At 36.8% G+C, this 72,089-nt stretch overlaps 2 protein-coding genes across 11 annotated transcripts; both read left to right on the top strand.

Moving 5' to 3' along the window:
- The first annotated feature begins 17,325 nt into the window (after positions 1-17,325).
- LOC101246648 (probable inositol transporter 2) lies at positions 17,326-36,361 on the top strand. Of its 10 annotated transcripts, XM_026032502.2 has the most exons (8): positions 17,379-17,681; positions 18,178-18,248; positions 22,395-22,730; positions 23,061-23,168; positions 23,318-23,920; positions 29,345-29,395; positions 29,906-30,248; positions 36,105-36,361. In XM_026032502.2, exons 1-7 carry the CDS (start codon positions 17,555-17,557, stop codon positions 30,239-30,241), a joined length of 1,632 nt encoding a protein of 543 aa, XP_025888287.1. In that variant the 5' UTR covers positions 17,379-17,554; the 3' UTR covers positions 30,242-30,248; positions 36,105-36,361. The 10 variants fall into 10 exon arrangements, with proteins under 10 accessions (XP_004245014.1, XP_025888287.1, XP_025888286.1 ...); XM_026032501.2 differs by lacking the exon at positions 36,105-36,361 and having other exon boundaries at positions 29,906-30,368; XM_026032503.2 differs by lacking the exon at positions 36,105-36,361 and having other exon boundaries at positions 17,380-17,681; positions 29,899-30,368.
- Positions 36,103-43,415, top strand: LOC138337630 (uncharacterized). Its single transcript, XM_069287736.1, has 3 exons — positions 36,103-36,169; positions 36,707-38,171; positions 43,162-43,415. Exon 2 carries the CDS (start codon positions 36,707-36,709, stop codon positions 37,628-37,630), a length of 924 nt encoding a protein of 307 aa, XP_069143837.1. The 5' UTR covers positions 36,103-36,169; the 3' UTR covers positions 37,631-38,171; positions 43,162-43,415.
- The last annotated feature ends 28,674 nt before the right edge of the window (positions 43,416-72,089 follow it).

Genomic DNA, 72,089 nt, shown 5'->3' with positions numbered 1-72,089 from the left:
TAGTGTTGACACTTAGCTTTAAATTTTAAAAATAATTATTTGTTAAGCATAAGTACCAACACTAGTTGATCCTATTGATGACAAAATTAATTTTTCTTTTGAAAATCAATTTGTGTCCATCTAGTGTTGACACTTAACTTTAAACTTTAGAAATAATTATTTGTTAAATTTGTGACTATCGTGTTAGTATTAAGGTAAATTAGTTTGTCACGACCCAAAACGAGCCGCGAGTGGCACCCACACTTACCCTCCTATGTGAGCGAACCAACCAATCTAAACCCCAACATTTCAACCATAAGAAACAGAATAAGATGCGGAAGACTTAAAACTCATTAACGAAATCAATTAATAACTTCTAAATTTTATCAATTACTATCCCCAAAATTTGGAAGTCATCACCACAAGAACATTATATCCTCAAATTACTAAGTCTAAGAGTATCTAGGAAGCTAAAATAAGTAAACAAATGGTCCATGTCCGAACTTCAAGGACATCAAGACATGAATGAGAGAGAATCCAGTCCAAGCTTGGAACAATAGCTCACCCTGAAATCTGACGTGATGAAGACTGGCTAGAGTTGAGGACGAGTTGAAGACGATGGCACGTTTGCTGCACTCCACAAATAACAAAGAAGAAAATTACAAGTAGGGGTCAGTACAAGGCACAAGTACTGAGTAGGTATCATCGGCAAACTCAAAATAGAAAGCAACATATATCAGATAATAACATAACATCAACCATAATACTTAACAGGTGACAACAACAAGTACAAGAATCATTGATAATAACGCCAAGTACACCCATGAGGACTCAAGACTCCACACCATACTCATTTGGGAAATAGGTTCTTTGAATTTAATTACATTCACATAATTCCAGATTCAATCCCTTATCATCCTGGTGTCGGAACATGACACTCCGATCCCCTAAAGATTCATTCTCTTTATTATCCTGGTGTCGGAACGTGACACTCCGATCCCCTACTACTACGTGTCGGTTCGTGACACCCGATCCCTTAATACTACGTGTCGGTTCGTGACACCCGATCCCTTAATACTACGTGTCGGTTCGTGACACCCGATCCACTAATTCCTGGTGTCGGTACGTGACACTCCGATCCCCTAATTCTACGTGTCGGTTCATGACACCCGATCCCCTACTCTCATTCTTTTAATTCATCAAGCCTTCTTTTATACAAAGGCATCATCATTAACAAAGAGGATTTAAGGTTAAAGATTCACAGCCTCATCTTTCCAATCCATTACAATTACATAATCGTATCATGCAAGCACACAATTAAGCATATAGAAGACTTTACAATACTACCCAATACATATCATTTGCTATTAAGAGTTTACTATGAAATAGCATAAACCATAACCTACCTCCACCAAAGAATCGTGATCAAGCAATCTACTTCTCCAATGCTTTGCTTTCCTCTTCGTTTCTCCCTCTCTCGTTCGTTCTCCCCTCTTCTCTCTGTTCTTTCTATTTTTCCTTATTCAAAATCTTTTTCTTTTACCCTAATTATCATCTAATTAAGTATCAAAAATGATAAAAGTAACCCACTATTTATTTCAAGGTTATCTCCTTTAACCCCAAAGTAAATAAGTTGTTAAACTTACCCCCTAATTTCATACAGTTTGTCATAAATAGTCCAAAACGCCCCTTAAAAACTTTAGCAGAAATCTAACCCAGGTGGAATTACGCCACTCGTGGCGGCCCGTCGTGCCTGCGTCAATCCGTCCTACAGTGTCGTCACAGAGTTTAGAGACTCAATTTCATTTAAGAGCTTTGTGACGGTCCGTCGTGCCTACGACAGTCCGTGCTGCCATGTCGTCGCGAAGTTCAGAGAGTTGTTTCCCCGTACCCAAATATCAGAGTTTAAGTATTTTGGAACGAGACCCCCTCGACGGTTCGTCGTGTCCATGACAGTTCGTCGTGGGATCCGTTGACCCAGACAGCTATTACTAGAAATAGACTCTACTGCTCAAAACGACTAAACAGGTCGTTACAATAGATACCAATTTACCCATCGTTCGTCCTCGAACGATCACAAGAAGAAAAACAAGAACGAAAAGGAGTACCTTAATCTGTAAACAGGTGTGGGTATCTTTCTTGCATATCGTCCTCCTTCTCCCAAGTGGACTCTTCAACTGGTCGATTCTTCCATTGAACTTTTATAGATGCAATCTCTCTTGACCTCAACCTGCGGACTTCTCTATCTAAAATAGCAACATGCTCCTCCTCATAAGACAAATTCTCATCAAGAAGAACTGAATCCCAATGAATGATGTAGTTTCTATCCCCATGGTATCTTTTCAACATAGACACATGAAATACCGGGTGCACTCCTTACAGTCCTGGGGGCAAGGCTAATTCATAAGCTACCTCCCCCACGCGCTTTAGAACTTCAAATGTACCAATATACCTCGGACTAAGCTTACCTCGCTTACCAAACCGCATCACCCCTTTCATGGGCGAAACCTTCAGCAAGACTTGCTCTCCCTCCATAAACTCTAAGTCTCTAACCTTTCGATCTGCATATTCTTTCTGCCTACTTTGAGCCGCTAGAAGCTTTTCCTGAATGCATTTCACTTTATCTAACGATTCCCTCAGAAGGTTAGTACCCCAAGGTCTAACCTCAAATGCATCAAACCACCCAATGGGAGACCTACATCTTCTCCCATACAGTGCCTCAAATGGGGCCATGTCAATACTTGAGTGATAGATATTGTTGTATGAGAACTCTGCTAAGGGTAAGAAGTTATCCCAATGACTACCAAATTCTATCACACATGTACGAAGCATATCCTCCAAAACCTGAATCGTTCGCTCAGACTGACCATCGGTCTGAGGGTGAAATGCAGTACTAAGATCCAACCTAGTACCTAATTCAGCATGCAATGTTCTCCAAAACTTAGACGTAAACTGCGTACCTCTATCTGATATGATGGAAAGTGGAACTCCATGCAATCGAACAATTTCTGAGATGTAAAGTTTGGCTAACTTCTCTGCATTGTAAGTCACCTTGACCGGAATGAAATGAGCAGACTTAGTTAATCTGTCAACGATTACCCAAATGGAGTCATACTTACCCATTGTCTTTGGAAGACCAACCACGAAGTCCATTGCAATTCTCTCCCACTTCCATTCAGGAATGGGCATTCTCTGAAGGGTCCCTCCAGGCCTCCTGTGTTCATACTTTACCTGCTGACAATTCGGGCATTGAGCAACAAAATCAACAATGTCACGCTTCATCCTACTCTACCAAAAATGTTGCTTTAGGTCACGATACATCTTGGTTGCACCAGGATGTATAGAATACCTTGAACTATGAGCCTCTGTAAGAATAGTGTGAATCAAATCATCGACGCGGGGTACACATACCCTTCCCATAATTCTCAAAACATCTTCCTCATTGATTTTTGCTTCTTTAGCCCCTCCTCGCAACACCTTATCTCGGATCCGGATCACTTTCTCATCTGTAAACTGCTTTCCCTTAATTTTGTCAAGAAAGGAAGATCTTGCCTCCACACAGGCCATAAATCCTCTCTTCTCTAGTACTTCCAGCCTCATAAAGTCATTAGCCAGAGTCTGCACCTCTCTAGCCAATGGGCCTCTTGAAACCTGCATGTGAGCTTGACTTCCCATGCTCCCTGCCTTTCTACTTAAAGCGTCTGCCACAACATTAGCTTTTCCCGGATGATACAAGATAGTGATATCATAGTCCTTCAATAGCTCCATCCACCTCCTCTGTCTTAAATTTAAATCTTTCTGAGTAAAGACATACTGTAAACTACTATGATCCGTATAAACTTCACACTTAACCTCATATAGGTAATGTCTCCATTGCTTTAATGCAAACACTACTGCCGCTAACTCCAAATCATGGGTCAGATAATTAAGTTCGTACACCTTTAATTGCCTCGAAGCATAAGCAATTACATTCTTCTCTTGCATTAGCACTGCACCCAAACCAGAATAAGATGCATCACAATAAACAATGAAATTCCTACTTTCCACTGGCAGGGTAAGAATTGGTGCGGTAGTCAACAAAGTTTTGAGCTTCTGAAAGCTTTCTTCACACTCGTACGACCATACAAATGGAACACTCTGCTTAGTCAAGTTTGTCAATTGGGAAGCAACAGAAGAAAATCCCTTGACAAATCGACGGTAGTAGCTAGCTAAACCAACACAGCTCCTTACCTCTGTAACGTTAGTAGGTCTAACCAGACTCTTCACTGCTTCGATCTTAGAAGGATCCACCATCACTCCATCCTTAGAAACCACATGCCCCAAGAAGGACACTGAATCTAACCAAAACTCACACTTGGAGAATTTGGCATAAAGCTTTTTCTCCCTCAACATTTCCAATACAATTCTCAAGTGATCCTCATGTTCTTTCCTGCTCTTCGAGTATACCAGTATATCATCAATGAATACAATGACAAAGAGATCCAGATAGGGCTTAAAAATTCCGTTCATCAAGCTCATGAAAGCAGCAGGGGCATTCGTAAGCCCAAAAGACATTACTAAGAACTCATAAGGCCCATACCTGGTCCGAAAAGCAGTCTTGGGCACATCCATTGCCCGTATTTTCAATTGATGATAACCAGATCTCAAATCAATTTTTGAGAAGGTACAAGCACCTTGTAACTGATCGAACAAATCATCGATGCGAGGAAGAGGATACTTGTTCTTAACAGTTACTTTATTTAGTTGCCTGTAGTCTATGCACATCCGAAAACTCTCATCCTTCTTCTTTACAAACAAAACAGGAGCACTCCAAGGGGATGCACTTGGTCTAATGAAGCCTTTTCTTAACAACTCTTGAAGTTGGGCCTTTAACTCTCTTAACTCAGCGGGAGCCATTCTATAAGGGGGTATGGAAATGGGGCGAGTACCCGGCTCCAGATTAATACAGAAATCAATATCTCTATCCGGTGGCATACCAGGAAGGTCTGCAGGAAACACATCCAGAAACTCACGGACTATCAAAACAGACTCAATTGAGGGTACTTGGGTAGTATCATCCCTGAGGTGTGTCAAGAAAGCTAAACACCCTTTAATAACCATTCTCTTATCACGAAGAAAGGAGATGATACGAACTGGAGTGGAAGTGTAATCACCCTCCCATACTAACGGATCTGTCCCAGGCTTGGCCAACGTTACAGTTTTAGCATTACAATCTAAGATTGCAAAATTTAGAGAAAGCCAAGTCATACCCAGAATTACATCGAAGTCAACAATTTCTAGGATAACCAAGTCTACATGATTATTGCTCCCCACAAAAGTCACAAGGAAAGACCTATACACCTTTTCGACTATCACAGACTCACCCACCGGAGTAGAAACACGGATAGGCATGTCAAGCAAATCACAATGTAAATTAAGACCAGTAGCAAATGAGGAAGATACATATGAAAATGTGGAGCCCGGATCAAATAATACAGAAGCCATGCAATCACAAACCAAAAGATTACCTGTGATAACAACATCAGATGTCTCTGCTTCAGACCTCCTAGGGAAAGCATAACAATGGCCCTATCACCTGTCTGTCTGTTGCCCCTACCATGTTGCGCTGCAGTAGTTCCAGGTTTCCCGCCACCCCGGTTGATTTGGTGACCACCATTACCTTGGCCACCCCGTCCTCCAGAATAGCGACCTCTTCCATGACCACCTCTACCTCTGACTATTGGGGGTCTGTAACTCTGTTTTGGACAATACCTCCTAATATGTCCACTCTCCCCACATTCATAACACTCTCTGGATTCAAGCATAGGTCTCTGTGAGAATGACGAAGTCTGGGGGTAACCTCCAAACTCAGAGGGATGTTGGTTGGTCTGCGATGGACCCCCAGCTACAGCCTGCAGTGAAAAGACTGGATAGGTCGGGCTGGGTAACCTCCTGAATCCTTCCCTCTGGAGTAAGAACCATTAAACTCACCTCGTTTACGAAACTTCTTAGATGTCGATGCCATGGTGAAGTCGTCTGGCTTCACTCCCTCCACTTCTATCAAAAAATCTACCACCTCCTGAAAGGATTTTGCTGCTGCAGCTACCTATAAGGCTGAAATTCGCAAATCTGACCTTAACCCTTTCACGAAACGGAGAATCCGCTCTTGTGGACTGAAGCAAAGCTGGGTGGCATATCTGGATAGTGCATGAAACTTAGCCTCATAAGAAGTAACCGACATTCTGCCTTGCTCTAGGCTCAGGAACTCATCTCTCCTCCTGTCCCTCAAAGTCCGGGGTATATACTTTTCCATAAACAAGCTAGAGAATGATGCCCAAGTCATAGGTGGTGACTGTGCTGGTTGACACTCAACATACGATCACCACCACATTTTGGCATTTCCCTGAAACTGATAGGTTACAAACTCAACACCGAATCGTTCCACTATGCCCATCTTATGTAGCAGCTCATGACAATCAACCAGAAAATCATAGGCATCCTCAGATTCAGCACCCTTGAAAACTGGAGGTTTCAACTTCAAGAACGTGAAAAGTGCATGTTGATCACTTGTCATTATAGGCCCTGTAGTCAACCGAGGAAACGTGCCTATTTCCAATGAGGCATCCATGCGGTGAGCCACAGCAGCTGCATGTTGTACTCCCGGAACCTGAGGTGCTGGTGCAGAAAACACTGGAGGAGTCTGGCCTTGATCAGATAACCCGCTAAGATAAGCAAGAACCTGATTAATCATCTCTGGGGTAGGTTGGGGTGGTAATTCCTCATTCTGCACTTGTTCATTCTCCCCTTCCTCACCCTCTCTTAATACTTCCTTAGTTGGTGGAGGAGTCACCGCCCAAGTACTAGTTGGGCCGGGTGCTTGTCCTCTTCCTCTAGAGGACGTCCTCCCGCGACCTCTACCACGGCCTCTTGCCACTGCTCCTCTTTGAGCTACAGCCTCAGTGGCTAGTTCAGACGCATCTTGTCTTGCCGGTGTTGGTGTTGGCGCAGTTGTTGCTCTAGGTCTAACCATCTGCGAAATAGAGTGAAGATGGTCAGATACCAATTTGTATCACCTAGATACCAATTGGATCCAAGTAATAGCACGAAAGAAAGAAAGAATGAAATTTTCCTAAAGTCTTATAGCCTCTCAAAGAAAAGTAAAGGCGTCTCCCTACCGTTCCCCAAGACTCTACTAGACTCGTTCTTGTGTGATGAGACCAACGAACCTAATGCTCTGATACCAAGTTTGTCACGACCCAAAACGAGTCGCGAGTGGCACCCACACTTACCCTCCTATGTGAGCGAACCAACCAATCTAAACCCCAACATTTCAACCATAAGAAACAAAATAAGATGCGGAAGACTTAAAACTCATTAACGAAATCAATTAATAACTTCTAAAATTTATCAATTACTATCCCCAAAATCTGGAAGTCATCACCAAAAGAACATTCTATCCTCAAATTACTAAGTCTAAGAGTATGTAGTAAGCTAAAATAAGTAAACAAATGGTTCATGTCCGAACTTCAAGGACATCAAGACATGAATGAGAGAGAATCCAGTCCGAGCATGGAACAATAGCTCACCCTGAAATTTGACGTGATGAAGACTGGCTAGAGTTGAGGACGAGTTGAAGACGGTGGCACGTTTGCTGCACTCCACAAATAACAAAGAAGAAAATTACAAGTAGGGGTCAGTAGAAGGCACAAGTACTGAGTAGGTATCATCGGCCAACTCAAAATAGAAAGCAACATATATCAGATAATAACATAAAATCAACCATAATACTTAACAGGTGACAACAACAAGTACAAGAATCATTGATAATAACGCCAAGTACACCCATGAGGACTCAAGCCTCCACACCATACTCATGTGGGAAATAGGTTCTTTGAATTTAATTACATTCACATAATTCCAGATTCAATCCCTTATCATCCTGGTGTCGGAACGTGACACTCCGATCCCCCAACGATTCATTCTCTTTATTATCCTGGTGTCGCAACGTGACACTCGGATCCCCTACTACTACGTGTCGGTTCGTGACACCCGATCCCTTAATTCTACGTGTCGGTTCGTGCACTCGATCCACTAATTCCTGGTGTCGGTACATGACACTCTGATCCCCTAATTCTACGTGTCGGTTCGTGACACCCGATCCCCTACTCTCATTCTTTTAATTCATCAAGCCTTCTTTTATACCAAGGCATCATCATTAACAAAGGGGAATTAAGGTTAAAGATTCACAGCCTCATCTTTCCAATCCATTACAATTACATAATCACATCATGCAAGCACACAATTAAGCATATAGAAGACTTTATAATACTACCCAATACATATCATTCGCTATTAAGAGTTTACGATGAAATAGCATAAACCATAACCTACCTCCACCGAAGAATCGTGATCAAGCAATCTACTTCTCCAATGCTTTGCTTTCCTCTTCGTTTCTCCCTCTCTCGTTCGTTCTCCCCTCTTCTCTCTGTTCTTTCAATTTTTCCTTATTCAAACTCTTTTTCTTTTACCCTAATTATCATCTAATTAAGTATCAAAGATGATAAAAGTAACCCACTATTTATTTCAAGGTTATCTCCATTAACCCCCAAGTAAATAATTTGTTAAAATTACCCCCTAATTTCATACAGTTTGTCATAAATAGTCCAAAACGCCCCTTAAAAACTTTAGCAGAAATCCGACCCAGGTGGAATTACGCCACTCGTGACGGCTCGTCGTACCTGCGACGGTCTGTCCTGCAGTGTCATCACAGAGTTCAGAGACTCAATTTCATTTAAGAGCTCCGTGATGGTGCGTCGTGCCTACGACGGTCCGTGCTGCCATGTCGTCGTGAAGTTCAGAGAGTTGTTTCCCCGTACCCAAATATCAGAGTTTAAGTATTTTGGAACGAGACCCCCTCGACGGTCCGTCGTGGGATTCGTCGACCCAGACAGCTATTAACAGAAATAGACTCTACTACTCAAAACGACTAAACAGGTCGTTACAATTAAACTAATTAAACTTAGAAATTTGTTAAGTTATTTGGTAAGTTAAACTTGTTACAATAGTATAAGAAATTAAGTTAAAAATAAACTAGTTAGAATTAGAAAGTTGTTAAGTTGGTTAATAAGTTACATTGGTTATTATAGTGTTGGAATCAAGTCAAAACTAAACTAATTAGACTTAAAAATTTGTTAAGTTGGTTAATAAGTTAAAGTTGTGACTGTAGTGTTTGAATTAAGTTAAAACTAAACTAATTAGATTTAGAAATTTGATAAGTTGGTTAATAAGTTAAACTTGTTACTATAGTATTAGAATTCAATTAAAACTAGACTAATTAGACTTAGAAATTTGTTATGTTGGTTAATAAGTTAAATTTGTGACTATCGTGTTAGTATTAAAGTAAAACTAAACTAATTAAACTTAGAAATTTGTTAAGTTGTTTGGTAAGTTAAACTTGTTACTAAAGTATAAGAAATGAAGTTAAAAATAAACTATTTAGACTTAGAAAGTTGTTAAGTTGGTTAATAAGTTACATTGGTTACTATAGTGTTGAAATTAAGTCAAAACTAGACTAATTAGACTTAAAAATTTGTTAAGTTGGTTAATAAGTTAAATTTGTGACTGTAGTGTTTGAATTAAGTTAAAACTAAACTAATTAGATTTAAAAATTTGTTAAGTTGGTTAATAAGTTAAACTTGTTACTATAGTATTAGAATTTAGTTAAAACTAGACTAATTAGACTTAGGAATTTGTTAAGTTGATTAATAAGTTAAATTTGTGACTATCGTGTTAGTATTAAGGTATAATTAAACTAATTAAACATAGAAATTTGTTAAGTTGTTTGGTAAGTTAAACTTGTTACTACAGTATAAGAAATTAAGTTAAAAATAAACTAGTTAGACTTAGAAAGTTTTTAAGTTGGTTAATAAGTTACATTGGTTACTATAGTGTTGGAATTAAGTCATAACTAAACTAATTAGACTTAATTTTTTTTTAAGTTGGTTAATAAGTAAAATTTGTGACTATAGTGTTTTAATTAAGTTAAAACTAAACTAATTAGATTTAGAAATTTGTTAAGTTGGTTAATAAGTTAAACTTGTTACTATAGTATTAGAATTTAGTTAAAACTAGACTAATTAGACTTAGAAATTTGTTAAGTTGGTTAATAAGTTAAATTTGTGACTATCGTGTTAGTATTAAGGTAAAATTAAACTAATTAAACTTAGAAATTTGTTAAGTTGTTTGGTAAATTAAACATGTTACTATAGTATAAGAAATTAAGTTAAAAATAAACTAGTTAGACTTAGAAAGTTGTTAAGTTGGTTAATAAGTTACATTGGTTACTATAGGGATGGAATTAAGTCAAAACTAAACTAATTAGACTTAAAAATTTGTTAAGTTGGTTAGTAAGTTAAATTTGTGACTATAGTGTTAGAATTAAGTTAAAACTAAACTAATTAGATTTAGAAATTTGTTAAGTTGGTAAATAAGTTAAACTTGTTACTATAGTACCTAGAATTAAGTTAAAACTAGACTAATTAGACTTAGAAATTTGTTAAGTTGGCTAATAAGTTAAACTTGTTACTATAGTATATAAAATTAAGTTAAAAATAAACTAGTGAGACTTAGAAAGTTGTTAAGTTGGTTAATAAGTTAATTTGTTACTATATTGTTAGAATTACGTTAAAACTAAACTAATTAGACTTAGAAATTTGTTAAGTTGGTTAATAAGTTAAATTCATTTGCACAAGGCTCGTTAACCAATCCCTTCTAGTATTGTTACAATTTGTTTTTTGTAAATTATTACATAATGTAGTGCTTGACAAATTTATTTTATGATTCTTATGATATGGATCGTTGTTGGATGTATAATATGACTATTTTTGGTCGAATAGAGCTAAGACCTGAATTTGTAGAAGGTGTCACTGGTTTTGTGGAGTTTGCAAAGACATTAGATCCTTTTCAACGTAGTGGTATAATTAAGTGTCCTTGTAATAAATGTCAATGTTTGAATTATGAAAAATCATAGTTTGTTGAGCTTCATATCTATCGAAATGGGTTTAAAAAAGAATACACTGTGTGGACTAGTCATGGAGAAATTGATAATAACTTTGATGTATTTCAACATTATGTTCCTGGTGAAAGTAGTAGCACTGTGAATTCTAATGCACAAAATCATATAATTGATGACATAGTTCAAGATGCTTTTGGTGTGCATTCTGATTTTGATTTTGCTAATCAAGGTGAAGAAGCTCCTAATGCTGAATGTAAAATTTTCTTTGAACAATTCGAAGCTGCTAGTCGGCCTTTAAATGAGGGGAGTCCACACTCACAGTTGTCTATTACGGTTAGATTATTAAGTATCAAATCAGATTGGAATGTTCCTCAAGGGGCAATGGACTCTGTGATTGACCTTATTCATGATTTAGTTGACCCAAATCTAGAGATACCTGATAATTTCTATAAGGCAAAGAGGTTGGTATCAAAGTTAGGAATGTCATCGATGAGAATTCATTGTTGTGAAAATGGTTGCATGTTATACTATAAGGATGATATTGATCTAGAATCGTGTAAGTTTTGTGGAAAATGTTGTTATAAGAAGACAAATAGTGGGAAGAAAGTTCCTATTAAGGCGATGCATTACTTACCTCTTATACCAAGGTTAAAAAGGTTGTATGCGTCTAATAGATCTGCTCGTCATATGAGATGGAACCATGAACATAGAAGACCACCTGGAGTTATGTGTCATCCATCTGATGGAGAGGCTTGGAAGCATTTTGATAGAACATATCCACAATTTGCAGCTGAACCACGTAACATTAGATTCGGTTATGTTCAGATGGATTCACGCCACATTCTATTTCTGCTGCACCATATTCTTGTTGGCCTGTATTTGTAACACCATATAATCTTCCACCTGAGATGTGTATGACCAGTCCATATATATTTCTCAATTGTGTCATTCCTGGCCCACGGAATCCAAAAGTATTGATTAATGTATACTTGCAATTTTTGATTGATGAGTTGTGGGTTCAAGGGGTTGAAACATTTGATGTGTCTCTTAAGCAGAATTTTAATTTGCGGGCTGCCTTAATGTGGACTATTAATGATTTTCCAGCATATGGAATGTTGTCAGGGTGGATGACAGCGGGAAAGTTAGCTTGTCCTTATTGTATGGAAAATACTAAATCATTCACTTTGAAACATGGTCGTAAAAATTCTTGGTTTGACTGTCATCGACAGTTCTTCCCAATGGATCATGAGTTTAGGAGTATGAAAAATGCATTCAGAAAGAATTCTGTTGAACAAGGTTATCCTCCTCCAATCTTAACTGGAGAACAAGTTTGGGAGAGGGTTCAAAGCTTTTCGAAGGTCGCAAAAGAACACCCTACAAATTTGATGGATATGGTGTTGCACATAACTGGACAAAACAAAGCATATTCTGGGAGTTACCGTATTGGAATGGCAATCTTCTTCGACATAATCTTGATGTCATGCATATTGAAAAAAATTACTTTGACAATTTATTTAACACAGTAATGGATGTCACTGGCAAGACAAAAGATAGTGTTAAAGCTAGAATGGACTTACCTGAATATTGCAGGCGAAAAGAGTTATGGTTGCAAGAGAAATAGAACCACAAGTTTTTCAAGCCTAAGGCTAGTTATTCATTTACAAGGAATCAAAAGCGTAAAATTTGTGAATGGGTCGAGCAACTTAAGATGCCTGATGGACATGCTTCAAATTTAGGAAAATGTGTTGATATGGAGCATGGAAAATTACATTGTATGAAAAGTCATGATTGTCATGTACCTTTGATGATGACCACATCAGGGAATGTTACTCCACATGGATATAGTGTTTTGCCTCCAGAGGATAATCGACTAACGTCTAGTGTCTCTCGCACTAATACTCACAACCCTGCAGACTTACAACCATCATCATCATCTGCTTCACAACTTATGATGTCGAGTCTTCGCATTCAAGATAATAGTTCTGAGCCTAACACTCCTACCACAAATCAATCAGATACACCTGGTCATGACAATACACAAGTTGGCATGAGGGACATGCATAATAGACTTGTCGTCGAGCCTGAAGGCTACACGTAAGTTTTTTTTAAAAAAAAATATGGTATGTTTATTATTATATGATTTAATTGTGTTTGTTTTAACTTGTAACTGTTAAAACATTGTATTACAGTTTCAATCCAGATGATGTTGTGGGGACCATTTCTCAGGCAATCAAAGAACTCTATAGAGATGCTTATCCTACATGGGGCAAGTTCCCTAGCAATCTCAAGAGACAAATATTTTTGGAGTTCAGGGTATGTTCAAATTTATTTGTTTAACACTATAAAAATACTTGTCTTCGTTAATACTTATCATATAAAATAATTTATGCTTTAATTGTAGAAAAAATGTGTTTGGCGTCCGGAACATGAGGCCAAAATTTGTGCAAACTTTCACAAGAAAGCTACGCATACTCTTGCTACTTTGTTTAATAAAGCTCGTAGAGATAATAACAAACCTAGTTGGGTTCTACCGGAGGACTGGGCAAAATTACTTGTGCATTGGAAATATGATCCAAGATTTAAGCAGATGAGTGAGATCGGTAAAAGGCAAGATCATCTACTAAGGGTGGTTCTCTACACACAAGTGGGGCTCAAAGTCAAGTAAGTGTGAGGAGGAAATTGGTGTGTATCATTTTTCTTTGTGTTTATATATTTTATGTATTAATATTTAATTACTCTTTATTATAACTTTATTATTTTATGTAGGAAAAGGAACTAGGAAGACAGGTAACTCAAGCTGAGGCATTTAAGGCAACACACATTAGAAAGAAGAAAAATCCTGAAGATCCAGACGCGTGGGTTGAACCGCGAGCTGAAGTGACCTATGTAAGCCTCTAATTTTAAAAAATAATTACTTATTTTCTAAATTGATTTTCTCATATGATAACATTCAAATTAGAATCGATATCTTCAAGCTTTGGAGGATTTACAACAAACTCTGCCGGAAGAAAATCGAGGTATGTCACTTTCTCTAGAACAGGAGGAGAGAGTTTGGTTAGACTTGACTTGTTGACCGAGTAGATATGGGTATGCATATGGAATGCCGCATAAAACCTTTCGTGAATTTTCTTCTGAGTTTGAAGGCCTAAATAGTTCAAATCATGATGAATCGATGAAGAAAAATTTGTGTATGGAGAAAAAGATTGTTGAGCTATCTAGCCAAGCCGAAGAATCACAGGCTAGGGAAAGGCGGTTGGAATTACAGTTTGCGGGTCTTAAGGCTCAATTCGATGCATTACTTGGTTCAGGAGGGATTCCCCCTTGTTCTGGTGATGTCACTTTCCTTCCTCGACCTCCTCAATCTCAACCTACTCAATATCCAATGTATAGTCAATAGAGAAATATGACACATGAGTCTAGTAGTGAATGAAGAAAGTGATGATTATGTGGCAAACACACTACTACATTAGTGAAGTTTAGACTTGTGATAGATAATCTAAGTTAACTTATGGATAATTTTGTTAACTTTATAATTTTGTGATGGAAATTATTTGTTTTGTGAATACATAATAACGTTGCAAAGTATTATATAACTTATGGATATCATGGTTTTTGTTTAATATATTATTATGTTGAAGTGAGTTGCAATTGAGTTGATAAGAGAATATTTAGTAAATGTATTGCTTCAATTGATTTTTGGAAGCTCTTTGAGCTTGATTTGGGTACTGAATTAAAATGGCAGGTGATGAGAAGCCGCAGAAATAATAATTAGCTGCCAGTTTTTTTCCAGAAAAAAGAGACCTCATGAGGTCTCTTTTTTGCATTAATTTTTCCAGATATTTCATTATAGAGACCTCATTAGCTCTCTATTTAACATTTTATATTTTATAAATGCGGAAAAGAGACCTCATGAGGTCTCCTTTTTGCATTAATTTTTCCAGATATTTCATTATCGAAACCTCATAAGGTCTCTATTTAACATTTTATACTTTATAAATGCAGAAAAGAGACCTCATGAGGTCTCTTTTTTGCATTATATTTTCCTTAAATTTCATTATAGAGACCTCACGAGGTCGCTAAAAAATAATGTAGAAAAGACAGCTTATGAGGTCACTCCTTTAAAATAATATAAAATTAAATTAAATAATATCTTAACGACCTAATGAGGTCTCTTTATTAAAATATAAAATTAAATAATATAATAAAATGGTGACCTCATGAGGTCTCTATATAAAACATATAACATTAAATTAAATAATACAATAGTGACATCATGAGGTCTCTTTTTTTAAAAAAATCTGACAATTTATTGGTGACCTTATGAGGTCTCTTTTCTAGGTCTTTTTTTTTTGCCTTTTTTAGTAGTGTTTCCTACGTGACTTTGTCCTTAAATAGACAACAAAACAGTCTGCCTTCTATGAAATTTTCCTTAATTAAATAAGAAAACATTATTGAACGTTAATTTCTTTTTCAACTTGGTTACGAACTCCTTTATAAAAGAAAACTTTCTGTACTGGTTGCTTGTTGAAAAAATAATACTTCCACAAATTTATATCTTCTAATTCACGAGATTGATATTCTCCTTATCCAAGTCAGATTCGATCTGTAAGAAACACGTCGAACAACTTATTTCTTTCATTTGTTCCTATATTTATCAATTATAAATATCTTTCTCATTTTAACAGATTCACTATCATTGAATTTGAGCAAAATTTAGAAAGAATTTTTAGAATTATGATGGGAGTACTAAGAATTGAACAGGCCTTTTTTGGATATTCAATTTTATTTTTGTTTCAGCTTTTGTGTTATATTAATTACATTATCAACAATAGTAGATATAATAGGTTATTGTGTTATATTAATTACATTTTCAACAATAATATAATAGATATAATAGGTCATCAGTGAAGCCGATTTTCAGAGAAGTATAGGACGAAAATTTTGTCTTTTTCCTGAATTTATTTAAATATAAAAAATATTAATTTAGATTACTAGTATTAGAAATATATCTATTTTGTTTTAATTTATTTGGTTTATTTTAATTTGGTCTCAAAAATTTTATAAAGAGATCAAGATTTCAAATATTCCTTACAAGTCATGAAATATTCATATAGAAGTCAAATTTAAATCACCCTACTTCATAAAATACGTCATTAACGCTCTCGAATCATAAATAAAATTTAGAAGAATAGAATCAAGATAGAAAAAAAATTGTATATGCAATCTTAATTAATAAAATTATATATTTTATATTCTTTTTGTAATAATAATTTTTTTTTTAGCCACTTTAAAATTTATCGCAAACAAAATCCTCTTAGTTATGAGCTGTTTAATTTATGCCTTATCTCGTTACTGTGGATCATCCTTACACACCAGAGCATACATTGGTTAAGTGGAGAACAAGTCACTTATCAAAGACGTCTTCTAGATATATAGTGACTTGTCAAAGAGATCAATTTTCCAGCGGAAAATATTTTCCTCTCATTTCTGGAAATTACTTATTTGACAAAAGTTAGATAATTTGTTACTGTTATATTTTGTTGAAAATAACTTGAATTGAATTATTGTAACTTGGAGTAACATTAAAAAACAAACCTAGGAATAAAGTTTAAGATTTTTTTTTTAAATCTTATGACATTAAATTAAAAATGAGTCAAGAATATCAAAATGTAATTTAATGCTTATAGTTTTAAATATATCATAATTTACGTGAAAAGTTGTAATTGAAAAATTGATCAAACAGAATAACATCATTTTTAAAAGGAATAATTACATAATTTTCACCTTTTAATTAACTTATTACAACTATCCCCCTATGAGTTTTCTAAATCTTCAAATTCAAAATTCTTCATTTTTCTCTTAAATCAAAAATATCATTATTTTATCTAATCATTTATTAATGTATCTCACCCATTTTTTAATATATCAGCGCATGTATTTGACCCTCTTTTTAATATATTAGCGTTTTGATCTTTTGCCCTTAATATATTCGGACCTCCATTAATGTATCCGATCCTCTTTTTAATGTATCATCGCTTTGATTTTGACCACTAATATATTTCACGCTCTTTTTAATATATCAGCGCTTATATTATTTTCTTCGTTTGAATTTCTTTTGTAATTATAATCTTTTAAGAAATAAATTATAATTTTACTATACAAGTATGTGATTTTTGTAATTTACTCTTAAAAAACCTAATTATCAAACAAAATGAATCAAATAAATTAAATCGAACATAATTTCAATACTAAAAATTATAGTAAATGAATTAGTAAAATTTAAATATTAAACCTGTCTATTTTAACCCCCACTCCTCTTTTAGCTTTTCTAATGTATGACGTAATTTTGTCTTCCTCTATTTTATGTCGCACGTTTTTCTTTGTCCTCTATAAATCTTTAGAAAATTCTCTAGGTAGGTTATCTCTTACACATAATTATAATATTTCCACTTTCCATGTTGCTAAAAGCCCCTACTTAATTAGCTTTATTATTAATTTATCTTCTTCTACTACTTTCTAGTTTCCTATTTTTTTTCACTTGTTTGTGTTTAATTAAATTGAAATTAAAAAAGCTGAGTGGAGATGGAAGAAGTAGTAGCTGAGGGAACAGCTTTTAAAGAATGTTTAGCTCTTTCATGGAAGAATCCTTATGTTCTTCGTCTTGCTTTTTCTGCTGGAATTGGTGGCCTTCTATTTGGCTATGATACAGGTACCCCACTCTCCTATTTACAAAATTAATTCAGATACTAGATACCGACGAAGTCAAAAATTCTACTACAAAATGCCAACACAAACACTTCTATTCTACAACATTTTAATATATTAAAAATATATTATTTAATCACTTAATATATTATTTTATTTATGTATGATTTAATTTTCAGGCAAAAGTTAACATCATCATAGCTATGCTCCTAGTAAAAGAAATAGAGGCATAGCCACAATTTTAATTAAAATATATCAAAATGTAAAAAAGTAAAATTACATATTAAAAGTTTAATATATATATATACACCCTTTCAAGTCTATCATAACTATGACTAATGCTACTCAAAATAATAAATTAATACTATATCAGAAAGAAGTGTACATAAAATAATTTTGACCAATATTATATAGTTTAATTATTGAATGATGTTGTATAGGAGTGATATCATAATTTTGACCAATATTATATAGTTTAATTATTGAATGATGTTGTATAGGAGTAATATCAGGAGCTCTACTTTACATTAGATATGACTTCAAGGATGTTGATAGAAACACCCTCTTACAGGTTTGTTTGCACATGACAACTATTATCCTTATTTATTTTTAAAATCTTTTATTTAGAAATAATTTAATTTTAAATTTTTATTTATCATTAATAATCACACAAATGTTGATTATACTATTACTTTGTTTTAATTTGTGTGTGTAACTTTTTCTTTTTAGTTAGTTTCAAAAAATTAACATCTTTATCATATGTATTAATAACAATTATCTTCAAACAACCATTTTCACTTTCGATAAAAGATTTGTAGTCACAAAAAAAATTTAATAGCGTATTCTAAATTTCAAGTTTAAATAACATTTTTTGTTTCAAGTTTTGTATCTCCGTTAAATACCTTTGTATAAATTGAAAAAGAGTACAAATTTGTTTTAACATGGTTTTAAAAATAGTTAAACAAAACCACATAAAACTGACTGGAGCTAGGAAGTACCTATTGTTGCTTATTATGAGTAAAATAATTTATTTTTTTTAAGGGAAAAGGATCAAATATGTGCCTAAACTATTTGAAAAGTTTAGATATACCTCTCGTTTAAAATTTGGTTCATTTATATCCTCGCCATCCAACTTTTGGTCAACATATGCCCTTATGGCCGTTAGTTGGCCAACTCGAAATATCCAACTCATTTTACTTTTCCTTGAATGCCAAATGAATTTTTCACGTCATCTTTATGTACTATGACTTGACATTTATATTCAAGGAAGATGGGTCAAATATGCCCCTAAACTATTCGAAGGTCTAGATATACCCTCGTTTAAAGTTTGGTCCATTTATACCCTCGCGTCTAATTTTGATCTACATATGTCCTTGTGGGTATTAGTTGGTCAATTCGAAATATCCAACTCATTTTACTTTTCTTTAAATGCCAAATGAATTTTTCACATCATTTATATATATTATCACTTGACATTTATATTAAAAGAGAAAGGGGTCACTTATGCCCTAACTATCCGACCCAATTTTAAAACACATATACGTCCGTCTTTTAAATGCTTCAATTATGCCCATAATCTAACTCATATATGTGTGAATTATTCTGTTATTTACATCATCATCAACTGCTGCAGCTTGCAGTTGTGTCTGTAACGTAGTTGCGGTGAATTCCTCCACTCTAGCCCTTGCCTGCGAGGTTTGTTCCTCCAGCTCTGCATTGCGCCGAAACGCTTTTCAAATCTCGACTTCCTTTTCCTTCAGTTGTCATGCCATTGATTCCTCGGCGGTTCCAATCAAAGCACGATAGTGTTTGCCTTTTAAATGGTTCAATTATGTCCTAATCCGACCCATATAGGATATTTAAAAAAAGGGGTCGGGTTGTATAGATTATTTAAAAGATGGGTCGTATATGTGTTTTAAAATTAGGTCAGATAGTTAGAGGCATAAAAGACCCCTTTCTCTTTTAATATAAATGTCAAGTGATAATACATAAAAATGATGTGAAAAATTCATTTGGCATTTAAGAAAAAGAAATGAGTTGGATATTTCGAGTTGTCCATCTAACACCCATAAAGGCATATGTAGACCAAAAGTTAAAAGGCGAGGGTATAAATGGACAAAATTTTAAACAGGGGTATATCTAGACCTTTTTGAATAGTTTAGGGGCATATTGACCATTTTCCCTTGAATATAAATGTCAAATGATAATACATAAAATGACGTGGAAAATCCATTTGGCATTTAAATAAAAGTAAAATGAGTTGGATATTTTGAGTTGGCTAACTAACAACCAAAAGGGCATATGTAAACCAAAAATTAAACGGTGAGGATATAAATGGACCAAACTTTAAAAATAAAATATATCTAAATTTTTTTGAATAGTTTAGAGGCATATTTGATATTTTTCCTTTTTTAATTGGTTTTAGATAAGTTTTTGGTTATTTTTGGGACCATTGCCTGAATTAGATTAATTCTATCATTTAAAGCTGTTCGTTTAGGCCCATGCTATGTGTACCATATCCGAAAAGCTGTTTTTGTTTGGCTTTTTCCACTCCGCAAAATAATTTACACATGCCACAAGTCACGTTGTTGGCGGGACCCACTCCTTTGATTTCCACTAGAATTTGATTGGAACAACCTTGAATCATGTAGATTCCTAATTTTATACCTTCACATGTTTTTTTCCTAAAAAAAATAATAATCATTTCATCGAGTATTTAAATTTATGTGATTTTTTCCTAAATTACACCCTCTTTAACTCTCCCCACAAATTTTAGCTTTGGTTCTATTTGTGTTCACATCTACTTCGAGAAAAAACATTGGCATTTTTACATTTTATTATATCCATTCAATAAAAAATTGACAGCATATATATATATATATATGGAGAAAAATATTTATTTTTGTAGCAGTAAATATGTTATAGTGATAGTTGAAAAAAATAGTTTTCCGAATTATTCTATCAATAGCAAGCACACGATACAAATACTTTTTATATCATAATCAGTTTTGTAATGGTTGCACTAGTCTCAATCAGCACATTCAGTGGTGTGACCACAGTCACCCCAGGGTGTCCGATTGGACACACTTTATGTTGCATATATATACGCATGCGAGCGGGCGGGTATGTGTGTGTTGTGTATGTGTGCGCGTGCACATGCTCTGTGTGTGTGAAATTGTACATTTAAATAATATATATTTAAAGTTGGACACCCTAGACAAAAGCTACGCATTTGACGCAGTGGTATTGGGTGTCCATTTGAATGAAGAAGTTTCAGGTTCGAACTCGAAATATCTCTTAACAAAATAACACGTGTTATGTATTTATTAATTGACTTAAATCATCTACGATCCCTTAAAATTGTCCGCATAATTCGTTTAAACACCTCAACTAAGGTTTGTATCTACTGAACACCTATGCTCCTTAAAAGTGATGCCTATTTTTACATTTTTTTACATTCAGACAAAAATATGATGTGTGTACTACATTCGTTATGACATGACACGACATGACACATTGATGAATTAAATGTTGACATGTGGCATTTGGTTCCAAATTTTTATTTTAAAAATGAATTTCTAAAAACTAATTATTTTAGTCTATTTAGCTAACTAAAAAAAATAAAAAGGAATCTTCTAAAAGATATACCCATCCACCCCACCGCGACCCCTCTTTTTTTTTTCTCTCCAGTTGATCCAAATCTTCTCCAACTTTCCTACAAGACACCTCCCTCAAACAATTTTTCTATTGTAATTCTAATCTCTCCATCTAGTTTTGGTACGAGGAAGATGAAAAAGGTTTTGTCTGATATCATTTTTAATAAGCTTAATTAGTTTACATTTTAATTTGAAGTGGTGATGTCCGCTTGAGTGACCAGAAATAGAAATGAACGGAGATCGGCTAATTTTTTAACTAAAATATCTAAAATTCTTCTTTCTTATCACAAAATCACATCAATTCGTAGATTCAATTCTTTTTTTCACAAAATCACATCAATTCGTAGATTTAAATTTTTTCTTTTGGAAAACACATCAATTCGTGTCCGTATATATATATATATAAATGAACGGAGACATTTCAGATATTTTAGTTAAAAAGTTAGCCGATCTCCGTTCATTTCTATTTCTGATCACTCAAGTAGACATCACCACTTCAAATTAAAATGTAAACTAATTAAGCTTATTAAAAATGATATCAGACAAAACCTTTTTCATCTTCCTCGTACCAAAACTAGATGGAGAGATTAGAATTACAATAGAAAAATTGTTTGAGGGAGGTGTCTTGTAGGAAAGTTGGATATAAAGAATTAAAAGAAGCGAGATAAAAAAGAAAAGAAAAAGAAGAGCAGAGAGTTTGGAGTTTTGAGGAAGAAGATGATGACTAGAATAAGGAGGTGGGGTTGATTTCTTTGTTTATTAAGAAATTAATTTTAAATAAATTTTAGTTTTTTTAAAGTCCAATATCAATTAAAGAAAAAAGAACTGTACAAGTTTTTAAAAAATAAAATACTTTTTGGAACCTATTCACGCGCTAATACTACGTGAAGTACATTGATATTGTGACATGAACGTTTTGTGTTTAATAGATATATATATTTTGAAAAAATTTAGATGTTCAATAGGTATAAGTTCTAGTTAAGGTATCTAAATGAATTATGCGGACAACTTTACAGGTCTGCCGATAATTTAAACCTTATTAATTTGTTAATCGCTTGTAGGAATGTATAGTGAGCATGGCAGTTGCTGGAGCAATTATAGGTGCAGCAATTGGCGGTTGGCTTAATGACAAATTTGGGAGGAAAAGTGCTATACTCATTGCTGATTTCCTCTTCTTTGTTGGAGCTGTGATTATGGCATCAGCAATAAATTCAGCACTCCTCATACTTGGTAGAGTCTTTGTTGGATTTGGTGTTGGTATGGCATCAATGACTGCTCCTTTATACATATCAGAGGCTTCTCCTGCTAAAATTAGAGGTGCCCTTGTTAGTACCAATGGATTTCTCATCACTGCTGGACAATTCTTATCCTATCTTATTAACCTTGCTTTCACCAAGGTAGGTATACTTGTTCCGACCCAAGTAGGGCCGAGGGGGTTCATCTTCTTTATCTTTACTAGAAACTGTACTGTTTATACATTGATAACAATTTATATATATATATATATATATATAGATATAGACCTTAAACCCTTTTAACTTCTCAATTGTGTTTACTTCTTTCATATGTTGAATCTATTTAGTAAAAGATATCTCGTGCGAGGACGAGTGTTCTGTATAAGTCACTTTAACCATTTCGAAGAAACTTATTAGTAACTGTTCTGGCGTTTAAGGCGTAAAACCATGCACATGAATCATGATGTTAATTGAAGCTTGTTTTTACTGTAGGCACCAGGCACCTGGAGATGGATGCTTGGAGTAGCAGGATTGCCAGCCCTCCTTCAGTTTATATTAATGCTTCTTCTTCCAGAATCGCCTCGTTGGCTTTATCGCAAGGTTAATACGAGTTGTTTCTACACTTCTTTTAACACTTCTAGTGTTATTTAATTGTTGTAGCAGATCGTCCGCTTATTTTGCAAATTATGCTAGTTAAATTCGATTAAACTAGTATTCCACTAATTACAATGTTTTCTTGATTAAAACAGGGAAGGCAAGAGGAAGCTAAGACAATACTAAGGAATATATATTCATCTGAACAAGTTGAGGTCGAAATTCAAGCTCTTAAAGAATCAGTAGACAATGAAATTGAAGAAAACAGAGTATCTGAAAACATCAATCTCTTCAAACTATGCCAGACGAAAACAGTTCGTCGTGGACTAATAGCTGGAGTTGGTCTTCAAGTCTTCCAACAATTTGTAGGCATAAACACTGTCATGTATTACAGTCCTACTATCATTCAGCTGGCTGGAATTGCCTCGAACCAGACAGCTCTCCTTCTATCACTTGTTACAGCGGGGCTAAACGCTTTTGGCTCCATTGTGAGCATATATTTTATAGATAGGACTGGAAGGAAGAAGCTTCTTGTAATCAGCTTGTGCGGTGTTGTGATTTCTCTGGGGTTTCTATCAGCAGTGTTCCATGAGGCTACTTCAACTTCACCAGCAGTTGGTATGGCTGAGACATCTCGCTTTGCAGCAAATTTCACTTGTCCTGCTTACCATGATGCTGCTTCTGCTAGTTCTTGGGATTGTACTAGGTGTCTTGAAGCTTCTCCTAGTTGTGGCTTCTGTGCTTCACCTCAAAATAAGGTAATAATGTCCCTAATATGCTACTTGTACTGAAAATAGATATTTATTTTTATTTGTCAAGTTTGAAAAATCAAGAAATAATTGATCTTTTGTTACCTATTTTAGCCTCAAGTACTATTCATTTTCAAAAACAAGGAACATATTATACTCCATTTCTTTCAAAAAAACATTGTCTCATTTCCTTTTTAGTCTATTTAAAAAAAAATTGTCCCCCTTTTTTTGTTTTTGACAATACTTTAATTTTAACTTTCCATATGACATGTTTAAGACTATAAGATCAAAAGATATTTTGGTACATTTGATATAATTTTAATTTAGAACCACAAAATTTAAAATTCATCTTTCTTTTCTTAAACTTCTTTCAAGTCAAACTAGGTTATTCTTTTTGAAACGAAGAGAGTAATTAAAGGTTGATGTCATTAGCTTATCAATTTATTAATTACTTTTTTAAGGGGCGTGTTAAGTGAAACATGGACATTTTCATAAACGAAATGTATATGCTAAAAATCTTTCATATTCAACACAGTGTAAAATTACACAAATTTGTTTTAATTTTTTCTTTTTGTAGTTGCTACCTGGGGCATGCCTCATGTCTAATGATATAATTAAGGATTCTTGTCATGATCAAGATAGTTTATGGTACTCAAGAGGATGCCCTAGTAGATATGGATGGCTAGCCCTACTCGGGCTAGCGTTCTACATCCTTTTCTTCTCTCCGGGAATGGGTACTGTTCCATGGATTGTTAACTCGGAGATATACCCTTTAAGATTTCGAGGGGTTTGTGGAGGAATAGCTGCAACAACAAACTGGATTTCAAACCTTATTGTTGCACAATCCTTTTTGTCATTGACACATGCCATTGGAACATCATGGACTTTCCTTGTATTTGGAGTCATCTCTGTTGTAGCCTTGCTTTTTGTCCTGATTTGTGTTCCAGAAACTAAGGGGCTTCCTATTGAAGAAATTGAGAAGATTTTGGAGAGAAGAGGTTTACATATGATGTTTTGGAAGAAAAGGGCTAATGAGAAGAATGGTGGAGAAAATGATACCAATAAAGAAGGGGATGGAGATGTATGAAGATTGAAGATATGTTAAAATAAACATAGATAACTTTGATTTGAACTGAGAATCCTTTAATTAGTTTACAGTGTTTGATAGGATTTTCAAATTATTGAAGATAAATAATTAATATGATATAGATTATTAGATCAAGATGGATAATTGATAAGAACTTTTTTCAAGGAAACTTATTTTGTTCAAGAATAACTTCTTCCTCAATCTTCCCTTCTCTTTATTCATACTTTTTGGATTTTTCATGCTCATTCCCAAATTTGGACTCACTACTAAAAAACTGCCAAAAATTAACGGCCAAAAGTGACGAACTGCGTCGTTTTTTGGTCAAAATCGATGGAGAAGTGATGCGGTCATGTTTGTCGCTTTTCAAAATGCGATGGACTGCGTCGCTTTATAATTTTTTTAAATAAAAGCGACACTCCGTTGCTTCTTTTAATTGAATTTTCTAAAGGCGATATAGTCCATCACTTTTCTGGTTATTTAATATTTGAAAATCCCAGAATAGCGACAGATTAAAGGACCCTGTCCGTCGCTTTTCTGGAAATTATTTTTGTGAGAAATCCAGAAGAGCGACGGACTAAAGGACATTGCTCGTCTCTTTTTTGGGTTTTAAAAAAATAAAACCCAGAAAAGCGACGAACAAAATCACCATGTCCGTCGCTTTTTTTGTCATTTTTTTAAAGTAGAGTTTCTGCTGCCCATCTCCGGAAGTAATTCACTTCAATTCAGCCCAATCAAACACAAAATTATAAACAAGCTACACAAAACATTAAACAACAAAGTTAAATTAACATTCAAAAGTATCTAAATCACAATTTAAAGACTTATAAAGTCTTTTACAATTCATTTAAAAATTTCAAAAAGTTCATAAATTAAAAGAGACCTAAACTAGGGAGTGACATCTACAAAATCCTCCTCCTCCTCACTGTTGTCATCGGTCTCCTCAAAAGCCAAAATAGTAGGTTGACGAGCGAGGTTCAACACTTGTTCTTTGATTTGCTGAATGGTCTCATTCATGCTTTGTTGTTCAGCTACTCTTCTCTACTTCGACTCTGCCAATGCTGATATATGTTGTGCTATGTGAGCTGAGATAACAACAATTTGAACACCTTTAAGTGCCTCGGCTTGATGTGATGATCCAATATCTCGTAAGCTTGACTGGAGTCGTTTTACATCATTTCAAGAGCCTAGACCATATACTCTACCTTTGTGTATCACCCTACAACTTTTTTTGTCCAAATTTGGGTGGACAATTTCAAGTGTCATTTGGACCGAACTTTCTAGATTCTCAGCGACGTACTGATGAAACACGTTTTGCATATTCAATATAAAAATTGACATCAATATATATGTATCATAAATATATTCACTATTAATATATATTATTCATATAATTGTCATACAAAATTTTGTTTCGTCCTTTCCTTCACCCAGACATTCGGATCCGACTCATTTTCTTTCTTCCTGACATGAGTCTTCTTGAAAACTGCCGGTCCAATGGGAGTGTGCCCTAATTGTTTTTCTTATATATAAAATTTGAATTTCATAATGATATTTATGAATCAACTAATTATTTATTTTCAAGTTTGAATTAAAACTTTGCATCTCTGTTGCAATTGTTCGAACGATCTTTGTACCTCCGACATGCAGCGAGCCACCTTTTTTGGATTGTCCTAACATTACCTTAAACTTATATGTGTTCCAATACAGACACAAGTCATCTAAAATATGAGGCACCATCCAATCCAGACGTTGATCAATATCCCAAACTTTCTTTAGCAAGCTAGACAGTCTGGCGGATGCCCTCCTCTCAAATGTGGTCATAATGATCAAATTGTACCTCGACTCTCAAGTACACAGTGTGAAAAGAAATTGAATAGCGTTAATTATATTGATAGTAAAAAAAAAGTAAAGTATACTAAACTTAACAAAAAAATATATACCTCAAATTCATTAAACATCACATGACATATACTGGTTGGAATCTCATTCCAAGAGTGGTAAGCATGTGTATAAAGTCTTCTAACACAGTCTTTTAAAGCCCGAGCAACATTCTTTACATGTTGCCACCTGCAAAACACACAATAAATATGTTATTTCATGGATAATATATTAAAGTATAAAAAGTAACAAAATAAAATAACAAATAGATAACAAAACAAACTTACGATGATCCATCCGGATCAATCATGACTCTACCAAGTCTCCTCTCAAATATTTCTCTCTCTAGAAAACCCCATTGAAGAAGAAGCTAGGGCTTGAAGTTAAGGTCAAGAATAAATGCTCCGTTGCTAAAGGCTTGTGCTAGAGCATTGATTAAGGTATATTTAGCTTTTCATCTATGGGTCCTTCCAACCTAGAGCCCCCTTAATAATTCCCCAATTGTGGATCAAACACCCAATTCTAACTAGGGTTCTTCTTACATTGAGGGTAGGGTGTGGGTATTGATTCCAATCTAGTGTATAAAACCTAATAATGAATGATTTAGATTTTTAGTGATATTATGATGAATTCCTAAGATTTATATGGTAAACCCTAGTCTAAATCAATGAATACGATATTTGTGGGTTGATACCATTAGAGGTGAAATTGAACGTTCATGAGTGACCTTCTTGAATCAATGTCAATAATAATAGTTTAAGTTTAGGAAGACATAATAATGAATTGAGTTTAGCCTAATTGAATATGATTGATCTTGACATGTAAAGGTGAATTGGAACCTTTATGGTAAATTGCAACTAGAATCACGTAATAATGAAAAATGTGATAAAAATACCTTGAAATCTAGGTATAAAAAAGAGATTTAAAAAGAAACCTTAAAGTAAGGTTGGTGATCATGATAGCTAGGGATTTAAGGTAAATTTAATTTTAATAATTATTGATGTAAGGCTTTGAGAGTAAAGTCTAAAAGAGAATAGAAGTCTAATTGGTTGAATTGCGGTGAAAGACCTATACTTACCAAACCTTACCTATATATTCTTGTTAGATGAAAGTGATTGAATTACTTGAGCATGGATTGATTGTCATGGACATACTTCCATGATAGATGAGTGTTAATCAAGGCTTAGCAAGTAAATATTGGTTGTATGTCTGGTTCCAAGTGGATATTGACAATGATATGGAGTGTCACACAAAAGAGGGTTCGGGCTCCAAATAGAAAGGAGAAATGCACCTAGTTGATGTGAGGACTATCCAAGTAAAAGGGGAATTGTTAGATAGTAGAGTTAAGGTTATACCAAAGTTAGTTCTAAGGAGATGGGATCCTTCACATTGTTGAGTCAAGTTTTTTAATAACAATCTCCATATATAATGAACTTAGACATTCTTGAGAAGCATCTCATAAGATTCAAATCATAATGAACTAAGACTTACATAATGAAGTAACTCATAGTGTTCAAGAAGGTAAATGGACTTAGAAATGCTTAAGATAATATCTCCTAGGGTCCATGGGAAGAATGAACTTAGACATACTAGAAGTAGTATCTCATAAGGTTTAAGCTATAATGAACTAAGATGTGCTTAAGGGAGTACCTCATAGTGTTCTAAAGATAAAGAGAGGAACTAGGTTCCAAACAAAGAAGTATTAGTAAGAAGACCTAAAAGTGGTACTTAGCTTGATTAGTATTATGGGATTCTAAGATTACATTGCATAAGTATGACTTAGGGTTACTAAAGAGAATGAGTTTACATAGTATGGTGCCATAGTTGCCTTCCTTGATATAGTTGACTAAAGTGGAGATATTCCCTTAATTATGAGAGTTAATCTAATAATGAGGTCAAGGGAGGGAGAATATGACTAAGAGGATTTCTAGGTTATGCTTAGTGTGAAGGATAGTATGGGATGCCTTTCATGCATTGCACAAATGTGCTTTGAGGTTACCTAGAAGTATGGCGCCATTATGGTAGAAAATCTTAAAGATTTAGACCATGTATATGAAAAATTATTAACAAATGACCAAGAAGGGGTACATGGATTGGATGGTATTATGGGATGCTATTCTTGCTTTGTATGTACATGCTTTTGAGGTTACTTTAGAATGGTGCTATTATGGAATGGATGACTAATACTCAATTATGCTTATATGATGCTTATGATGATGAATTGGCTTATTATGATTATGATGTATCTCATATGCTCATTAAATATGTCTTATGTTGACTTATGATTATAAGATGCTTGTGTTAAATAATATGCTTATGACTATGTTGTTATATCTTTTGCTTATGTATTTTGTTGACTAACCATTTTGAGATGCTCTTATGATGTTGTGCTAGATTTCATACTTGGTAAATTTTGTACTAACACATATTGCCTACATTCTAATCAAATGTAAGGTTTCAAAATTCAGTTTTCTTTGGACGATATTTTTCTAGAAGTTGCAAAAAGAGTTGAAGAATTGGTGAGTAGCTTAGAGGACGAACCCATTACTTTAATTATGTCATTTATTATGTTTTATACTTTGTATTGGCTGTATCCCAAGAGTTTTTTATTTCAAGAGTCTAACAGATGGTGTGAGACAAAGTTAGAAAAGACTCCCATTGGCTTTATGAAAATGTTTTCGTTGTATGGTTTAAAATATTTTAAATTTCCCCTACTTTTCTAGTATCTTATATCATTATTATTCTAAGGGTTGTATGAGACCCCTTCGGGGTCTAGTAGGTCATGTTACATCTAGGCGATATCCCTAGGTCATGACAAACTTGGTAATAGAGCACAAGGTTTAGAATGATTCTAGGATTGTCGCAAACCACGTCTAGTAGAGTATTGTTCATAAATGTGAAGAGCACCACATTTATGAATAGGAGGTTATTGATGTTTAAGAAATCTCACTTATTCATTCTCTAAATCGTGCCACAGAAGTTTAGTTCTAGTAGATCCTTCTTCTAATGTATGCCCTATTAGATTTCAGGTTATGGCAAATACTAGGACTAATTCTAGGAGGGATGAGGAACACAATATAGAGACATATGTTACTCTCCAAATTCCAAACCAAGCTCCTCCTCAAGCTCCAAATGACCCTCCAGTGGAGAATGTCACTCTTGCGGAGTTTAGGGCCTATATGCAATTGTTGGCTCAATCCTTGACGGCGCAAGTCAATATGGATGTTGTGGCTCCGGCAAATGGCTCCAAGGTGGAGAAAGATCCTCAAGGTCTGATAGATGAGATGTATAAGGCGCTTGCTATCGTAGGATTGATTTCGGTAGAGAAAGCGGAGCTAGCCGCTTCTCAATTGAGGGATCAATGAATTAAAGGTATGATTTTGTAGTATGAAATATTACATTTAATGTATTTTGTGTTTTGAAATTAAGAAACTAAAGTTATTTTATGTTTTGAAATTAAGATTAATTAATACATGCTTGCATTGAAATTAAGATATATTTCTTAATACATGTTTGAATGATTAAGATAGTGCATAAAAATTTGAACATCGAATGATTGCGACTCTTACTTATTTAACACCTAAATGTGAACAATTTGTTTATTGGTTTGCTATTTAAATTAAAATAAAATAATTAAATACTCTTTGACAAATAAATTAGTATTTTATAAAAATGAAATATTAATGATCGCTTGTGATGATTGAGATGATTTATAGTAGTAGTGAGGACAGTGCTAGTGACTATTAATAGTGATGTTGATAATCATGATATGGGAGATGGTGTTCCATTGACTTGTAGTATGATGATAAGGATTGATTTTGATGATGGTCATGGTAATAATAGTGATAACGAAGTTAATTGATGTTAATAATTATTGATTGGTGATGATAACCAAAGAATATGTGATGATAAGAATTGATTTTAACGATGGTCATGGTAATAATAGTGATAACGAAGTTAACTGATTTTAATAATTATCGATTGGACATGATAACCAAAGAATATGTGATGATTGACAATAATTTTATGATAGTTAATAGCAATACTATATGTATATAATATTAGAACCTGATTCGTTGAAGTTTAAAATTAGTATTAGAACTCTCTAAGTGCATGAATAACATTAATAATAGGGAAAAATGTTTGAAATATATTTGAACTTTGAAAGAATTTGTTGTAACAATACCGAACTTCCCTGCACTATTTAATAGGGTATTTTAAAGGTGTATATACACCCACGAGGACATCATAAATATTGCATCATTATAAATAGTAATGTGTCCTCGAGGACACATTATAGACCTTTAAAATATAGTATTAAATAATGCAGGAGGTAAAAGGTCCTCAACAAAGTTTGATATCGTAACAACAATTTCAACCAAAATTGAAGTATTTTTCAGACCTTGTCCCTTAGTAATATCATATAAAAGTACTGGTGGTCAAACTTTTTCAAGATTAAAAGTTTTTTTTTTCCTTTTAAGTTTAGGTGTTTGCCTGTTTGGCTAAGCTTTTATGAGGAAAACAATGTTATCGAGAGAAGTAAGAACTATCTTTGAGAACTCAAAAAATTGTTTTATGCTAAAAGTAATTTTAAAAATAAATAGATTTCAGAAGTTTGACACTTTTAAAAAGTTTGATCAAACAATAATCACTATTCAAAAAAAATATTTTTAAAATTAATTAGTCAAACACAAATAAATTTACAGATTAAAAAAAAAAACGATTTTCAGAATAATTTCAAAAAGAATTCTAAAATTGCTAACTCATTGTGACTGCTAGCCGCTTCACATTCAATTGGTTTATGTCTCTTTCAAAAGTGAAAATAAATATTTATTAAATTCCAAAGGTTAGTAGATTTTATTCATGGATTATTTAGGTATAGCATAATATTAGAGAATTGAAATCCTTTTTGGAACTAAAAATGAGAAGAAAAGAATATGCGTGTTGGTAAAGTAATATTCCAAACATTGTCTATTAGTAAAGTTGAAATATAATAATGATTGGAAAAAGAAAATGTAGGATCCAACCTTGTATGAATTTTAAAATGGTCAAAAGATGAAATAAAAAGGAAAAGAAGTGAATGCAAAGGAACAACCTTATAGTTTTCTCAATTTTTATAAATTATATTTATTTCGAGAAAGGACCTTAAATATCCTCGAAGTACTGAAAGTGAAACAAAATTATCCTCCATCCACCTATTTGCTTCAAAATTTCCTTCTCAACGACCTATTGACTCCAAATTACCCTTGCCATCCACCTTTGGGTTCAAAATTGACCACTTATTTAACTATTTTAAATTTAAACTGTTAAAATATTTTTAAAATATTTGGCGCTCAACTATTGGTTATAATTTAATTTATTAATATCATTTATAAATCAACCCACTACCCACTCATTACTAATTCAACCTCACCCAATTAATAAACCAATTCAAATATCAAAATTATCCGAGTCTGAATCGATGCCCCAATTAAATTTAGGTTGATCTGCTTATTTAGGAGGATACTTTCAATAGGATTTTCTTTCAAGCTTGAATTCGAAATTTATGATTAAAGGTAAAGAAATAGTACATCTTGAATTAATTCATGCATTTTTAAATATAATTTTAAAAACTTATGATTTATTTTAAATATTAAAACTTTAATATATTTGTCACATCCCGAGCTACCTCCGAGACGCGGACACAGAACTTAGAACCACAAGTGATCTCAAAATAACCTTGTTGGCATGATCATGAGCATACTAAAGATAATAAACTGATGCGGAAGCTAAATCATAATTAAATCTGAAAAGATGGGGAATACCCATATTTTATAACTGAGATATTTGAAAACAATGAATTTAATACAATGAAAATATTAACTCAATACTAAGATGAATCTAACAATGTCTGAAATAAGCCTCTAAACTGGACTAGAAATACTGGGACAAACCCCAGCCAAATCTAGCAAAAACTGAAACTAAATGACTAAAGACTTAAATGAAACTCATGACTGTTGTCCTCGGAGAATGAGGACTCACCACTCAATCTACTTAACTGGAGATCGGAAGTCGATCTATGCGTGATCTGAATGCTGAGAACCTGAACCTACATCACGAGAAGATGTAGCACACATATGCGTCAGTACTTGAAAGGTACTAAACATGTAGGATAGAGTAAAGCTGAAATAAAATATAACGAACAAACATAAAAGCAAATATAATAATATTACATGATAAACTGAATTACTGAGCTAATTGAATGCAATGACCAATTTATAACATGCTGAAACTGAATACTGAATATACTGATAAATGGCCAATGAAGAGAGTCTGCCTGAACTGTGGGAGCTATTAATAACCGATAATAAAACCACATGAGCTAAATGTTAGTCCGATGTATACGCCCCATTGAGAGGACCCAATATACCCTGCCAAAGGTATAAAGGGATGCTGGCGTGATCACTAAATTGATTGGCCAAAGAGGGGACATAAAACTTACTTGGCTAGTAGTTCTTGGACTAATTGAGTATGCTGAACCCTAGTCCAACTCGGTATTATGCTACTCCCATTGATTTATTCAGTAAACTGATTATGTCTGAATTTTCTGTACATACTGGATAGCTCAAAACTGAACATGCAAACTGAGAATGCAACATTTAATCTGATAATGATGCATTAAAAACTGAGGTATGTACAACTGAATTGTCTGAAATATCTGACCTAGCATGTATAATTCAGGAACTAAAGAAATACAAAGCTAGGGTTCTGAAATTCATGTAATAATCTGAATAATAACATGATAATATTATTTGGAACATATATTTAATAAATTAATGAAGTTCTATTAAAGTTCTAGAAACCCTAGGTCTAAGCATGATATAGGAATCAAGAATCTGACTGAAAACTAGGGACCTAATGGGTGAAAGGAATCTACTAGTGAAATCCCAAATATCTGGTGATGAAATCCAAGAAAAAATACTTATGTTTCGGGGCTGGAATTGTTGGAGCTTGTTGCCTTCTTGAACTAAGGTTCTTGAGCTTTTTTTCCTTTCTTGCTTCTAATTTTCTAACTTTTGATTTAATGATTTGACTTAGATATGTTTTAGTTATGTTTCTAGGATTAAACTGACTAAAATCTTATTATTTCGGGTCAAAACGACGTAACTTAAGGTTTAAACGAAGTGGGGAAAGACAAAAATACACCTGGATAAGTTGCTGTTGGACCAAACCACGTCCAGGACTGATGGTTCATCGTCTGACCGACGCCCCATTGTTGGGTCCGTCAACTGGGCCTGTTCGACAGATCTTTACTAAAATGGGCATAACTTTTTAGACAGAGGTATAATTTTAGCTAGGCCGGTGGCTATGGAAAGCTAATCTAATTATCTATATGTGGGTAGGTCATGGACACCTAATTCATTTTGTGATAAGAGTCATGACCATTTGAAGTTGACCCAACTATATTTCCCTTTAACTTTCTAAAAATTTTCCACCTACGATCAGGCCTATGGTCCGTAGGTCCACCTACGAACTGTGTTGGTCATCCGTAGCTCTTGTCAGAGAGTGGGTGAATGGGGGTCTCGATCGACGATCATGGACTACGGACCATCGTCCGTCGATCAAGACTTAGCCAATTTTTCCTGGATAAAGTTTTGGGGAGTCTCTGATCCCATCGACGGTTGTGCAGGATGGACCGTCGTCTTTCCTACAGGCCGTAAGTCCGTTCTTCGTCCAAGAGTTAACCAATTTTTCTGGGTTGAAGTTTTTGGGAGACTCTGATCCCATTGATGGTTGTGGAGGACGAACCGTCGTCTGTTCTACGGACCGTAAGTGTAACGACCTGTTTAGTCGTTTTGAGCAGCAGACTTTGATTCTAGAAAAACTGGCAGGGACGACGGACCCCACGACGGACCGTCGAGGGGGTCTCGTTTCAAAACACTTAGAAATTCTGAAAAATGGGCACTGAAATCGACTCTCTGAACTTCGTAACGGAATGGCAGGACGGACCGTCACAGACTCTTCAGAGAATTGAGTCTCTGAACTCTGTGACGGAGCAGCAGGAAGGACCGTCGCAGGCACGACGGCCCGTCACAGGCTGCGTAATCCCAGGCTGGGTCGGATTTCTGTAATTATTTTAAAGGGCGTTTTGGACTATTCCTGCTTTAATTATAAAGTTAGTGGGTTAATTTTAATAAGTCTAATTACTTGGGGGTTAAAAGAGGTAACCTTAAGTTAATTAGTGGGTTATTATTGCCATCTTTTATTCTTAATTATATGCTAATTAGGGTAAAAGAAAGAGGGTTTAAATAAGAAAAGTAGAAAGAACAAAGAGAGAGGGAGAGGATCGAACGAGGAAGAGAGAAAACGAAGAACAAAGCTTGGGAAAATTGCTTGCTTGATCACTAATCTTCGGTGGAGGTAGGTTATGGTTTTTATACTATTCGTAGTAAACTCTCAATAGTGAATGATATGTATTGGGTAGTGTTGTAAACCCTTCTATATGCTTAATTGTATGCTTGCATGAATTTGATTATGTAATTGTGATAAAATAAGCATGATGAAGCTATTGAATCCCAAATCTTGAAAATCTCTTGTTAATGATGATGCCTTGGTATAAAAGAAGGCTTGATGAACTAAAGTAATGAGATTGATGATGCCTTGGTATAAAAGAAGGCTTGATGAACTAAAGTAATGAGATGATGATGCCTTAGTACAAGATAAGGCTTGATAAATTAATAGAATGAGATTAATGGATCGGGTGTCACGAACCGACACGTAGAATTAGGGGATCGGGTGTCACGAACTGACACGTAGAATTAGGGGATCAAGTGTCACAAACCGACACGTAGAATTAGGGGATCGGGCGTCACGAACCGACACGTAGAATTAGGGGATCGGAGTGTCACGTTACGACACATAGTAGTAGGGGATCGGAGTGTCACGTACCGACACAAGAGGAATAAAGGTAATGAATCTTGAAAGAGGTTAATATACTCAATCTAATGAACCTAATTCCCAAATGAGTATGGTACTGAGGCTTGAGTCCTCATGTGTGAACTTGGCGGTACTTGGTAATGATTATAGTGCTTGTTGTTGCTACATGTTGAGTATTGTAGTTGATTTATTATATTACTTGATATATACTGTTTTCTATTTGGAGTTGGCCGATGATACCTACTCAGTACTTGTGTTTGTACTGACCCCCTACTTTTATGTTTTGTTTTCTTTGTTAATTGTGGAGTGCAGCAAACGTACCGTCGTCTTCAACTCAACCGCAACTCTAGCCAGTCTTCATTACTCCGAATATCAGGGTGAGCTAACGCTTCTAGCTTGGAATGGATCTTCTTCTTCATGTCTTGATGCCTTGAAGTTCCGGCATGGACTAGCTTTTACTTGTTTTAGCTTCTTAGAATACTCTTAGTTTAGTAATTTGATCATAGATGTTCTTGTGATGATGACTTCCAGATTTTGGGGATAATAATAGTTATTGATTTTATTAATGAGTTTAAGTCTTCCGCATTACTTTCTGTTGATATTATATTGAAATGTTAAGGTTTAGATTGGTTGGTTCGCTCACATAGGAGGGTAAGTGTGGGTGCCATTCGCGACCCGATTTGGGTCGTGACAAACTTGGTATCAGAGCATTAGGTTCGTTGGTCTCATCACACAAGAACGAGTCTAGTAGAATCTTAAGGAACGGTAGAGGGACGCCTTTACTTTTCTTTGAGAGGCTATAAGACTTTAGGAAAATTCCATTCTTTCATTCTTTCTTTCGTGCTATTACTTGTGTCCAATTGGTATCTAGGTGATACAAATTTGTATCTGACTATCTTCACTCTATTTCGCAGATGGTTAGAACTAGAGCAACAACCGCGCCACCATCAACATCAGCAAGACAAGATGTATCTGAGCCAGCCACTGAGATTGTAGCTCGAAGAGGAGCAGTGGCAAGAGGCCGCGGTAGAGGTCGTGGGAGGACGTCCTCTAGGAGAAGAGGACGAGCACCTAGCCCATCTGGTACTAGGGCGGTGACTCCTCCACCGATTGAGGAAGTAGTAAGAGAAGGGGAGGATGGGGAGAATGAACAAGTGCAGAATGAGGAATTGCCACCCCAACCTACCCCAGAGATGATCAATCAGGTTCTGGGTTATCTGATCAGGGCCAGACACCTCCAGTGTTTTCTGCACCAACACCTAAGGTTCCGGAGGTACAACATGCGGTTACTATGGCTCCCCGCATGGATGCCTATGGATGCCTCATTGGAAATAGGTACGTTTCCTCGTCTGACTATAGGGCCGATAATGACAAATGATCAGCATGAACTTTTTAGTAAGTTCTTGAAATTGAAACCTCCAGTCTTCAAGGGTGTTGAATCTGAGGATGCCTACGATTTTCTTGTTGATTGTCATGAGCTACTACACAAGATGGGTATAGTAGAACAGTTTGGTGTTGAGTTTGTGACTTATCAGTTTCAAGGGAACGCCAAATTGTGGTGGCGGTCACATGTTGAGTGTCAACCAACAGAGGCACCACCTCTGACTTGGGCATCATTCTCTAGCTTGTTTATGGAGAAGTATATCCCCCGGACTTTGAGGGATAGGAAAAGAGATGAATTTTTGAGCCTAGATCAAGGTAGGATGTCGGTTACTGCATATGTGGCTAAGTTTCGTGCATTATCCCGGTATGCCACCCAACTTTGTTTCAGTCCACAAGAGCAGATTTGCCGTTTTGTGAACGGGTTGAGATTAGAGTTGCGGATTTCAGCCTTATAGGTAGCGGCTACAGCGAAATCTTTTCAAGAAGTGGTAGACTTCGTGATAGAGGTAGAGGGAGTGAAGCCAGATGACTTCACCATGGCATCAACATCAAAAAGGTTTCGAAAGGGAGGTGAGTTTAATGGTTCTTACTCTAGAGGACATGGTTCAGGAGGTTACTCAGTTCGACCAATTCAGTCTTCACTATAGACTGTAGTTGGAGGCCCACCTCAGACCAGTCAATACTTCTCTGAGAGACCTATGCTTGACTCCAGAGAGTGTTATGGATGTGGGGAGACTGGACATATTAGGAGGAATTGTCCAAAACAGAGTTATAGATCCTCAATAGCTAGAGGTAGAGGTGGTCATGGTAGAGGCCGTTATTCTGGAGAACGTGGTGGCCGAGGTAATGGCGGTCATCAAAACGGCCGGGGTGACGGACAAATGGGAAATACTGCAGCACAACATGGTAGGGGCAACGGACAGACAAGTAATGGGGCCCATTGTTATGCTTTCCCTGGGCGATCTGAGGCGGAGACATCTGATGCTGTCATCACAGGTAATCTTTCGATTTGTGATTGCATGACTTCTGTATTGTTTGATCCTGGATCCACATTTTCTTATGTATCTTCCTCATTTGCTAATGGTCTTAATTTACCTTGTGAATTGCTTGACATGCCTATTCGTGTTTCTACCCCGGTGGGTGAGTCTGTGATAGTTGAAAAAGTATATAGGTCTTGTTTGGTGACTTTTGTGGGGAGTAATACTTATGTAGACTTGGTTATCTTAGAAATGGTTGATTTTGATATAATTCTGGGTATGACTTGGCTTTCTCCGAATTTTGCGATCTTGGATTGTAATGCTAAAACTGTGGCGTTAGCCAAGCCCGGGACAGATCCGTTAGTGTGGGAGGGTGACTACACTTCCAATCCGGTTCGTATCATCTCCTTCCTTCGTGCTAAGAAAATGGTTAGTAAGGGTTGTTTGGCTTTCTTGGCACATCTCAGGGATGATACTACCCAAGTACCTCCAATTGAGTCGGTTTCGATAGTCCACGAGTTTTTGGATGTGTTCCCTGCAGATCTTCCTGGTATGCCACCAGATAGGGATATTGATTTCTACATTGATCTTGAACCGGGCACTCGCCCCATTTCTATACCCCCTTATAGAATGGCTCCCGCGGAGTTAAGAGAGTTAAAGGCCCAACTTCAAGAGTTGTTGAGCAAAGGCTTCATTAGACCAAGTGTATCTCCTTGGGGTGCTCCTGTTTTGTTTGTGAAAAAGAAAGATGGGAGTTTCCGTATGTGCATAGACTACCGGCAGTTGAACAAGGTAACCATTAAGAACAAGTATCCTATTCCTCGCATTGATGACTTTTCGATCAGTTACAAGGTGCTTGTGTCTTCTCTAAGATTGACTTGAGATCCGGTTATCATCAATTGAAAATACGAGCAACGGATGTGCCAAAGACTGCTTTTCGGACCAGATATGGGCATTACGAGTTTGTAGTGATGTCTTTTGGTCTTACGAATGCCCCTGCTGAGTTCATGAGCTTGATGAACGGGATTTTAAAGCCATACCTGGATCTCTTTGTGATCGTATTTATTGATGATATACTGATATACTCAAAGAGCAAGAAAGAACATGAGGATCATTTGAGAATGGTATTGGAAATGTTGAGGGAGAAAATGCTTTATGCCAAATTTTCCAAGTGTGAGTTTTGGCTAGATTCAGTGTCCTTCTTGAGGCACGTGGTGTCTAAGGATGGAGTGGAGGTGGATCCTTCTAAGATTGAGACAGTGAAGAATTGGGTAAGACCTACTAATGTGTCAGAAATTACGAGCTTTGTTGGTTTAGCTAGCTATTACCGTCAATTTGTCAAGGGATTCTCTTCCATTGCTTCCCAATTGACGAACTTGACTAAGCAGAATGTTCCATTTGTATGGTCGGACGAGTGTGAAGAAAGCTTTCAGAAGCTCAAGACTTTGTTGACTACTGCACCAATTCTCACCTTGCCCGTGGAAGGTAAAAACTTCATTGTTTATTGTGATGCTTCCTATTCTGGGTTTGGTGCGGTGCTAATGCAAGAGAAGAATGTAATTGCTTATGCTTCGAGGCAATTAAAGGTGCATGAACGTAATTATCCGACCCATGATTTGGAATTGGCTGCGGTAGTGTTTGCATTAAAGCAATGGAGACACTATTTATATGGGGTTAAGTGTGAAGTATACACGGATCATCGTAGCCTACAGTATGTTTTTACTCAAAAGGATTTGAATTTGAGACAGAGGAGATGGATGGAACTACTGAAGGACTACGATATCACTATCTTGTATCATCCGGGAAAGGCTAATGTTGTGGCAGACGCCTTAAGTAGAAAGACAGGGAGCATGGGAAGTCTATCCCACTTGCAAGTTTCTAGACGTCCATTGGCTAGAGAGGTTCAGACTCTGGCTAACAACTTTATGAGGTTAGAAGTAAATGAGAAGGGAGGATTGTTGGCTTGTGTGGAGGCAAGATCTTCTTTTCTTGACAACATTAAGGGAAAACAGTTTGATGATGAGAAACTAAGCAGAATCCAAGATAAGGTATTGCGAGGAGAGGCTAAGGAAGCACAAATCGATGAGGAAGGTGTTTTGAGAATCAAGGGAGGGTATGTGTACCCCGCGTTGATGATTTGATCAACATTATTCTGACAGAGGCTCATAGTTCAAGGTATTCTATACATCCCGGTTCAACCAAGATGTATCGTGACCTAAAGCAACACTTTTGGTGGAGTAGAATGAAGCGTGATATTGTTGATTTTATTGCCAAATGTCCAAACTGACAACAAGTAAAGTATGAACACTAGAGGCCCGGAGGAACACTTCAGAAAATGCCCATTCCTAAATGGAAGTGGGAGAGAATTTCAATGGACTTCGTGGTTGGTCTTCCAAAGACAATGAGTAAGTATGACTCCATTTGGGTGATTGTTGATAGGTTAACTAAGTCTGCTCATTTCATTCCGGTCAAGGTAACTTACAATGCAGAGAAGTTAGCCAAACTTTACATCTCGGAAGTGGTGCGATTGCATGGGGTTCCACTCTCCATTATATCAGATAGAGGTACGCAGTTTACTTCTAAGTTTAGGAAAACATTGCATGCGGAATTGGGTACTAGGTTGGACCTTAGTACTGCGTTCCATCCTCAGACCGATGGTCAGTCTGAGAGAACGATTCAAGTGTTGGAGGATATGCTTCATGCATGCGTATAGAGTTTGGTGGCCATTGGGATAGCTTCTTACCCTTAGCGGAGTTTTCATACAATAATAGCTATCACTCAAGTATTGATATGGCTCCATTCGAAGCATTGTATGGGAGGAGATGTAGGTCTCCCATTGGTTGGTTTGATGCATTTGAGGTTAGACCTTGGGGTACTGACCTTTTGAGGGATTCATTAGAGAAAGTGAAATCTATTCAAGAAAAGCTGTTAGCGGTGCAAAGTAGGCAAAAGGAATATGCAGATCGAAAAGTTAGAGACTTGGAGTTCATGGAGGGTGAACAAGTCTTGCTGAAGGTTTCACCCATGAAAGGGGTGATGCGTTTTGGAAAAAGGGGTAAATTGAGCCCAAGGTATATTGGTCCCTTTGAAGTACTTAAGCGAGTAGGGGAGGTGGCTTATGAGTTAGCCTTGCCTCCAGGGCTGTCTGGAGTGCATCCGGTATTCCATGTGTCTATGTTGAAAAGATACCATGGGGATGGAAACTACATTATCCGTTGGGATTCAGTTTTGCTTGATGAGAATTTGTCTTATGAGGAGGAACCTGTTGCTATTCTAGATAGAGAAGTCCACAGGTTGAGGTCAAGGGAGATTGCATCCACCAAAGTTCAATGGAAGAATCGACCCGTTGAAGAAGCCACTTGGGAGAAAGAGGCTGATATGCGAGAAAGATACCCACACCTGTTTAGAGATTCAGGTACTTCTTTTCGCCCTTGTTTTTCTTCTTATGATCGTTCGAGGACGAACAATGGGTAAATTGGTATCTATTGTAACGACCTGTTTAGTTGTTTTAAGCAGGAAACTTTGATTCTGGAAAAACTGGCAGGGACGACGGACCCCACGACGGACCGTCATGGGCACGACGGAACGTCGAGGGGGTCTCATTTCAAAACACTTAGAAATTCTGAAAAATGGGCAGTGAAATTGACTCTCTGAACTTCGTAACGGAATGGCAGGACGGACCGTCACAGGTGTGACGGACCGTCACAGACTCTTAAGAGAATTGAGTCTTTGAACTCTGTGACGGAGCAGCAAGACGGACCATTGCAGGCACGACGGCCCATCACAGGCTGCGTAATCCCAGGCTGGGTGGGATTTTTGTAATTATTTCAAGTGGCGTTTTGGACTATTCCTGCTTTAATTATAAAGTTAGTGGGTTAATTTTAATAAGTCTAATTACTTGGGGGTTAAAAGAGGTAACCTTAAGTTAATTAGTGGGTTATTATTGCCATCTTTTATTCTTAATTATATACTAATTAGGGTAAAAGAAAGAGGGTTTGAATAAGAAAAGTAGAAAGAACAAAGAGAGAGAGAGAGGATCGAATGAGGAAGAGAGAAAATGAAGAACAAAGCTTGGGGAAATTGCTTGCTTGATCACTAATCTTCGGTGGAGGTAGGTTATGGTTTTTATACTATTCGTAGTAAACTCTCAATAGCGAATGATATGTATTGGGTAGTGTTGTAAACCCTTCTATATACTTAATTGTATGCTTGCATGAATGTGATTATGTAATTGTGATAAAATAAGCATGATGAAGCTATTGAATCCCAAATCTTGAAAATCTCTTGTTAATGATGATCCCTTGGTATAAAAGAAGGCTTGATGAACTAAAGTAATGAGATTGATGATGCCTTGGTATAAAAGAAGGCTTGATGAACTAAAGTAATGAGATGATGATGCCTTAGTACAAGAGAAGGCTTGATGAATTAATAGAATGAGATTAATGGAGCGGGTGTCACGAACCGACACGTAGAATTAGGGGATCGGGTGTCACGAACCGACACGTAGAATTAGGGGATCGGGTGTCACGAATCGACACGTAGAATTAGGGGATCGGGTGTCACGAACCGATACATAGAATTAGGGGATCGGGTATCTTAAACCGACACGTAGAATTAGGGGATCGGGTGTCATGAACCGACACGTAGAATTAGGGGATCGGAGTGTCACGTTCCGACACATAGTAGTAGGGGATCGGAGTGTCACGTACCGACACAAGAGGAATAAAGATAATGAATCTTGAAAGAGGTTAATATACTCAATCTAATGAACCTAATTCCCAAATGAGTATGGTACTGAGGCTTGAGTCCTCATGTGTGAACTTGGCGGTACTTGGTAATGATTATAGTGCTTGTTGTTGCTACATGTTGAGTATTGTAGTTGATTTATGATATTACTTGATATATACTGTTTTCTATCTGGAGTTGGCCGATGATACCTACTCAGTACTTGTGTTTGTACTGACCCCCTACTTTTATGTTTTGTTTTCTTTGTTAATTATGGAGTGCAGCAAACGTACCGTCGTCTTCAACTCAACCGCAACTCTAGCCAGTCTTCATTACTCCGGAAATCAGGGTGAGCTAATGCTTCTAGCTTGGAATGGATCTTCTTCATGTCTTGATGCCTTGAAGTTCCGACATGGACTAGCTTTTACTTGTTTTAGCTTCTTAGAATACTCTTAGTTTAGTAATTTGATCATAGATGTTCTTGTGATGATGACTTCCAGATTTTGGGGATAATAATAGTTATTGATTTTATTAATGAGTTTAAGTCTTCCGCATTACTTTCTGTTGATATTATATTGAAATGTTAAGGTTTAGATTGGTTGGTTCGCTCACATAGGAGGGTAAGTGTGGGTGCCAGTCGCGACCCGATTTGGGTCGTGACAGTAAGTCCGTCCGTCGTCCAAGACAACCTATTTTTCTGGGCTGAAGTTTTTGAAAATCTTTGATCCTATTGAAGGTTGTGTAGGATGGACCCTCGTCTGTCCTATGGAGGGTCCGTCCTATGGACCGTAAGTTCGTCTGTCGTCCATGACTTAACCAATTTGTCTGCGCTGAAGTTTTTGGGAGTCTCTGATCCCATCAACGGTTGTGCATGACGGACCGTCATCTGTCCTACGGACCATAAGTCCATCCGTCGGTTGCACCTACAGCTTTTTTTGAAAAATTGATTTTTGGCCTATTTTTGATACAGGGTGTTACATTATCTCGTACTTAGGATCATTAATTCTCAAATGAAGACTAAACTAGCTGAAATAGAGGGAAAGAGCTACAAACCCCACTACTAAACACTAAAAACTGAGTTTCTAACTGAATTGAGTTCCGAGTACATGCCAATGCGCTGAAAATGCAAGTACAAACTGAGGGAACAGATTCTAAGACTGAATTTATGCATGAATGACTGGAAAACTGAAAAGGAACTATTACCTCAAGCTAGAGTGGAATCGGAAGGAAAGAGGTGAGGATACTTGGTTTTCATGGATGCTTCTGCTTACCAAGTAGCTCTCTCTACGGATTTACTATTCCACAAAACCTTGACTGAAGTGACTTCTTTGTTTCTTAACCTTATGACCTGAAGGTCAAGAATCTCAATTGGTACATCCTCATAAGAAAGGCTATCTTTCACCGCCACACTCTCTAATGGCACTATAGAGACTGGATCACCCACACACTTCTTCAAAAGTGAGATGTGAAAGACCGGATGCACTGCTGCTAATTCTGCTGGCAACTCTAACTCATATGCCACCTTGCCAACCATTTTCAAGATCTTGAAAGGGCCTACATATATAGGACTGAGTTTCTCTTTCTTCCGAATCTCATCACCCATTTCCTAGGTGAGATTTTCAGAAAAAACCCAATCATCAACTTGGAACTCTAGTTCCCTTCTCCTTACATCTGCATAAGATTTCTGATGACTTTGGTTTGTATTAAGTCTATAACTAATGAGTTGCACTTTCTCCATACCATAAAGTACTGAGTCTGGCCCTATCAAAGCTTCTTCACCTACTTCAAACCAACCAATAAGATATCTACATCTACGCCCATATAAAGCCTCGTAAGGAGCCATCTGAATGCTGGAATGGTAGCTATTATTGTAGGCAAACTCAATAAGAGGAAGGTGATTATCCTAGATACCTTAGAAATCAATCACATAAGCTCTAGATATATCCTCTAAGGTCTGAATGTTACGCTCTTCCTGCCCATCCGTTTGTGGATGAAATGCTGTACTAAGTTTAAATTGAGTACAAGAACCATTCTGAAATGACTTCCAGAAATGAGAGGTAAATTGAGGACCTCTATCTGAGATGATAGACAAAGGAAACCCATGCAACCTCAAAATTTCATTGATGTAAATCTTGGCATAGTCCTCCATCGAATCTGTAGTCTTGATCGCTAAAAAGCGAGAAAACTTAGTCATCCTATGAACTATCACCCAAATGGCGTCATGCTGTCTGCGAGTACGAGGTAACCCTGTGATGAAATCCTTATTGATCACATCCCACTTCCAAGTAGGAATATTGATCTCTTGAGTCATACCTCCAGGTTTCTGATGTTCTACCTTGACTTGCTTGCATTTGGGGCACTTACTCACAAAGTCTGCTATATCCCTCTTCATGCCATTCCACCAATAGACTTCCCGCATATCGCGGTACATCTTAGTGGAACCTGGATGAATAAATACCTAGAGTTAAGGGCTTCTGCAAGATATGATGTCTCAACTCGCCCACATTAGGAAAACACAATCTACCTTGGTAGCAAAGTACACCATCTCCACCTTGGGAGAAAACCTCCACTTTCTGATTATGAACTGCACTCTTAAGTTCAAGCAAGATTGGGTCACTGTCTTGCTTTTCCTTTACTCCACTACCAAAGATGATTCTTCCCGATCCTGATCTATTACATCGCTGTCTGATATTGCTCATAAGGCAAACTCCCAAGCGAGCAAGCTTGTGAAAATCCTTCATTAGCTCCTTCCTTTATTCCTCAACATGGGATACACTACTCATAGATAATATACTAAGAGAATCTGCTACTACATTCGCCTTACCAAGATGATAATGAACACTCACATCATAATCCTTAAGGAACTCAAGTCATCTCCTCTGGCGAAGATTCAACTCTTTCTGGGTGAACACAAGCTGAAGGATCTTATGGTCAGTGAACACATCTACGTGAACACCATACAAATAGTGTCTCCAGATCTTGAGTGCAAATACCACTGCTACAAGCTCGAGGTCATGAGTTGGATAGTTCTTCTCATTAACCTTAAGTTGTATAGAGGCAAAAGCTATCACCTTACCTCGCTGCATCAACACACAACCTAGGACAACTCTGGATGCATCACAATAGATCATATAACCATATGAACCCTCTGGTAGAGTCAAGATAGGAGCTGTAGTCAATCTTCTTTACAACTCGGCATAACTTTTTTCATAATCGTCTGAACATTGAAACTTGAACATCTTCTGAGTCAACCTAGTCAACGGTGAAGATATGGATGAAAATCCTTCTACGAACCTTCTGTAATAACCCGCTAGACCTAAGAAATTTTTGATATCTGCAGCTAAGGTAGGTCTGGGCCATTGTTTCACTACTTCTATCTTATGTGAATCTACTCAGATCCCTTCGTTATATACAATGTGACCAAGGAAAGCAACGGATTGCAACCAGAACTCATATTTACTAAACATTGCGAATAACTAGCGATGCTTGAGAGTCTGCTAAACAACTCTCACATGACTTGTATTTTCTTTCTCACTCCTAGAGTAAATGAGGATATCATTAATAAAGACGGTAACGAACAAGTCCAAGTACTGTTTGAACACTGTTCATCAAATCCATGAAAGCTACAGGAGCATTGGTTAGTCCAGATGACATAACTACAAACTCGTAATGACCATACCGAGTACTAAAGGCTGTTTTTGGAATGTCACTATCTTTGACTCTAAGTTGATGATAACCCGATCTGAGGTCTATCTTTTATAAATGGCTAGCAGCCTGAAGTTGGTCAAACAAGTCATAAATCCTGGGGATGGGATACTTATTCTTGATTATGACCTTATTTAACTGTCTATAGTCAATGTACATTCTGAGAAAACCATCTTTCTTCCTTACGAACAACACTGGTGCACCCCATGGTAAGATACTAGGTATGATGAAGCCCTTATCTAGTAGGTCTTTCAACTACTCTTTCAATTCCTTAAGCTCTGCTGGAGCCATTCTGTAAGGAGGAATAGAAATAGGTTGGGTATCTGGAGTCGATTTCCCTTTCGGGAAGGAGTCCGAGAAGATCTTTTGGAAATATTTCTAGAACCTCACATACTACTGGAACTAACCAGAGAGTTGGGGTTTCATGTCTAGAATCATTCACCCGAACTAGATGATAGAGATAACCCTTAGATATCATCTTTCTAGCCTTAAGGTAAGAAATAAATCAACCCATAGGCGCTAAGCTACTACCCTTCCATTCTAAGATTAGTTCATCTGGAAACTTAAAAATGATCAATCCTAATTCTACAATCGACTGAGGCATAACATGAGTGGAACCAATACATGCCTATAATGACATCGAAGTCTACCATTTCTAACTCTACTAGATCTACTGAGATGACTTTCTGAGAGACTGTGACAGGGCAATTTCTGTATACCCGTCTAGATATAACTGGGTCATTGACTAGAGTAGAGACTGAAAAAGGTTTTGAGATATTTTCTAGACTGACATTGAATTGGACTAATATGTAAGGAGTTAAAAAATAAAGAGTATCCCCTGGATCTAACAATGCGTTAACATCAAGGTCAAAGACACGTAACGTACCAATGACGACATCAGGAGAACCTTCCCGATCCTAGCGATCCTGAAGAGCATACAATCTGTTCTGGCACTAACTGCCACCTTTACTAGATGAGTTACCCTACTGAGTTGGGTGACTTGTTGGTGTTGCTGAAGTTGTAGACTGAGCTCTACCATCACCACCTCCTTGACATTTTCTAGAAGGACAATCCCTCAACTTGTGACCAGACTGAACGCACCCAAAACATCCCTCTTTTCCTTAAATACACTCGCCCAGTTGGTTCTTACAACACTTAGGGCAAGTGGGGTAAGTCTTGGTGCCTGAAACACTTTCCTGAGATTTAGAGCCTGGTGCTGTACCCTTATGGTCATACCTGTTCTTGGAGGATGAAACACTAGATGATGAAGGGACTGGAGCCAAAAACTTCTGCTAACAATGTGAGCGATTTCCACCACCCGATTTTTGCTGAGAATAGTCATATAGTTCCTAGTCTTAGCCTTCTTATTTTCCTTAGCCTGTTCCCTAAGCTTATCACCCTCAACCTGCTGAGCATGAGTCATAAGACTAGAGATGTTCATATCTCCAAACAAGTAACATCGCATTTGTGCACTCACTTTTCTCCAAATCTGATACTTCATACAAAAACTTATTCATTTGAGCCCTGGAGTCAGCAACCATGTGAGGAGCATACCTGGAGAGTTGGTTAAACTTGAGTCCATATTCTTGTACTGTCATGTTACCATACCTTAAGTTCATGAGTTCTTGGCCTTTTGCTTCTCTCAACTCTATTGGGAAAAACCTGTCGAGAAAAGTCTCACTAAAGCAATCCCATAGGATCCGCATTTGCACCCCTATTATCCTTCCACGGTACATTATCCTTCCACGGAGTGTACCAAATATGAGCAACATCTTTCAACTGGTATGATGCCAAGTCAACCCGATCATTTCTAGTGATTTGCATTACCTCAAAGAATTTCTTGATTTCATCCAAGAAATTTTGTGGATCCTCATTAGTCTGTGATCCTAAGAACTTAGGTGGATTCATCCTAACAAAGTCACGGACCCTTGCTGCTACTGATATACCATTTGCATTAACATGAGCATGAACCCGATTGTTCTGGTTAGTCATACTCTGAGTCAACATTTGTATGGCGTTCTTGAACTCAACATTAGAGACTTCCTGATTTGGGACTGGAGGAGCTGCGTTCCCATCCCTAGCATTATCTCTACGAGGATGCATGATTTGAAACGTAGAACGTCAAGTTAGAATGGAATAAGATCATACCTCATGCACGATAAGAATACCAAGAAAGTGAAGTTTTTCCTAAAATACTTCACAGCCTCCCTCTCATTAGATGTGGTGCACTTCAAACCCATGAAAAGGACTTTACGTAGTGCGGCTTTTCAGACACCCTAGGACACTTAAACCTAGTGCTCTGATACCAAGTTTTGTCACACCCCGAGCTACCCCCGAGATGCGGACACGGAACTAAAAACCACAAGTGATCCCAAGCTAACCTTGCTGGCATGATCATGAGCATACTAAAGATAATAAACTGATGCGGAAGCTAAATCATAATTAAATCTGAAAAGATGGGAATACCCATTTGCTATAGCTGAGATATTTGAAAACAAAGAGTTTTATACAATGAAAATATTAACTCAACACTAAGCTGAATCTAATAATGTCAGAAATAAGCATCTAAACTGGACTAGCAAAAAACTGAAACTAAATGACTAAAGATTGAAATGGAACTCACGACTGTTGTCCTCGGAGAAAGAGGACTCACCACTAAATCTACTAAACTGCATATAAAAAGTCAATCGATACATGATCTTGATGCTAAGAACCTGAACCTACATCACGAGAAGATGTAGCGCACGTATGCATCAGTACTTGAAAGGTACTGAGCATGTAAGATAGAGTAAAGCTAAAATACAACATAACTGAACAAGCATAAAAGCAATTATAATAATCTGATATGATAAACTGAACATCTGATCTAACTGAATGCAATGACCAATTTATAACATGCTGAAACTGAATATTGAATATACTGATAAATAGTCAACGTAGAGAGTTTTACTAAACTGTGGGAGATACTAATAACCGATAATAAAACCACATGAGCTAAATGTGGAGTCCGATGTATACACCCCTTCGAGAGGAGCCAATATACTCTGTTAAAGGTATAAAGGCATGCTGGTGTGATCACTAAAGTGATTGCCCACAGAGAGGACTTACAACCTACTTGTATAGTAGTTCTGGGACTAATTGGGTACGCTGAATCCCAGTCCAACTCAGTATTATGCTACTCCCATGGATTTATATTGTTAACTGATTATGTCTAAATTTTCTGTAAATACTGGATAGCTCAAAACTGAACATGCAAACTGAGAATGCAACCTTTAATCTGTAAAAATGCATTAAAAACTGAGCCATGTATAACTGAAGTGTCTGAAATATCTGACCTAGCATGTGTAATTAAGGAACTAATGAAATACAAAGCTAGGGTTCTAAAATTCATTCAGTAATCTGAGTAATAACATGATAATCTTATTTGGAATATATATTTAATAAATTCATAAAGTTCTACCAAAGTTCTAGAAACCCTAGGTCTAAGCATGATATGGGAATCAAGAATCTGACTGAAAACTAGGGACTCAATGGGCGAAAGGAACCTACTAGTGAAAACCTACATACATGGTGATGAAATCACGGAAAAATACTTAAGTTTCAGGGATGGAATTGCTGGAGCTTGTTCGTTCTTGAACTAGGGTTCTTAAGCTTTTTCTCCTTTTTTTCTTCTAATTTTCTAACTTTCAATTTAATGATTTGACTTAGATATGTTTTAGTTCTGTTTCTACGCTTAAAGTGACTAAAATTTGAATATTTAGGGGCAAAACGACGTATGTTAAGGTTCAAACAAAGTTGGAAAATACCAAAAGACCCCTAGATAAGTTGCTGTCGGACCAAACGACGGCCAGGATTGACGGTCCATCGTCTGACCGACACCCCGTCGTTTGGTACGTCGATTGGGCCTATTTTATAGGCCTTTACTAAAATGGGCAAAACTTTTTACTCGGAGGTGTGATTTTAGTAAGGTCGGTGGATATGGAAAGATAATTCAATTATGTATCTATGGGTAGGTCATGTGATACCTAATTCATTTTTTGCTAAGACGTATGACCATTTGAAGTTGAACCAACTGCATTTCCTTTTTTTAGTCTGCAAATTTTCTACCTACGGTCAGACCTACGGACCGTAGGTCCACCTATGGATCGTGCTGGTCATCTGTAGCTCTTGTCAGAGAGTGGGTGAATGGGGGTATCGGTAGACAGTCATGGACTACATCCTCATCTGACCTACGGACCGTCGGTCCGGCCTTTAATCAAGTCTTAGCCAATTTTCCCAGCTAAAGTTTCTAGGAGTCTCAAATCCCATCGATGGTTGTGTAGGACGGACCTTCATCTATCCTACATACCATAAGTCCGTCCGTCATCTAAGGCTTAACCAATTTTTCTGGACTGAAGTTTTTGGGAGTCTCTGATCCCATCGACAATTGTGCAGGACAGACCGTCATTTGTTCATCGTCCAAGGGCTGAAGTTTTTGGGAGTCTCTGATCCCATCGACAGTTGTGCAGGACGGGTCGTCGTCTGTCCTACAGATGGTAAGTCTATCCGTCATTCAAGACTTAACCAGTTTTTCTGGGCTGAATTATTTGGGAGTCTATGATCCCATCGACGGTTGTGCAGGATGGAACGTCGTCTGTCCTACGGACCGTAAGTCCGTCCGTCGGTTGCACGTGCAGATTTTTCTGAAAAAGATTTTTGGTCTATTTTGGCTACGGGGTGTTACAATATTTTTTTTTTAAAAATATCTATTAATTAACATCAAATAATTGAGACAAAGGATAATTAAGATGAACATAGTCAAACTTTTAAGTTTATCGGTAATTTTTATTTAGACAGTTGAATTATACTACTTTTGTATTGAGGACTTGAATGTATGATAATATTAATTCTATAGACATTTTTACCTCAGTAGTTTTTCTGCTGTTGCATTAGTAATGGGTCAGGTTTATTAATTGGGTGGGGTTTAATTAGTAATGGCTGGGTAGTTGATTGTTTCATACAATATATTAATAAGTTAAATTATAACAAATAGTTGACCGTAATATATTTAAAAAATATTTAAATAGTTTAAATTAAAAACCGTTAAATCAGTAGTCAATGAACCCAAAGGTTGATGACTAGGGTATTTGGAGCCAATAGGTGGGTGAGAAGGGTACTTTTGAGCCAATGGTGGATGGAGGTTAGTTTTGTACCATTTCTAATACTTCGAGGGAATTTTAGGCCCTTTTCCATATTTGTTTTTATTCATGTATAGTAAAATACAATCTTTTTCCCTTTTCTATAAATATAAATTATTTTATATCACTTTCTTCGTTTTAATTTATTTGTCTTACATTTTTTTTGTCAGTTCAAAAAAATATGTCTCTTTTTAATTTGTTTGACCAACTCTCTAATTTTTATTTTTTTCACTCAGACCACAAGACTAAAGAACATGATACTAAATTTGTTATATCTTTAATATGAACACAAGGTTCAAAAGTTTTTTTCATTTTTACTTTTTTAAACTTTAAAACTCTATGTCAAGTCAAAATAGGATAAACAAAATTGAAATAGGGGGAGTATTTTTAAGAAGTATTGGTTCCTTATTCAATATTATTCTCAAAATTGAATAACTAACATGGACTATGCTGAAATAGTTACCGTCTCACCTTTAACTAAATATCTTGATTCGATTCTTGAAGATTAAAACTATCATTATGAACAACCATTCGGAGGAGACATCACAAAAGAATTTAGTAGTTCAGTTTGTTAGCTATTGTAAATTCATTTTCTCACCTTATAATTCCTCTTTCGTAGCACTATGTATAAAAAATATTTTTAAAAAGAGGGGACATAATAAATTTAGATGAAATGAATTTCTTGTGGCTTCTCAACTTGCAAGGTTGCATAACAAACACTCAAACTTGGTGAAGTAAACATTCCATTTTTGTGTATGCACATTTAGATACCTCAACGTCAGTTGAATACTCCAACTTTCAAAATCAATGTGACATAGGTGTCCACGAAACACAATAGGGGCGAGTTGGAGTAGCTAGTGGCAAGTTGAGACTTAATAAAGGTGTGCACTCTAAAAATTGGAGTGCTTAGTTTGCCGGGTGAGGTCAAGTTTGAGAGTACTAACTCTATTTTTAATGAAAGAGTGAGTAATTTGTTTTTTCTGCATAATCTCATTCGGATTTTTGTCACTTTTAATCATCATGGAATGGGAAGCATTGATCTTGGGAATATTTATATTCCCAATTACTACAAATTATCCATCTTTAATGGTAGTTTAGGACGTTATATAATATAACTAGCACGTTATGGATCAAGATTGTATTGATTGCAGACTAATATACATTATTAGTGATTTTTCAAGTTACTAAGGAAAATGATCAAGTATTGGAAGGAAAATGAGTTGAAGGCGACAAGATGTATCCAGACGCCATACCGGCGCGGCGCCCCAGCAACCCTGGCGCAGCAAGGGCGCGACGCGTCAAGCCAAGCTTGATTGAGACCTGTTTCAGGGCTGCACAACACACCAACCTTCCAGGTGCAATTCTGGCATGTGTGGAGTTTTTGAAGGAAGTTGAAGTTAAAAGGACTCCCAGTTGAAGTAGAATTTGACTCTATTTTCCTAATTACTATAAATAGAACCTTAAAGCCTCATTGTTGGGGACCATCTTTTTAGTTGGTGTAAAAGAAGAAAGAATTCAAGTTTGTAATAGATTTAATCTTCTGACTCTTTTGTTTTTTGGAAATATATGAACAATCATCTTTTGTGGTTTTTGAATAGTATGAGTAGCTAATCTCCTAGTTCTGGGGTTGCATCTACGAATCAAATGTTGAATATTATTGATTTTGAATTAATTCCTAGTTTTGTAACACAAGTTACTTATATATTCTTGTTTTACTATTTTATGCTTGATCATCATAAGATAAACTTAGTGTCTATCTTAAAATCGAGGGAGGAGGGATTATATAGACTAGAAGATATAGAGAGCTCAATGGACCGATTAGATTGAGGTGATATGTGTTCAGGAGTGACTCTTAGATGAACAACTTACTTGGTTATGAAATAGAATGAAATATAAATGCTTGCCAATTATCTTACTTATCCCCGCTCGACGATGTAGTTAGGTATCTAAATGGGGTAGGTGACGAGAGGTAGGTATCCCTACTCATATAATTAACCCTATAAACTAGTAACTTGACAATCAAAAAGTTAGTTTGAAGCCAATATTATGATGCATGAGATTCAACATATGCTGAAAACTTGGTATTGCCTTTTTTCTTGCTTGAAACACCGCCTTTAAGTCGTTCAATCTTAGTTATTTTTGTTCATTCTTAAAGTAGTCGTAGTTAATAATAAATTATCAACTCTTTACATAGTTACTATTACTTTTAGCTGTAGAGTTAAGTCTTGAATACAAATTGATCAGAAGTCCCTCGGTAACGATAAGTCGTTTCTAAGAAGAATCTGTATTACTTGCACGACCACGTAGACTTGCGTGTATATTGGGGAGCAACAAGTTTTTGGCGCCGCCGCCGGGGGCTTAGAAGTTGATTTATATTCAATCTTTTTAAAGTCTATAATTAGAATTTTCAGGTATTAATTACTTGATCTTAGCTTGTTTATTGCAGGCATTTGGCTTTCAGGTTTGCTCGGAAAGGAGATCTGGTTGATCCTTACAATGAACCTCAAAGAGTTCTACATTAGCGTAGAAAAATGAATCAAGGGCAAGGGGAATTAGGGCAAGAACCTCTGAGAAATCGTGGTAGTGATCATCAAGACAATCCAGAGGATGTTAATAACCCAAGGGTTCCAAACAATCCGGAAAATGTAGATAACCAAGGAGTACCCCCTCATGTCCCTATAATTCCTTCAATACCAGTGCGAGATGTGGCAGTTCCACTCATAGATAATTTGTCATCTAGTATTAGGAACCCTCCAAGGGGGGATATTTGAATTAGAAGGGAATATGGTTCAAATTCTCCATACTAATGGGCAATTTAATGGTCTCCCCTATGAAATCCTTACCTCCATATTAGGACCTTCATGGAGATCACTGATACCTACATCCCAATTGGAGTCTCACCGGACTATGTGAGACTAACATTGTTCCCATACTCATTGATGGGATCCTCAAGGCGATAGTTAGAATCTAAATCACCAAACTCCATTACTACTTGGGATTGTCTAACAAAGAAGTTGTTGAGTCAATTCTACCCATCCAAGATAACTGCCAAGCTGAGAGGTGGAATAACAAACTTTGCTCAAAAGCATGGGGAAGACATGTACCAAGTGTGTGCAGGCTTCACAATATGTTGAATGCTTTTCCACACCACATATAGACTAATAGGTACTAGCTCACAATTTCTTTAAGGGTTTAGAATATAATGCTCGTGTTCTTCTTAATAGTGCAGCAGGTTGAAAAGCCCTATCCATAACAAGTGAAGCATTCTTCGATTTTCTTGATAAACTGTCAGAAGGGAACCAAGGGTATGAGGGGGAAATTTCTAGAACCACAACCCAAAAGGCTACAGGGATCTTAGATGTAGACCAAGCTACTACCATAAATGCTAAAATAGATGCAATGCAACACAACATAACCTTACAATTTAAGCAATTGTCTCTAAACCAATAACCGGTAAATGTGGTACAACAAGAAGCAAATTCGTATGGGGTATGTGGTAGTGGAACCCATGACACTGAGCAATGTGAGGCAAATCCGAATTTTGTGAATTATGTGGACAATGCTCAAATGGGCCAAGGCCAACTAAATCATGATAATAGTTACAACCCTAGATGGAGAAACCGTCCTAACATCTCTTGGGGTGGGAACCAAAACCAAAATCAGGAACAAGGGGAAAATCAATACCATACCTAAGGGGTTGAGCAACAATATGAAAATTCCAACCGAAGTGTCAACCTAGTGTACCCATAGGGGGATGACCAATAAAGAGCTATTCCAAAATATCATGCTTGAAATGTTTACCAAGTTAAGTGCTATAGTATATAAGCAGGATCAGAACATCAGAAACATCTAAATGTCCCAAATGAGTTTAGAGAAACAAGTTACGCAAGTGGCTAATTATTTGAACTTTCATCCCCAATGTGCTTGAAGGCATTATATGCAAGATGAATTGATATGACGATCCCATGTTTAGGGAGTTGAAGGATGTAGCCTTGATTCTAGTATCATGTCTAAGCGAATGGATGTTATGTGAAGTTATGTTGTATAGTCCTCCAAACTAGTTGCATGACCTAGGTGTGGGGATGATGTTATATGAATATGTTTGATGATCATGTTAGGGTTAGATTTGGTCTATATGGATAATGCTGATGAAAATCTTGTAGCTTGACCCCTACCTAATAAATCCCTATATGAATGTGTGATCAAAGTATGTTAGGCGTCTCTTATTCTAATGTTGAACATGTTCTTGTCTCCTACGATGTAATGTGAGTGTGTGTAGTCTATAGTCCTTAATACTCTATATGTGTATTGTTTGAGACACGAGGAATGTTGTATATGTGTTGTGATCTTTTGAGGGTGGCTTCCTCAATACCATGTTATAGCTATTATGGGATCATGTTGACCACTGTATACGCACTTCATGCATATCTATGAATAGGGCAGATTCATGATAATTAAGGAAAGGATAGTTGTATGATGCATCATTACCTATTTCTGTACATGTAAAGTATATGATCAATTAATTACAAACATATGTGTCTAGGGGTGTTTATGTAAAGGTAGACCTCACATTTGTATGCACACACACATTATGTATGAATAGTAGAATTATGTGAAAGATATTTCTCACATAATATAGGTTCTATAATGAAAGGATATTCTCATCTTAGATACCTTTGAGCTTTATGATATATGAATGATCAAGCTCCCAAAGCCTTCTATATGATTTAATGCATTAAAGGCTTAAATATATTAAAAGGGAGTTACAGCGTAGCACCGAGTGGACTTGAAAAATGAGAGTGGGGCTTCACGTTTAGTAAATTTGGCTTCCCACAAGAGAACCTTCACATTTAGCAAGTCCGGGTTCCCAACATAGATGTTGTCTCACAAGATGGAAACCTCACCTCTAGAAAGTAAAGGTTTCTAGTAGCAATCTCCATGTTCCAAAACTATGTGGCTCCGTAGGTTATAGCTAGTGGATCCACCTATATAGCTATGTACGAATAGTTACACCTTAAGCAAGTGTTAACGCTCTCTTTTCGGTGTGGGAGGAGAACACCGAATTCTATTTAGCTCACATGGTCTATGTTGGTTATGGATGTGTCTGCCAAAGTAAGAAATGAATTAGATAATATTATGGACTCTAATCAAAACTCCTTGAGGAGGTTACTTAGTATGTAGGACTATGCAACCTACCCATGCATTGCACTAGTGAACTCCAAGAAAGGATAAGATTAGTACATGTATGAGAGTAATACTTATGTTATGTATGTATGAATTGTATGAATGCATGTTAAGTAACTTTGCTATGTCAAAACTTGAGTCATGATTATGTATGTGAATTGCATTTATGAATTCTAGATGAGCTTACTTAATATATGTGGAGGTATGAGACTCCATGTGTACATTGCACAAATAAGTTTGTGAAGGGGTTGTGAGGGTGGTTTACTTATGATATGAACTAAATGAGTTATGAGTAAGGTTGTAGTAAACGAATGATATGATACTATGAAATATTTGGTCTTATGTCGAGTGATAAATGCAAGTGTTATGACTTGTTGAGTATGTTATGCCTAGTCTAGGGTGACTTCTTAGGAGCACTTGGCTTAAGTTGTATTATGGTATACTACCTACACATTTCACTAGTGTGACTTAGGGGTTGTCTTAGGTGATGATTCTTATGTGAAACATATGTTATATGATGTGCTTATTGTAATACCTCCAAATTACTTAAGTGAAATAGATCCTAACATGTTTGTAATGAGGATCTAAGGTCCGAAATTGGTCTATAATGTGGTATTGAGGCAGTGTCTAGAGTTTTAGGTGATTTGGAAGTGAAACATCAAGGAACGACCAAGACGTTCGACGACTAAGTCACCTATTTGCCTCATATGAGGTTCTATGTGTCATTCATGAGGTTATAAGGTTCTTAAATGATTCATTGTGGTTTTTTATACAGTGTGTAATGTTTCTTGAAGTTTGGAGGTCAAACGTCCAAGAACGTCTATGACGTTTGAAAGTTTTCTCTTGAAACGACCTTGTGTGTCTATGCCTGTTTCATTGAGTTTTACATGTTCATTTTGGATGAAATTCATGTGAGAGGTACTAAAATCGTATACAAGGATGTTTGGGTTAGAAACGTCTTGGAAAACATCCCCAAGGACCATCCAAGGGTCCTTGAGGAAGGACCCATGTTGATGGCCAAGACTGCCCAAGACAGCCCAACCTACGGAGGAAATCGACGCCAAGTGGGTCAGTTGACGCCCCATAAGTGGGGATTCATTGGGTCATACTTATGCGCGGGGAAGGAGGGGACAAAGACCAGCCTCAGTCCGCAACCACGGACCAAAACAACGGTCCGTTGGTCAAGGAACGGGCCGTCGATGGTCTTCCGTCGATGGCACTGTATTTTCCTGCACAGTCACTGTAATTTCAAAGATTGGATTGGTACATTCACCCCACGTCCAAAAAAGACTTTAGGTGGTTCTTAAAGGGTCTTTTGGGTACTTTAAATGTGTTTATAAGTCTTCAACAATTAGAAGATTTCACTCTTCAAAATAAAAACCCAAATTCCCTTAGAAATTCCCTCAACTCCTTTAGAGCCAAAACTCAAGGAAGAGCTTGGATTGGAGAACTGCGTGGAGATTATTCATCAAATTGAATAATTAGCCTCATTTAAGTATGGTTTTTTATCCTTGAAACTCTATTCATCAAGGAGACCAACTTTCAAAGATGTTTTCTAAAGTTTTCAAAGATGAATTGTCCAATTTTATGATCTATCCATGGGTTCTTGAATTAAAAGTTTTTAAGCATTATTTATGGATTGAATTGTTATTAATTAGATGATTTAACTCAACTACCTATAAACCCATATAATTGATGAACCCTAGTTTTTAAGTACTTTATGGGTTAGTATTAACTTAATGCTTATGAATTGTAGTGTAGTTTTCTATGGGCTAATGAATGATGTAATAATTGTATTCAATTGATGTTTAGGTTGTATTTGATTAATGAATCTATATTGAATTGACCTAGTTTCACTGAGTATGATGGTTTTTATATTGAATTGATATTCATGGACATAGGTAAGGGCCTTATGATGGTTTTGTATGTATGAATGACATAAGATCTTCCATGATGTTAAGAGGGTCCTTTATGTGAAACCTTGAACGTAGTGGTAAGGTTATGAATGTTAAAGTCGAAAACTGTAATGGTATCCTTTAAGTAAAGTAATGATAGACTTAAGGTTGGTTGGCTGGAAAAGTTCCATTTCAATCCTTAGGAATGTCATTATAAGCTTCTTGTCGCATTGTAAGGTAGCCCTAGTGGACCTCTTTGGTTGGGTAAATGTGATTGGGTTATGACCAAGATATGGAACCTCTATGTATGAACTTTAAATGTAAATTAATCTATGAGAACAAAGTCTAGCACCGAGTGAGTATGGTAAGGAAAGTAGTTCTATTTAAAGGATGAGACTATAATACAAAGCACACCCTTAATATTCCTTAACCATGTGCCTACATGGGAGGTGTCCAAGTTCTACCATTTGCAAGTAGAACACCCTCATTAGAGTAGGTTAGAACTCCGGATTCCATGTCTTGCTATCATGGTCTATATCGGTTATTGCCTATTCTCATCATATGGGATACCTACTAGCATTAGAGAAGTTCTATGAAGTTTAGGTGGTGGTATGAGACTCTATCTAGACATTGCACAATAGGCTTTGAAGGTGTTAGTGAGAGTCCCTAGGTCTTGTCCAAGACCATTACTTGAATGTATTTATATGATGAATGAGTGTTAAGTGAACTAATGAATATAATAATTTAAGTAAGAAAGTACGTCAAATGAATAAGTACTTATCTAGAGTAATTAAGGGTTGTCTAGTTAAGGTGTAAAGGGGGCATAGGAATGGTCACTTCTTATCTTACCTATATAAGTCTTAAGAATGACTCTAGTTAGGAAGGATGGTTGATTATGTGGACATGATCTAATCCTTAGGTAGTCTTAAGGATTACTTAGGTAATCTTGAAGAGGTCATTCATGGACATTATTTTCTTGATTTACTTAAGTAAGTCTATTGATAGCCTTAGGAAAGAGAATGTCATGTTATGTATATGTTGTTGTGTTAAGGAGAATGATTCTATCATAGGTAGTCTACAGGATCACTTAAATGTGTATTAGGGGATTGTATGGGCGGTCTCACAACTCACTCAAGTGAGACATAGAATCACCATTAGTAGAACAATCTCATGTTTATATGTGCCTCATATGAGGTTTTATGTGTTTAAGTGTGATTTATAAGGTTATAAGGTCCTTAAATAAGTTATTATGGTGTTTATAGATGGTTTGACATGTTTTGTGAAGTTTGGAGGTCAAACGTCCAAGAATGTCTATGACGTTTGAAAGTTTTTCCTTGAAATGACCTTGTGTGTATGTATGTTTCGTCGAGTTTTTGTTTTTGATGAAATTCATTTGAGAGTTCCTAAGCTCGTATACCAGAATTTTTGGGTTGGAAATGTCTGTGCAAACATCCCCAAGGACCATCGAAGAGTCCTTGAGGAAGGACCCATGTTGGTGGCCAAGACTGCCCAAGACAGCCCAACCTACGGAGGCAATTAACTCCCAGTGGGTCAGTCGACGCCCCATAGGTGGGGAGTCTTTGGTGCATACTTAGGCGTGAAGAAGGAGGGTCCAAAGACCAGACTCAATTCTCAACCATGGACCAAAAGGACGGTCCATTAGTCAAAAGACGGGCCGCCGATGGTACTGTTTTTCCTGCGCAGTCACTGTAAGTTCAAGGGTGAATTGGTAAATTCACCCCACGTCCAAATCAGACTTTGGGCAGTTCCTAAAGGGTCTTTTGGGTATTTTAAATTTATTTATAAGTCTTTAAAACTTAGAAGATTACATTATTAAAAATCAAAACCCCAATTCCCTAGAACTCCATTGGAGTCAAAACTCAAGGAAGGGTTAAGATTGGTGAATTGAGTGGAAAATCTTCATTTAATTGTAGAATTAGCTTCATAGAGGTATGAGTTTAATTGTTACACCCTCAAAATGAGCTAGGTTGAACTAGATCCTAACACTTGTTTCATGATGTTTTAAAAGCATCTAATGGTTAATAATGGTGTTCAAAGGCAGATTATAAAGTTTTAAATTTTTTGGAGGTCAGACATCCAAGAACGTCCATGACATTCAGAAACTAGTCAGAATTGAATTACTGTATCGTAGTGTTTTGTATTGGTGATTGGGGGATGGTTTGAAGGTGAAATTTAGTACCGAGAGTTGATAAACGTAGCCTGATATACAAAGGGTCGAAACGTCTGAGAACAACACCCAGGGGATCATCAAAATGGTCCTCGAGGAGGACCCAAACATGGGCCAGCGAAGCTGCCAAACAACGAAAATTTGGCATGCAGCTGCACGACACGCAACTTTCACGCAGTAGTCAAAAATCTTGCCCAGAAATATGGGTGTATCACGAACAATTCTGTGCAAGAATTTTTGAAAAACAAGATTCAGTAGTGCCTCCGCGACGTGCAGCAAAGTCCCAAATATCGTTGCGTCGTTTTTAAGTCAAATTTGAGTTGGCTAATTTTTCCAATAAGTGTAGGGGTATTTTGTGTATTTTGGGGGTGAGTTATGGACGGTTATAGGACCTATTTAAATCCCTAAACTCACCAATAAAATCTAAAACACTCATCTCAAAACCAAAGCTCTCCATTCAGTTTTTCTAAAACTCCAATGTTGAAGCTTTGAAACTCCAAGGAAGAAGATATAATTTATAAAGTTTTCTCCATCATTTTTTTGGGATTTTCATCACAATTAAGGTATGTCTTTTGATCTTGAAAATCTCTTTATCAAGGAGCCCAACTTTCAAAGATCTTTTAAAAGTTTTCAAAATTGAACTTGACCAATTTCATGATCTACCATGGGTTTTTGCATTAATGATTTTTATGCATTGAATGTTGATTAAATTGTTATTGTATTGATGATTTTAACTCAATTAACCTATCAAACCATTTAATTGATGAACACTAGTTTTTAACTACTTTATAGATTACTTAAGATTGACTTAATGATTGAATCCTAGTGTAGTTTTCTATGGACAATTGATTGATGTAATAACTATATTTAATTCATATCTAGGTTGATTAGTTTGATGAACTTACATTGAATTCACCTAGTTTCATTGAGTATGATAGTTCTTACATTGAATTTATGTTCATGGCCATTGGTGAGGGCCTTGTGGTATTGAATTGGATGAAGATGGAGTGGTGGTACACTTCCCTATTTCCATTATTTTGAAGTTAATTAGACTTAATTATGTCGTGATTGGTATGATCCACTTATGGTGGCGGTGTTATGTGCTTTACTTGCAATTGATGTGGCCTTGTCGGCATTACATTATGTATTATGATGATCAATGACCTTCTCAGCAACTACTTGAAGTAATGTGATTATTTATGTAGTTGATTATGTGAAGTATGACACTATCTATCTACATGTGAAGTAATGTGAAAGTATATATGATTCTTCTATTGACGCTACTCCGTTGATCATGTGAGACCTTGACTTTGACCCTGTGTATATAGTCTTAGGTTGATGTTTGGTTATTCCTAATTGACTGTATAGTCTATGTTGGTCACATTTATGATGGTATGATAGTTCATATGTAACACTTTGAAAATCCAAGACGAGTCTTAGAGACTAACATTGGTGCTATGGGGTCTAAGCATTGTTTTAAGACCTATCTTAAGATATAGGTCATTTAGGAAGTTTAAGTACCAAAACGTCCAAGAACGTCCATGAAATTTGAAAACTAGTTCAAAGGGATACTAGCGTGTCTTAGCCTATTTTACTAGCTTTTAGGAGTCGAAAAACAATGAAATTAGGTGGAAGGGTGTATAACATGTGTTTAAGATGATTTGTGGTCAAAACTTCCGGGTGCGACTCCCCAAGGAACAACAAAGGGACCTTGAGGAGGACCATAGAAATATGAGGCAACATGTCCTAGGCAGTATACAACCACGAGAAACTATCAACCACTCGTGTGTAAATCGATGGGGCGTCGATGCCCACCGTCATCCCACACTTAGCCATATTGATGGATCCCTCGCCTGCACTAGTCTCTGACCACATTGACGAGTGTACAGGACGGAGGGGGAGGTAGTCGTCGACTCACAAACGTCCCTTCGGCGGGGTTTCATCTATGAGGGTTAAGTTTTCCTACATGATTTTAATGTTGGTTCATTTTATTAATTATGGGGTTTAGGGGTTACTTAGGGATTAAAGGAAGATTAATTAAATAATTTAACCTCTCATATATGGACCCCAACCCTCATTAATCTAAAGAACAATTCACAAAAAGAAACTCTCTTCCTTCTCTCTTCTTTCTCTTTCTATTGGAAGACACCATTGAAGACTAGCTAGGGAAGGGATTAGGGGGATGTAAAGGGACGAATTCACTATCAAATCTTCATCAAACGTTAAGGTATGGAATCTGATTCACCTTTGAGTCTCTTTTCTCAAAGGGTTGTTTCAAAATGGATTTCAAAAGTTGGGTTTTCAAGTAGGTTTCACTCAATTACGAATTTGATGTTATGAACTAAGTTGTTTTATATTTTTATTAGGGTATGATGGATATATTAACATGTATTTTAACTTGATTATGGTAATTTGAGATGGTTTGACATAAATTGAAGAGCATGATCCTTAATTCTTAACCCTAAGTTCGATCTTGATGTAAATTGTTTTGTTATTGATCAGTTGTCTTACTTATGTGTTAAATCACTATTAGATGATGTATTTACAATAATCGTTAACAAATTGGAGTGACTTGTAGTCTTTCATGCTAGTCTTCAAGAAAATGATCTACGTTAGAAGGTAAATTGACCTAGGAATCTTATTTTAAGTTATGATCTAGTTTTGAATTGTGCTATAATATTTATTCTATTCTTGTTATCATGATGAATTTTGAATTATGATTTTGAACATCTAAATTGGGTTGAATTATGGTTTGATGGTAAGACCCTTATGATGAACTATGAAGGAGACTTGGTAAGTCTCGTAATCCCTAATCCTTACTTCAACTTGTGGTTAATTGTGATTAAGCCATGATGATTGTGTTGGAGTATGTCTTATTTAGAGTTAATAGGGTGGTATGTTGTTGAATTGAAATGTCTTGGTTATGGTTGTTTGGTTGATTAAGATGTAAATGCTATAAGAATTGTGATAAACAATGTGCCTTAATATGAAGTGATACGAAATGTGTTAACCTCAAATATATGATTTGTGATGAAATGATTTATACTAATACAATTCTTATTGAGCTATTGATCATGACTATTATCCCAGGGGTAGAACCTATGACCTAAACTAAGTTATGATTGATAATGAAAGGGTTAAACACATTACAAAAAGGGACTCTAGCTTAGCAACGAGAGAACTAGATTGAGGAGTGTCCCTTCATACATAAGGAAGGTAGGAGCACTAAAGTACTCTTGAGATTGGAGACTACAATGCATGGAGGGTCCCAACTATATCTCCTAGTTCTTCAACTATGTTGCCCCGATAGGAATGCTAGCTAGTGGATCCATGTAGTTGTTATGTTTTATTTTTTGGTAGTACTTTTTGAAATAATCCACCTTCTTTCAGTGTAGGGTCTTATAACACCAGATTCCACACTAGCTCATGTGGTATGTGTCGGTTAGGGCAAGATGTTCCCAAAAGGTAATATGAATTAAAGGATTTGAAATCTAACTTGGATAAAACCTAAGGGGTGTAGCTTAGTCTAGATAGGAATATAGGACTCTACCTAAGCATGGTACTAGTTAGACTTGAGGGGACTCTTATAAGGATATTCTTATGTATGTTATGATATGAAGATATATGACATGAACATAATAAACTTGCATATTGTTGATTTTATATGTTGACTAGTTCACTTATGAGTATGTGTTGGGTTATATTGTTAAAATAAGATGAAATGTATCTCTAAATGTTATACTATGTGGAGTTGGACATTGGTTATGGTTTCTTTTTTTGGATAGATGAATAATGTAATGGGGCTTTACTTGGTCATTGCACTTGTTGACTTGATAAGGATTCATGAGTAGTTGTCTTGCTTATTATGATATGATTAACTCTTAGCCATACTTGTGATGTTATTCCTTGATGATAGGGTTGTATTAAATCATGAGTTAAAGTATGTTGGGATACATATTACTTGTTTGAGTTAGTAAGCATGTTTGGGTGATTGGTATGACTTGCTTGATCTTGCATTAGACTTTCAAAAGGGTAAAATGACATGTTTTGACTAAATCTCCCTTTTTAGCATGTTTTGCTCTTATATGTGTATATGGTTTCATACATAATACATGTGGAGTACTAACCCCATTTTCTTCCTTTTTCCTAAAATTTTAGGTTTCGGTCGTTAAAGGCTCATTTGAGACGACTTCAAGAAAACCTGGATATTCTCTATCATCCAAGTGGGTAGGTCCTCACTTTCTGAGGGCGATGGCAATATCTTGCTAAAGAAGTTGCTTTGTTTTCTAAGACTTTTATGTTCATTCCACTTCATTTGTGTACGTCTTGTATAAGACAATATGTGGCTTCTTTACATTTGATGTAGGGCTATGCCCAAATTTTTATGATTTTTTAGATGGTATGAGATAAGACAATCTTTGAGACTATTACCTATCTTATATATATGTATGTGCAATAAAAGTAGAAGGCTACGTAACCTTTCTATACGAAGGGTATATGTATACTCGATACAACTATATTATGAGTATGTAGTGGTCCATGTAAACCTCCAAGTATATGTAATTAAATGTTTTAAATTTTTCCCAATTTCAACCTATGAATGTAATGACACGAGACTAAGAGGCTAGTCTTAGTCCTTAAAGGGGACGACGATGCCGGTTACGTCTAGGGGGTGAACCCTGAGTATCAGAGCATGAGGTTGAATATTGTTGAACTATGTCTCTCTCTACCACGTCTATGTAGTTTTGTATTCATAATTTTGAGGCACGCCACACTTATGAATATGAATCTATGTGATGCCTAGGAATCACTCTCTTTCTTGGAAATCTTACAACGTGCCATTAAAGTATACTTATGGTGTGCTTTTGCATCTAATCCTATTATTGTGATTATAGGAAAAATTAACACAAGAAGGAACGCGACACAAATACTTGAAGAGGAAATTTCCAATGCGGGAGAACCTCTCCATGGTGATCAAGTTCCTCCACTTGAAGAAGATGCTTACATGGAGCATGCACCGATCAATCCTCCTCCTTTGACAGATGAAAATATAAGACCCACTCTTCTTCAAATGGCCCAAGATATCACCACTCAAGCACAAGTAGTATGACTCAAACCCAAGCTATGACGACCCAAGCAAACAGGGAGGTTGTTCCCTTTCCTCATCAACAAGTCACTACTATGGCTTCCCGTTAAAGGGACTTCATTCGAATGAACCCTCCTACCTTTTATGGGTCTAAGGTTGAGGAATACCCCCAAGAATTCAGCGATGAAATCTATAAGATACTTTTTTGCTATGGTCTTGTCGACAAGTGAGAAGGCCGAGTTAGCCATATACCAACTCAAGTATGTGTCTCTAGCTTGGTATGTGAAATAAAGGGATAGTTGGCCTCTTCGGGGTGGGCCGGTGACTTGGGAGATCTTCAAGAATGCATTTCTTGATCTGGTTTTCTCTAGACATATGAGCGAGGACAAGGTGGTGGAGTTCATCAACCTTCGCCAAGGAGTTATGAGTGTGCATGACTACTCTTTGAAGTTCATTCAATTTTCCAAATATGCTCCTTCCTTGGTCTCCGATCCTAGGGACAAAATGAGCCGCTTTGTGAAGGGGGTGTCAGATGACTTGCAAGAGGAATGTCATTTAGCTATGTTGCATGAAAATATGAACATATCTCGTCTTATGGTGCATGCCAAACATGTGGAAGAGAAAAGGGCTAGGAGGAAAAGTAGAGAAACTAAGAGGGCAAGAACTTTTGATTGAAGCTCCTCAAAGAATAGGCTTGAGATATAAGACAAGCCTAGGTTTAAAAAGCGGGTTTCAAGTCAAGTTCTTTCCATGTTTCAAAAGGCTAGTGGTGAAAGTGTGTCTCACCCTATGTTCAAGAAGTGAAGAGGTACTAATTAACCAATCAAGAAGCCAACTTGTGGAAAATATGTCAAGAAGCACTATGGTGATTGCCTCAAAGGGACGGACAATTGCTTTGCTTGTGGTAAAAGCGGGCACAAAGTTAGAGATTGACCCAATGTGAGGGGTCCAGACAAGGGTAGTGGTGAAGCTCAAGCAAGTGATTCTAGTGATGCTCCAAAGAAGAACCACTTATATGATCTTCGCTCTAGGGGTGAGGTAGAGACTTCTCCTGACGTGGTGAGTGGTATGTTTAAAGTCTTCTCTATTGATGCATATGCGTTACTTGATCCTGGTGCTACTTTATCATTTGTTACACATCTTATAGCTAAAAAGTTCAAAATTTTTCCCGACATATTGCATGAACTTTTTATAGTGTCTACTCCGGTGGGTAAGTCGGTTGTAGCAAAATAAGTGTATAAAAATGATCCTATAATGTTGCCCAATAGGGTTTCTTATGTTGACCAAGAATAACTTGATATGTTTGACTTTGATATTATATTGGGTATGGATTGGTTGCATGCATGTTTTGCCACCATTAGTTATAGGGCAAGAGTTGTGCGATTTAACTTTCCAAATGAACCCGTTGTTGAGTGGAAAGGGGGAAATTCTATTCCTATAGGTCCTATTATCTCTTTTCTAAAATCATGAAAAATGATATCAAAGGGTTGTCTATATCACATAGTAAGAGTTCAAGATTTATACTCCGAAATTAATCCCATTGAGTCGGTACCCATAGTGAGTGAGTTTTCGGAGGTCTTTCTTAATGACCTTCCCGGTATTCTTCTCGAATGGGAAATGGACTTTAGCATTGATTTGCTACCGGATACAAATCCCATTTCAATTCCTCCTTATTGGATGGCTCTGGCCGAATTAAAGGAGTTGAAGGATCAACTCAAGTATTTACTAGATAAGGGTTTTATAAGGCTTAGTATTTCTCCGTTGGGTGCTATGATTTTTTTTGTAAAAAAAGGATGAGTCCTTGAGAATGTGCATTCATTACCACAACCTCAACAAAGTCACCATTAAGAATAAGTACCCTCTCCCTCGGATTGACGACTTGTTTGATCAACTCCAAGGGGCGAGCTACTTTTTGAAAATTTACTTGAGATCGGGGTATCACCAACTTAGGGTGAGAGGTGAGGATGTACCAAAGACGACCTTTTGGACTAGGTATCGGCACTATGAGTTCTTGGTAATGTTTTTCGGTCTCACTAATGCTCTGATTGCGTTTATGGACCTAATGAATAGGGTGTTTCAAAATTAGTTAGATTCATTTGTCATTGTCCTCATTGAGGATATCTTGGTATATTCAAAGAATGACAGTGATTATATGGGTTATTTGAGGGTAGTATTGCAAACCCTTAAGGAACATCAATTGTTTTCCAAATATAGCAAGTGTGAGTTTTGGTTGGGGTCGGTGGCATTTCTTAGGCATATCGTCTCTAGTGAAGGATTTGAGGTGGACCCAACAGAAATGGAGGCTGTGAAAAATTGGCCTAGACTATCGACTCATACCGTGTCACGACCCAAACCGGGTTGCGACTGGCACCCACACTTACCCTCCTATGTGAGCGAACCAACCAATCTAAACCTTAACATTTCAATGTAATATCAACATAAAGTAATGCAGAAGACTTAAAATCATTAATAAAAACCGATTCAATAACTATTATTTCCCAAAATCTGGAAGTCATCACCACAAGAACATCTATGATCAAATTACTAAACTAAGAGTATTCTAAGAAGCTAAAACAAATAAAAGATAGTCCATGCCGGAACTTCAAGGCATCAAGACATGAAGAGGAAGATCCAGTCCAAGCTAGAAGCATTAGCTCACCCTGATATCCGGAGAAATGAAGACTAGCTAGAGTTACTGTTGAGTCTAAGATGACGGCACGTTTGCTGCACTCCACAAATAAACAAGAAGAAAACATAAAAGTATAGGTCAGTACAAAACACGGGTACTGAGTACATATCATCGGCCAACTCAAAATAGAAAACAATATATACCAAGTAATATCATAAAATCAACTATGATACTCAACATGTAGCAAAAACAAGTACTACATCATTAACAATTACCGTCAAGTTCACACATGAGGACTCAAGCCTCAATACCATACTCATTTGGGAATTATGTTCATTAGATTTGAGTATAGTAACATCTTTCAAGATTCATTATCTTTATTTCTCTTGTGTCGGTACGTGACACTCCGCTCCCTCATATTCATTAATTCTCTTGTGTCGGTACGTGACACTCCGATCCCCTACTACTATGTGTCGGAACGTGACACTCTGATCCCCTAAATCTATGTGTCGATTTGTGACACCCGATCCCCTAATTCTACGTGTCGGTTCGTGACACCCGATCCCCTAAATCTACGTGTCGGTTCGTGACACCCGATCCCCTAAATCTATGTGTCAGTTCGTGACACCCGATCCCCTAAATCTACGTGTCGGTTTGTGACACCCGATCCCCTAATTCTACATGTCGGTTCGTGACACCCGATCCCCTAATCTCATTCTATCAACTTATCAAGCCTTCTCCCTTACCAAGGCATCATCAATTTCATTACTTTAGTTCAACAAGCCTTCTCCCTTACCAAGGCATCATCATTAAAAAGAGATTAGGTTTTTATCAAGACTTGGGATTCAATAACTTCATCATGCTTAATATAATCACAATTATTTAATCACGTTCATGCATGCATACAATTAAGCACATAGCAGGGTTCACAGTACTATCAATACATGTCATTCTCTATTAAGAGTTTACTATGGAAGCATGAAAACCATAACCTACCTCCACCGAAGACTAGTGATCAAGCAAGAATTTCCAAAGCCTTGTGTTTTTCCTCTTCGTTCGTCTCTCTATATCGATTCTCCTTCTCTCTCTTTCTGTTCTTTTCTTTTTCTTATTCAAACCCTCTTTCTTTTACCCTAATTAGCATATAATTAAGAAAAAAAGATGGCAATAATAACCCACTAATCAACTTAAGGTTACCTCTTTTAACCCCTAAGTAATTAGACTTGTTAACATTAACCCACTAACTTTATAATTAAAGCAGGAATAGTCAAAAACGTCCCTTAAAACGTATCAAGAAATCCGACCCAGACTGGGATTATGCAGTCTGTGACGGCCCGTCGCGTCTGCGACGGTCCGTCCTTCTGCCCCGTCACAGAGTTCAGAGACTCAATTTCTCTGGAAAGTTTGTGACGGTCCGTCACACACTTGTGACGGTCCGTCCTGCCATTCCGTTATGAAGTTTAGAGAGTCGATTTTCAGTACCCAATTTCAGATTTTCTAAGTGTTTTGAAACGAGACCCTTCGACGGTCCGTCTTGCCCATGACGGTCCGTCGTGGGGTCCGTCGCCTCAGCCTGTTTTTCCAGAAATAAAATCTGCTATTCAAAACGACTAAACAGGTCGTTACAATAGATACCAATTTACCCATCGTTCGTCCCCAAATGATCACAAGAAGGAAAACAAGGGCGAAAAGGAGTACCTGAATCTGTAAACAAATGTGGGTATCTTTCTCGCATATATTCCTCCTTCTCCCAAGTGGCTTCTTCAACGGGTCAATTCTTCCATTGAACTTTGATGGATGCAATCTCCCTTTATCTCAACTTGCGAATTTCCCTATCTAGAATGGCAACAGGTTCCTCCTCATAAGACAAATTCTTGTCAAGCAAAACTGAATTCCAACGGATAATGTAGTTTCCATCCCTATGGTATCTTTTCAACATTGACACATGGATTACCGGATGTACTCCGGACAGCCCTGGAGGCAAGGCTAACTCATAAGACACCTCCCCTATGTGCTTCAGAACCTCGAAGGGACCAATATACCTTGGGCTTAGTTTACCCCTTTTTCCAAACCGCATCACCCCTTTCATGGGCGAGACTTTCAGTAAGACTTGTTCACCCTCCATAAACTGCAAGTCTCTAACCTTCCGATCTGCATACTCCTTCTGTCTACTTTGCGCCGCTAGAAGCTTTTCTTGAATCGATTTCACTTTATCTAACGATTCCCTCAGAAGGTCACTACCCCAAGGTCTAACTTCAAATGCATCAAACCACCCAATAGGAGACCTACATCTCCTCCCATATAGTGCCTCAAATGGGGCCATATCAATGCTTGAGTGATAGCTATTGTTGTAGGAGAACTCTGCTAAGGGTAAGAAGCTATCCCACTGACCACCAAATTCTATCACACATGCACGAAGCATATCCTCCAACACTTGAATCGTTCGCTCAGACTGACCATCGGTCTGAGGATGGAACGCAGTTTTAAGGTCCAACCTAGTACCTAATTCCGCATGCAATGTTTTCCAAAACTTAGAAGTAAACTGCGTACCTCTATCTGATATAATGGAGAGTGGAACTCCATGCAATCGCACCACTTCTGAGATGTAAAGTTTGGCTAACTTCTCTGCATTGTAAGTCACCTTGACCGGAATGAAGTGGGCAAACTTAGTTAACCTATCAACAATTACCCAAATAGAATCAAACTTTCCCAATGTCTTTGGAAGACCAACCACGAAATCCATTGCAATCCTTTCCCACTTCCATTCAAGAATGGGCATTCTCTGAAGTGTTCCTTCGGGCCTTTGGTGTTCATACTTTACTTGTTGACAGTTTGGACATTTGGCAATAAAATCCACAATATCACGCTTCATTCTACTCCACCAAAAGTGTTGCTTTAGGTCACGGTACATCTTGGTTGCACCCGGATGTATCGAATACTTTGAACTATGAGCCTCTGTCAGAATAGTGTTGATCAAATCATCGACGCGGGGTACACATACCCCTCCCTTAATCCTCAAAACACCTTCCTCATCGATTGTTGCTTCTTTAGACTCTCCTTGCAACACTTTATCTCGGATCCGGATCAATTTTTCATCATTAAACTGCTTTCCCTTAATCTTGTCAAGGAAGGAAGATCTTGCCTCCACACAAGCTAAAAATCCTCCCTTCTCATTTACTTCTAATCTCATAAGGTCGTTAGCCAGAATCTGAACTTCTCTAGCCAATGGGCGTCTAGAAGCTTGCAAGTGAGATAGACTTCCCATGCTTCCCGCCTTTCTACTTAAAGCATCCGCTACAACATTCGCCTTCCCCGGATGATACAAAATAGTGATGTCGTAGTCCTTCA

Source organism: Solanum lycopersicum, chromosome 8 (assembly GCF_036512215.1).
Source record: "Solanum lycopersicum chromosome 8, SLM_r2.1".
Classification (NCBI taxonomy): Eukaryota; Viridiplantae; Streptophyta; class Magnoliopsida; order Solanales; family Solanaceae; genus Solanum; species Solanum lycopersicum.
The sequence above is the reverse complement of the archived record's forward strand: the minus strand, read 5'-3'. Positions and strand labels throughout refer to the sequence as shown.

Bases quoted from the DNA above. Each gene is read 5' to 3' on its own strand.
- LOC101246648 (XM_004244966.5), top strand. From the start codon at position 17,555: ATGGAAGAAGTAGTAGCTGAGGGAACAGCTTTTAAAGAATGTTTAGCT. The intron at 18,249-22,394 runs GTTTGTTTGCAC...AATCGCTTGTAG, and splicing joins ATAGAAACACCCTCTTACAG to GAATGTATAGTGAGCATGGC. The intron at 23,921-24,488 runs GTAATAATGTCC...TTCTTTTTGTAG, and splicing joins GTGCTTCACCTCAAAATAAG to TTGCTACCTGGGGCATGCCT.
- LOC138337630 (XM_069287736.1), top strand. From the start codon at position 36,707: ATGGTTAGAACTAGAGCAACAACCGCGCCACCATCAACATCAGCAAGA.